Source organism: Mustela putorius, unplaced genomic scaffold (assembly GCF_011764305.1).
Source record: "Mustela putorius furo isolate JIRA1106 unplaced genomic scaffold, ASM1176430v1.1 tig00000095_pilon_pilon_pilon, whole genome shotgun sequence".
NCBI lineage: Eukaryota > Metazoa > Chordata > Mammalia > Carnivora > Mustelidae > Mustela > Mustela putorius.
The window spans coordinates 35,900,695-35,954,784 of NW_025421280.1; the positions used below are offsets into that span (position 1 = coordinate 35,900,695).

Genomic DNA, 54,090 nt, shown 5'->3' on the forward strand with positions numbered 1-54,090 from the left:
CCCCTCCTGGTTCCACAAAACCTCCCCAGTTCCTCGACCCGCATCCAGACTTGGCCTCTCAGCCTGGCCTGGGAGGGCTCACGCGCGTGGTTGTCTAGTGGAGGGCGTTTTCCCCAGGCAGCCTACGGTCCCTAACGAGCTGCAGTGAAGGCTCCGGTTTTGACTTTGGCTTAAAACTTCCAGTCCGGGGGCACCTGGGTGGTGCCGTCAGTTGAGCGCCCAACTCCTGGTTCCGGCTCGGGTGGTGATCTCATGGTCGTGAGATCGAGCCCCGCATCGGGCTCTGTGCTCAGGGCAGAGCCGGCTTGGGATTCTCTCTCCCGCTGCCTCTGCTCCTCCCACTCATGTTCTCTCTCTCTCTCTCTCTCTCTAAAATAAATAAATCTTTATAATTTCCAATCTGTTGTGAAGCAATAGGCTGTTCCCCACAAATTCGTATGTTGCAGTCCTGACCCTCAGGACACTTCCGGATGGGACCTGATTGGGAGACAGGTTCACTGCAGGGATGGTTAGTGAAGATGATGATGTCATCCTGGAGGCGGGGGGCCCCAAATCCGACAGGACTGCGTTGCTATAAAAGCGACATTTGGACACAGGCACGCACACAGGGACACCCGTGTGAAGACGGAGGCAGAGATGGTGGTGAGGCTCCCAGAAGCCAGGGGACGCCAGAGATGGCCAGCAGGCCCCTGACGCCAGAGAAGGGCTGGAATGGGCTCCCCCTGCCCCCCCAGAAGAAACCAGCCTGCCCTCAGCCGCATCTCTGACTTCTGGCCTCCTGGCCTGTGACACGATACACTTCTGTTATTCAAGCCCCCCTTGCCAACAGATACCTAGCTCTCCCGACTCCCTGTTCCTGTGGGAACAGACCCATTCGGAGCCTTCCAGGTTGGCACCGCCAGGGCCGAGCCCCCGTGGGTGAGTCAGCTGGTCGCACTCACTGGCATCGGATTCTTGGCAGTTGGAACACCGAAGATGATTTTTGTCTTTTGACTGAGGTGAAACCCATGTAACAGAAAATTCGCCCTCTTAAAGTGAGCAATTCCGCAGCATTTAGCGCATAGAAGTTGTGCAAACGTCACAGTCTGTAGTTCTAGAACATTTCCATCACCCTGAAAGGGAACCCCTGTCCCCACGAAGCAGCTGCTCCCAGCCCTCCTCCCTGAGCCCCAGGCAGTGACTGATTTACTTTCTACGGATTTACCTGTTCTAGACATTTCTTAGCAATGAAATCAGACAATATGTGACCTTTTTTCGGGGGGGGGGTAAGATTTTATTTATTTGAGAGGGAGAGAGAGAAAACACAAGTTGGGGGTGCCGGGAGAGGGACAAGCGGACTCCCCACCATGCAGGAAGCCAGATGCGGGGCTTAATCCCAGGACCCCAGGGTCATGACCTGAGTCAAAGGCAGACGCCGAACCGACTGAGCCACGCGGGCGCCCCAATATGGGACCTTTTGTGTCTTGGCTTCCCTTGCTCAGCACGTTTTCTAGGTTCGTCCACACGGTAGCCTGTCAGAGCTTTGCTCCTTCTTACGGCTGAGTCCTACGCGGCTGTACGGATGGACCACGATTTGCTCACCCACGGACCACGCGCTCTCGAGTGTTTGACCCCGTGATTATGTGCGGACGGAGTGCCAGAACGGCTGGAAGGACGGAGGCCGTAGGGGACTCGGCGGCCCAGGCTGGCGGGGCCAGGAACCAGTGACGGAGGCCGTAGGGGACTCGGCGGCCCAGGCTGGCGGCGGGGCCAGGAACCAGTGGGGAGTGTGGGTGGGGAGGGACGTGGGCAGTGACAGAGGGAAGGCGGGGCGAGCACGTGCGGAGGACAGTGCACCGGCGGCCGGCGGCAGGGGACAGCAGGCTGCTGTCCTCTGTGGGCTTCCCGCCCCCAGGGGCTCGGGGCCAGGGCTGCCGGGCTCCCCGACCTCAGGCTGCCTGCGGAGGCAGAAGCCCTCGGGGTGGGCCGGGAGCCCAGGAGGGGCCGTGCCCCAGACAAACACCCAGGCCCCTGCCACCCCGTCACTGCCCACCTTGCTTCTTTTGGCGCTGAGTACTCTCCGCCAGCAACCCCAGTGTGGATTCTCACGGGGACTGGCCGGGACTGGGTGTGTTGGGCTGCGGTCAGCACCAGCAAGGGGAGCGGGTACCTCCCCCGCCGACCTGGGCACCAAGGGCAAGGGAGTCTCGGCCGCACCTGGAGGCCTGCAGGCTCATGCAGCAGGTGGCGCGAGCCGCAGCCAGGTGGGCGGCTTTGGGGGGCTGAGTGACCCTCTGCAGACCCACGCGGCCCCGTGCTCCGTGTCGCGCTCTGCTGTGGCCATTTTAACATTCTCAGTACATCTTTTAAACTTTATTTTTTTTATTTTTTATTTTTTTAGATTTTATTTATTTATTTGACAGAGAGAGATGACAAACAGGCAGAGGCAGGCAGAGAGAGAGGAGGAAGCAGGCTCCCCGCTGAGCAGGGAGCCCGATGTGTGGCTCGATCCCAGGACCCTGAGATCATGACCTGAGCCGAAGGCAGCAGCTTAACCCACTGAGCCACCCAGGCGCCCCTTAGACTTTATTTTTAATCGTGGTAAAATTCGTATGACATGAGATTTGCCATCGTAACCATTAAGCGTCCAGCTCAGTGACATGAGGCACACTCACACTGTCCTGCCGTCATCCCCACCTTCTGTTTCCAGAACCTTCCATCTCCCCAAACAGAGACTCCGTCCCCACGAAGCACGGACTCCCCAGCCCCTGACCCAGCCCCAGCTCCCACCCTCTCCTCTCCTGTCTGTGTGGACGGGTCTCTCCTGGGGCCCTCCTGGGAGCGGGGTCCTGCGGGATGGGTCCTTCTGGGTCTGGCTGCTCTCGCTGAGCCCTGTGTCCTCGGGGTCCCTCCACACCATGGCAAGGGTCAGGATGTCCTCCCTTTATAAGGCTGCATATATTCCAACGTATGGACCACATTTTATCTGAAATATTTTCTTCTTTTTTAAGAACATGGGGCCGGAACTCACGACCCTGAGATCAAGAGTCGTATGCTCCACCGACTGAGCCAGCCAGGCACCCCTTGTCTGAAATTTCTGAACAAAGCCCGTTTTCATTCTGCACTGTGCCTCACAAATCGTGTAGCCTGTCCTGCCAGCCACTGTCACGTGGAATCCAGCAGGAGGAACCCTTCCAGGCAGCAGGAAGCACGCTCAGTCTCCTTCCCAAAACACACGGAGGGGAGCTCAGTGTGGGGCATGCAGTGGACCCCCACCACACTGCTTTGGGGGAGCTCGGAGAAGACCTGCTGGCAAACCTTGGAGAAGGCCAGGTATGGGCTGAATTGTGTCGCCTGAAAAAGACGTGTTGGCGTCCTAACCAGGAGGACCTCCGCATGTGACCTTATCTGGAGACGGGGTCTTCAAGGAGGTGGTAAGTTGAAAGCTGATCAGTAGGGTGGGCCCTGACCCAATGGACTGAGGTCATAGAAAGGGGCAGTTTGGACAGACGGACACGCAGAGACAGGAGACGGCCGTGTGACTGCGTGACATGTCTACAAGCCCAGGAATGTCCCCCTGCCTCTAAGACTCACGCCAGCCTGCAGGATGTCGCCAGGGGTGGCTGGGAGGGCCCCGACTCCTCCTTCCCTCTGTCCCCTGCCGACCCCGTCCTCACCGACAAGCTGCCACACCTTCCAGTCTGATTCCTGGCCTTTTCAGGGATATAACCTGCGTCGGGCAGGGGGGGATTAAAAGGACCCGAACAAGGGGGAAAGAGAGGGAAGAACACGGGGTGCTTGACACACAACCTCTTTAAATTCAAACACTTAAGACGGCATCTTCACGTGGCTGAAAGGTTTAAAAATAACTTACCAAACACATCTTTTTCCTTGGGTCACAAAAACAGATGAGTGGAATGTTTTAAGATGTTTTAAAAATGATCAGAAAAGATCATAATAAATCTGGACGCCTTTTGCCGAAGCACATTTAAGGCTCGTGCTTCTGTGCCTCTGTGGGTCCAGGCCCCAGACGCCTCCACGGCGGGCGTCTTCCACCACCAACCAGGTCTCTCGGGACGGCCCCCTCGGCCGTCAGCGGTCCGTGCGGGACTCTGACACCTCCGCCTTGCACACATCCCTTGCCAAGAGTCCCTATACTTGGTCACTTCCATTTTTCACCTGGAACCGCTGTGCTGCGGGCTGTTTTCCTGTCCCCCGTGAGCTCACACACCGCGGATGCCCTGTGGGGACTCGCAGTGGACCTGCCTCGTCCTGGCCCAACACTGGTGGCGAGAAGGCAGCGGAGGGACGGAGGTACCAGTCCCCCTTCACCTCGGGGGTGGCCTCAGCCATGGAGGCCTCCGCCGCCTGCCTCCGGCCAGCTTGCCGGGGAGACCTGTGAACCTGCGGAGACACACGCGCCACGCTGGCCCCACCCTGGGGAAAGGCAGCGCGCTCACCTCCACCTGCCTCGGAGCGGGTGCCCCTGAGCCTCCAGTTCAAGCACGTGTGACCCTCCTCGGGAGTCCTGTGGCCCCGGGTTCGGCAGCCCGGCCATCGGAGGGGCCCCTGTGGGAAGTTGCCAGTTGCCACGAGTTCCGTGTGTCCACTCAGATTGTCCCCGTCACGCCGTCCGCATCTGGTGACGACCCACACGGAGGTTTCCCTGGGACGTGGCAATTTTATTTACGAGGACGAAGAACGCTTGCATCCACTTGTAGAGAACTGGCTTTCCCGGAGGCCGCACGTCCTCCCGCCCTGGACTCCAGGATCTTTCCTGTGCGGCCCCTGGTGGCCCTGGAGCTCCTGGCCCGGCACAGACTGTATCTGATCGCGTCTGTGACACTCACAAAACTAAGAAGCAAGTGAAACCTGGAATGCTCTACACCAGACTGGTTAAAAAGGAAAAAAACCCAAAAAACAAAAAGCAAAGCACCGAATGCCGTCTCCTCTCCGACCGGCCGAGCTTCATTTGCACCATCTGTAAAATGGGCACCCGCGCAGCGCTCGCACGAACCTCTCCCTCACAGGGATGAGCCCGTCAAGGGCTGCCAAGCACTCGGCAAAGCAAACGGCACGACTGGTCGCCAACAGCAGCCACGCCTGCCTGTCACCGTCTTCCAGCCACCGCCCACTCTTCTCTGTGCCGCCACACGCGGCCGCACCCGCCTGGCTCTCGGCTCGCCCGCACGGGCTGGGGGTCTTCAGGCTGGTCCTTTCCGACCACTGCCAGGCCCCAGCACGTGGAGGAGCTGGCGGGTGGAAAGCCCAGGGCTCTGCCAGGGGTCAGAGGCTCTAAGCCCTCGGCCACCAGCATCTTTCTTGAGCCCCAGAGGATAAGGGGTCAGTTCACGGTGCCCCCACGGCCCGCACTCTCATGTCACGACTTGGATCTTATTATTAAACACAAACCAGTTTCCCAGAGGACAATGGTGCCTGTGATTTTTTCCCTTCTCTCCTGGAAATCCTTTCAAACCGGGCTAAGATGTTACTGAGGTTAAACAAAAAAACAAAATTCAGAGATAAAGGGAGGCAGGTCCTCGAAAGCGTAACCTTGAATGGAAACACGGAAGCAGCTCAGGAGACCATCTGGTGAAGAGAGCTCCCGGCCCCCAACCACCTTGCACACGGGGCTGTCTCTCGGGCCTCCACATTCTGGGGTGAGGGGGAACTGGCAGCCATCAGGTGGAGATGCGGGGCTGGTAGGCTTCGTTGAAGCACACTTCTGGCCTCACCAGGGGTGCTGGTTAGACATGCAGACTCTGGTTCACCCCGGACCTGCCAACACCAAGTCTGCTTCTAAACGAGGCTCCTGGAGGAGATGGACCATGCTCTGGTCCAGGAAGCCCTGCTGTCTAACACACGGAGAAGGACTGACACCCAGATCCTTTTTCTCCTTGATGCCTAGGACTACCAGCACCTGAGAGGCTGCCCAGGGGTCCCGGGGCCCCAGGAGCCCCGGCTGGAGGCCCCAAGCTGGCCCTGGGTCCGAGGACCCGAGGGACACCCTCAGAGCCCCTTCTTGCTGGAATGCCAACCTGCTTCCCCAGGTGGCACCAGACTGATCCTCTCTACAGGGAACCCATGGGACCGTTTAGCCACATCTGGAAACGAGGGAGATGGGTGGGTGTTACGGACCCCTGTGCTCTGTTGTGCCTCCACGTGAGAACTCACTCTCTCATCACGAAAGGAGGTTAGCATCAGAAGATACTCAGTATGGCCACGGCCCCGGGGCTCTGGTGTGGGGAGCAGATGGAGAGGCAAAACCCAGGGGCAACGCAGGAAGCCCACAAACCTCTCAGAGAATCTCTGGAGAAGAGAGGCCTCTGGGTCTCCCAGAGGAGGGGGCTGGCTTGTGTGGACGTCCAGATGAGGGGCACATCTGGGCAGGGGCAGTGGGCGGGGGTGGGAGGGGGTCTTCCCCTCTACACCCCGGGACTGGGCTGTCCCAGTGCACTCTGTGGCAGGGCACACAGGGGACAGCCGGGCAGAAGGCAGCTGTCGCTCACCTAGCCAGGAGGGAGTCACCTGCGGCCCTGGGCGGCGCTGTGCTCAGCGGGGCTGCTTATAATCACACACCATCAGCCCTACACCACCACATCTCGATGAGCCCACTTCATTTATTACCAAAATATCACACAATTCCAGTCAGAGTTAACATACAGCATTTAACACAAACCTGATCCCTGTGGAAAGATCTAAGTATTTGGACAATTGAGTCATTTGGAACCATAAGTAACACCCCGAACCGATATCACTCCGTACTCCAAAAATACGCTTTGAGAGCTTTGGAAACTGAATTAAAATGTCTACACAGCTATGAACAATTGTTTAATAAAACTTTTTCATGTTTCCATTACATGTAAATATATCAATTTGGCATCTCTATAAAAACTCTGAAAATGGTGCAAAAGTTTCATTCTCTTTGAGAAAGCCATTGACAAAAAATATTCACACTTCACTAAAATTTTGAAAAATGGTCTTCTTTCAAAGCTTCTTTATTAATCTGAAATCTTCTGGATTATCAAAATCTAGGTTTGCTCTTTTCCTCCTAAGACACTAAAGAACATTTATTCACAAGGATCAAAAGGCAAATGGGGAGACGGAAAACTGAGAAGGGCTTTTTTTTTTTTTTTTCCCTGAAAATAATAAAAAAGAGCTAGTTACATAAGCATCCTCAAAAGAACACGATGGGATTCATTTTATTGTTGACTTTTGGACAGCAGTGTCAGACTTTATTGAAAACAAACCCATGTAAAAACAAAGTTAAAATGAAAAATGGTACCTGAAAAATAAATTATTTTATATAAAACAAATCAATAACTTAAAACACACTAATATACAAAACTACCCATCTACTGTACAACACGGGAACCAGCTGGTCGAGCGCCCGCCCCCCCCCAGAGCAAGTCACTGGAAACGGAACAGTACATGGTCACGAGGTGGCCCCAACCCACGGACAAGGCTTCTCTCCCGGTGGAGTGCCACAGAACCCTCTCAGAGCCGCTGCTCGAGCCGTCGGTTAGCCTAACTTAGGTCCCCGCGGTGGCGTACAAATAATTTTTTGTTTTTTTTTTAATGACCAAGCAGAAAAGTGGAAACTAGGTCACCAAAAGGCTGTGGGAAAATATACGATACAATCATTAGAAGTCAGAGGCAAATCAAAAGGTTTGGAAGCGTGCACCCTGCCGGAGGTCTGGGGTTCGGGTTCTACTGCTACGGTCAGCGCGGGCCAATCGGGCCAATCGTCAGTGCCGCCAACAGAAAGCACCGGCGACATGGGCCGGGGGCCAGGCCTGGGAATCTGATGGACAGCAGGAGGTGCTTCCTGAGGAGCTGCCTCAGGTCCCAGAGGTGCCAGAGGTCCTGGGAAGGTGGCAGAGATTTCAGGGGGAGGGCTCGGGGGGGGGCGGTGGCTGGGGGACAGAGACCTTTGGCAGCTTATTCTTACTCTCCATCCAACCCAGGAAGGCTGCAGAAAGCACAGAGAAATAAAACCAGGCTGAATCGGATGTGAAATGGAACAGCTGGGCGATGTTAACTTTGATTTTCAAGGCTGACAGTGGACGTGGGGTTGGTCAACGGCCCCAGTTTGGAGGCAAACCAGGACGAGTTATTGCCAGTAACCGTCTACAGATTCATCCCCTGGTCTGACCCAGCAGGGGCCACAGCCGCCCCCCCCGCCCCCCCCATCCCAGGTCCCCAGCTGCCGGCTCAGAAAGCACCAGCTCCCTACAGCAGCTTGGGTCCGGCCCTGGACACTGGGTTTCCGGCATGAACACCAAGCGCAGACTCTCACAGGTTAAGGCAGCTGCCCTTGGCAAGGGAAGGATTCACCTTCAGGGAACAAAGAAGGCAGAGCCTGCCCAGCACCATCTGCCTACAGGCTAAGAAAGCCCGTCTCGCAGCTATTCCGGCAAGATGGTGGCGGGGGTGGGGGGTGGGGGGTGTCCCAGTCACAGGACGTGCGACTAGAGGCACAGCTAGCGCAGAAAACCACAGCTTGGCGTATTACCATGAAAAACTAAAGAAGGGCAGAGCCAAGGCGTAGAAAGTGACTAATAATTCAACCGGAACCAGGTTCAGAAATTTAGAGCTTCTTAGCAAACGACTATCAGGGGAAGTTACGCCAAAAGAAAATTCAGTCAAAGCCTCTTTGGTATTTATGTACCAAACCAAACTCTCGATAAATTAACATTATCTACTCTTTAATTCTTTTTTTTTTTCATCAAAATTCCCAAATAAAAGGAGAGCACTCATTTTGCGAAATACAAATATGATTGACCTATGTAAAAAACTTTTTTAAAAAACAGTTTTCTTTTGGATCGTGACTTTTAAAAAATGGGATCTTCCTTTTTGCAAAGAAGCCTGGAGAAGAGAAAATGAACCTTTTGGACCCAGGGCCAGCACCTGATACATCACCGGGAGCGACGGTTGCTTTTCAGGGTTAAGTAGCACGGCAAGAGGGAGCGCCTTCTACACACCTGCAGACGCGCACTCCCACAGAAGCGCGCGGGCGTTTTAGCCAGAAGGCTCTTCCGAGCGGAGCCCGCGTGAAACGAGGATTTGACTGAACTCAGAAAGCTCAGGCAACTCTCAAAGGCTCTTCTCCTCCTCAACGCGAGCATCAGAGTAATCAACAGGGGAGGGAGGGGCGGCGGCGCTGGCTCGGAGCCCACGGTCGTTTCACGGCTTAGGCTTCCAACAGAATCCGAGGAAGACACGGGACACTAGTGAGGGCGGGCGGGCGGGAATGTGTGTCAAGGAAGAGACCTAAGGGTCGCTTTCAGAACTGGGAATCTCATCTTCACTGAGAAGACGCTGGCCCAAGCGAGCACAAGCTGAAAGGCATATTATTCCAGGAAAACATCCTGGTCTGCGGTGAGGAGGGCTCTGGGGCGGACAGAGCAGGGGGCACCCTCTTCTGTGTCAAAAGCAGGCAAACGGGCCTTGGCTCTGGGTTCCAGGAGGAGGCACGTAAGCTGGCTTTGACTCAGTATCTGGAAACTTCCGCTGGAGGCGGGGGTGGGGGGGGTCCTCCATGGCACATGGCCAACTCATGAGAAGGCCTCCAGGTATGAACTTGGCCCCTTCTGTGGGAACACAGCACAACATCTCAAGTCGGGGAGGATAATGCAAGCAGTTGGCAGCCCCTCGGCGAAGTCTGAGGGATACGGGGCTGGGATAGGCAGCCTCAAATGGTCCGGGGGCTTCTCAGAACACTGACCTGCTCTGGAGAAGGCTGTGCCCTTTTCTTGTTTATTTTTCCCACTTAAATAAATAAATAAATAGGTAGGTAGGTAGATAAATAGAGATAAATAATACCACAATTGCATGATATTGATCAACTAAAACTGCCTACTGTTATGTGTTTTAGTCTTATGTCAAGGCTAAAAACTGCTGGTACTAAGTTCTCCTGTTTTCGATTCTCTCTAAACACTAGATATTAGTCACATCACACTCCTGAGGAGTTGCCTAGAGGTCCGGCCTTGCTACTTCTCAGGCTCTCTCTCTGACTCTCCGTACTGGCACCCCCGTTTTAAAAAACGGCGTCTGTGACCGCACACACCTACGTCACAGACCTGTAAATGCTTTGTCTCGAGGCAAGTCTTTGTTTCTTAAGATCTTTTACAAATCCTCCCTGAATGCTGGCCGTCTGGACCTTACCTAGCCAAAAAGAAAGAAAAGGTAAAATAAAAAACAAAACAAAATTCGAGCAAAACAAAATCAAATTTAATGGTCTTAAATGCAAAAGTAAAAACAAACAAAAAACACAAAAAAGCAAAAGAAAATTAACAGAACAGAACAACCCAAAATGTCAAGGCAGTTATGGAGAGAACTTGGGAGGGTTAATCTTTAAAACTACAAATCAAAGGTTTTTTTTTTTTTTTTTTTTTTTTTTTTTTTGTTAATAGATAACTGGCAAGAAGTAAGTACTTTTCTGCTGAGTGTTCATACGAAAGCAAAGTTTCAAAACAAAATCCGACTAAAATAGAAACAAGTCTAGCGCTCACGAGAAGGGATGCGAGAAATACAATGCTCAAATGTTTCTGTGTTCTTAAAGTATAGAGCGATCTTAGGCATTCGAGCTGTGTGAACTGCTCTTGGAAAGTGGAGAAATGACCGGGAACACCAGTGCCCGGTGTGCGGGGCACCGCGCATGCAATGTGTGCACAGAAATCCGGGATGTCAGAGGAGCAGCCCATCTTCAGGCGCGCCTGGAGTTAGGTCTGACTCTGGAATATACTGGAGTTTCCCTGAAACTCTTTGGTCCGTTCCCACTGGCGCCAGGGCTTACGAAACCCGTGCACGTCCTTCTCTGGAGGGCCCGGCGAGGCCCGGCGTGTGGCCCACCCCCTCCCCGGTGGCAGCCCCCGTGGACTGCCCGCTGCAGAGCCCCGGGGCTGAGTGAGCAGGAGGTGGCAATGGCACCTGCTGGGGAAAGCAATTTCCTGTCAACCAAAGCAGAAATCGCTTAAAATGTTGAAGCGGTTGAGAAAACGCACACTCAGCATCTGTCTAACGTCTTTAGTTGGAAAACTAAAACTAAAAGGTCATGTCTTTTTTTTTTCTTTTTTTTCTTTTTTTTTTTTTTTTTTATATCCAGTTTGTGGAGACACCGAATGAAACGAGTGTTAGACAGTCTTAGAAGTTAAAGCATGCTTCAGGGTCACCACCGTCCCGAGGGACTGGTTAGTCAATGCAGTCTACTTAGATTTCTGTTTAATATATATTTTAAAGGAAATAACTTAAGAAACTTAAATTGGTCTAACATTGTGGGATTTCAAACATTTGAACATGTCGGTTGCATCCCGGAGTATAAAAACCTTTTCACTTCTCATTTAGACTAAGACAAACACTTGTGAAAATTGGCGCAAAATGAGTTGTACACTAACAAAAAAGTTTCAACTTCTTCACTCTGAATTATCTATTCCGTACAAAAAAAAAAAGCATGAGCGAGTTATTTGTGGGACTTGTTGGTTTTGAAGGAAACCTGTAAGATTTTGTCCCCCAGGCGGTAGCCGTTCAGACTCGCTATGGCCATGGCGGCTTCTTCATAGTTTGTCATGGTCACAAAGCCAAAGCCTTTGCACTTGTTGGTGTTGAAGTCGCGAATCACTTTCACATTGGTGACTGCCCCAAAGGGGCCAAACATCTGCCAGAGGATCCCCTCATCGGCGTCCTGCCCGAGGTTGTAGATGAAGATGCACCAGCCCGAAGACGCGTTGCCCGGGACATTGACACCAGAAAGCCCACTCATGTGATCTACACCCATAGGGGAGAACCTAGCAAACAGAGAGCACAGCATGCAGGTCAAGGTCACGCGGGCTGGTGTGCGACGCAGGGGCAGGGGCACGGCGGGCAAGGCGGGCACACCCCCATGGGTCACGAACGGGAAGTCAGTATCGGGGGGCGCTGCTCCCTGCTCTGCAGAGAGCTGGCCCCAAGGAGAGACACTTGTCACCTGCAGAGGGTCAGAGACTCAACCTGCTCCCCTTGGAGTGACAGCCTGTCAGTGACCAGCCGCTCCCTTCAGCCCTTCCATCGCTGGGGCGGGGGGATTGGGGGGTGGGTAGGTCCTGTTTAGTCATTCCCGGCCTTCCCTTATTTTAAAGGATGGAAGCTTCTCCACATCCTCCTAGGTGCTGTCATACCCGCAGATCTCCCGAGAGGAGAACTCACTCTTTACAACCTATGCCTCTGTATATGTGTATGTCTGGCCGGAGGGAGCAGGGATTTTTTTCTTCCTCCCCCCCACCACCTAAATTCGGTACCCTGCCCTCATCTTGACCGGCCTGTCAGCGGGGTGCCAACCCTGTGAAGGGCCAACGCAGGGCACAGGGAATTCCTTCCCATGGCTCCAGGCCACCTTCCGCTGCGGGTTCACAGCATCCCAGGAGGGCCAGGAGCCCAAGTGATGGCCGTGAACTACAAGTCTGCCCAGCTGGACCAACACCGTGGGACCCTTTCCAAAGCAATGCTTTCAAGTGCATACACGATAAGCGTTCTACAAGCACGTAGCCACTGCAACAGGATAAAGGAGATGATAAAATTGTCGCCGAAGCCACACGGCCTCTGAAGGTTTCAGAAAAATGGATTCTGGGTCAGTTTAAGAAAACCCAAGTGTGACAAAGCATCTGCGGGGCCACGCTGTGCAGGAAGGTACGACCTGCTCTGAGACAGAATCGGGCTTTGAGCGGTGGTGCTGGCCCAGGGGGAGCAGGAGCTTTCAAGGACCACTCAACAGACCAATCTTTTGACAGACACGAGACCGGAGTGATGGGCTCCCCGGGAAGGGCCTGCTTATCTAGAGATTCTTCCCGATGCGGGTTTGGAAGAATCAAGATACAGGACTGGCCTGCCTCTGAATCTGCAAAAGTACTTGTGAACACCTCACACCGGGATGTCTGAGTTGGTTAAAATGACTCAGGTGGCTTGTTAATGGACTTGACTCTGCCTGAACAGTGATTCCAATGTCACTGAAGCAGGGGTAGGAAAAAGCACCCTTGTTATCTGTGGGATAGTAAGCCACGGCGGTTTTCAGTGAAAACTGGAAAGACGTTTAAACTTTTGATGGACCCTCATTTCCCCCCCAACCCCTGGTTCTGTGGGAAATCAAATATGGGCCCGAGTTAGGCCGGTTAACCGAACCTCATGTACCTGTCGTACTGAAAGTAACCTGAGGTCTTATTTCATAGGTTCTCAGTCCTACTCAGCATTAATTGGTTCTTCTCTGGTCACCGGAGCTGGTTTCTTTCATCCTGGCCACCAGGAAACCCACCTTTCCATTCTTTTCTCTGACGATACAAAGGAGAGCTGAACCTTCTTTCATTTGGGGGCTTTTCCTGCTGTGAGAACTGGCTGTGAACTCTCTGCTCCGCTGGCCTCTCTTCCTCTTACTTGCTGAGTCTGTCTTCCGGTGGCATGTGTTCCCTCCTGCCTCCCCGGCCACCCTCACTGCCCTCTGGCTCTTCTCGCCGTGAACCTCTCTGGTTGTAGGGATCCCCATCCTACCTGGCCAGCAGTTTCGGCTGCTCTGGCCCCCTTCCTTTGCTGTTGCTCGTTCCTGCGACCAGAGCCCCTCCCCCTCCTGCACCCATCCCCGGCTGCCCCGGGAGCCGGAACCCACTACACGTGGCTGTCCACGTATCCCTCCTGACTGGACTGTGTTCCTGACCTTCAAAAATGGATGGAGCTCACTTCCGCCCCAAGACACTTCCCCTGCTTTTGACTTGAACTAGAAAAGCCAGCGATGAAAGGCCCACTCTGGAACCTGAGCTGAGCCGAGAACCCTGCACTACTAGGTGTCAAAATCAGTGCCTCCCCAAATGGCCTCTGTGCCGACGAGCAAGGTTGTACCCAACCTCACCGATTAACACAAAGATGGGAAACCTGCAAAGTCACAGAAAAAGGTCCCTAACCTGCCCGAGATAAACCCTCACGCTGCTGCTTTAGGTTTTGACAAAAACAAAACCAAGGGGCCCGGCCGTCGGGACTGCCGCTCCTTAAGAAGCAAACACACCCGACTTGCAAGCCCAAGCTGCTGACTCTCACTGTCTCTGTCCTACTAGATCCTGGCGACCGGTCACTTTCAATCTGGGAAGATGAAGGGATGTCGGAAAACCATTCGCCTCTGGGACGGGGCTTCTCCCCAGCGAAGCCCTGGGGAGGTGGATGAGCGAGGGCTCCCCGCAGGACAGGGAGCAGGGCAGCTTTCACCTCTGCACACCTGGGGCTGCGTGTTCCCACTTGTACACTCCCGGCCCCACTCGGGGCACCAGACCCCATACCTGGGGGTGCTCTGCACTCCCTGCTCCCCGGGCTGGCTGGAGAAGGAACCCAGGAGACTCGGATGGAAACCTTCTGCACAGACACCTTGCGGTGGGGGCGGGGGCGTGGGGACAGGCCCGGGCTCCGACCAGCCTCACAGGCCCCGCGGGCCGCGGGGGGGCTGAGCTGCCCCCGTGAGAGCGCCGCCTCCCGACCCACCTGAATCTCTGCGCCTGGTGGTGCACGGGGCCTCCGAAGCGCCTGGCGGGCGAGTGGTACAGCTGGGAGAGCAGCGCCACGTTTTTGTTCTGGTTGGGGTTGGCTGCGAACTTCACTGTGATGGGCTCGGAGGAACCTGGGGGTTTATGACCATTGAAACTGGTAATTGCCTCTTCTGCCTCCGACCGTTTGTCAAACCGGATAAACGCAACCCCTCTGGACAAACCTTTTCAACAAACCAACAGAAACGGAGTTAGGAGGGGAAAGGCAATGATTTTTTTCAAACTGAAAAAAAAAACAAAAAAAAACAAAAAAAACAACAAGTCAGTCAGGCTGCTGTGCTTCAAACCGGACGCTATCTTCATGAGGCAAACAAAAGTTAAACCTATATAGGGAAATGAATGAATGAACTTTTAAAAAACATAGACTGAGAAAAGATGAAGGTTTCGGACTTCCTTCTGAGTTGCAGCAGCAGCTACGGTCTCTGCCGAACGGTCTCCTGCTCACGGCTCTCTCACTCAAACCTCTTTTCCAGAACAAGCCATGGCAGAAGGGACGCCGCCTGCCATCGCCCCGTCAGCACCCGGTGCCCGCCGGCAGCGCACGGCCAGGCCAAGGAGCGGGCAGGCGGGCCACGGGGTCGGGTCTGAGGGACTCTCCCTGTGCTCCGGCCGGCAGGGCCCGGGAGCAGCCGCTGTGAACAAGGAGTGATGGCCGGTCCTGTGGTCCTGCCGGGCCTTTGCAGGCTGTCGCCTTCCCAGCTGGCCCGACAGAGTCCCTGGCGGCTCGGCCTTTTCCGTCATCCCCAGAGGGCACGGAGTCCTAGCGAACAGCCCTTTCCGCCTGCCCTCGGCTCACTCACCTTTTGGATGTTCCATTCTAAGGTCCCACTCCACACCCGTTCTGCTCCTGCGTGGCAAGGCCCGGGACCCCCGGTCCCCGGCCTCCAGCTGCGTGGGGAAGGCACTGTCTCTTGCTACCTAGACTGAGCCTCCTGAAGTCGGCCCGGGGTCCCTGCTGTAACCTAATCTCTCTACAGAGTGAGAATGTGGACCGGAACCAGGCTGCCTGAGCTCCGAGACCCGATTATGAAGGCAGTGGCTGCTGTGGCACATGCATGAAACCTCGCAAACTGGGCAGAAGGGGCTCGGCCACACTCTACCCTGATCCGGGAGGCGTGAGAACCGTCCCCTGCAGAACTTGACGAACGGGGTGGGGCTGGGGCGAGGGAAGGCGGAGCCGTGGAAGAGGACCGGCTCCTTCTCTGGGGAGAAAAAAAGGGGGTCAAGTGTGAAGGTCCAAGTGCAGTGGAGACAGGACAGCCAAAGGCCAGTCTGAGTATGACGTCACGGCGGGAGTCATGGATACATTCTGGGGTGGTGGTGGGGGGGACTGTGGGAGACGCCCTATCCCAGACACCCTTGTCTCGACTGCCAGTCATAGCCTGTCTGAAGTCGCATTTTCTTCTCCAGAAAAATGCCTTCAGCACACAGTGAATGGCAATTATTAAAGCAGGACAGCCCAGGGCCTTGGGCCACCAGCTAAGTGAGCACACCAGGTGTCCCCCAGGCAGCTCCCACTTCCCACAGAGCCCCACCAACTGCCGCACAACAGGCACAGGCTGTGGGCCTCCCCTGCTGGCCCAAAGGCCACAGAGGGGCACAGAGAGACTCAGACATGCCAGGTGGGATGCTGAAGTGACAAGTGCACTGTGAGGCACAGTCACCCACTCTGGGCTTAGAACTCCATGCCTTAGCCGGACTCAGATGCACCATCGTGGGCCCCATCTCAGCAGCCAGACAGCAGCCAGGGACCCTCAGGCCACGGCTTCCTTGTTTACAGCTTAACACACCGCAGACTCTCCGTGGGGAGTCCAATAGCACAAACCCCAGCTCTCCCAACTGGGAAACCCCCCCTCCTGGCACCCCCCAGCACAGCACCCTGCGGGGGAGGGGCACACGGCTGCTCTTAGTGGACTCCCGATTGCCTCCACCTTGGCTCCATGATTGTTGAAATATAAATTTAAAATTCACACAGCCAGGGGTGCCTGGGTAACTCAGTGGGTTAAAGCCTCAACCTTCGGCTCGGGTCATGATCCCAGATGATCCCAGGGTCCTGGGATCGAGCCCCGCATTGGGATCTCTGCTCAGCGGGGAGCCTGCCTCCGCCCCCCTCTCTGCTTGTCTCTCTGCCTGCTTGTGATCTCTGTCTGCCAAATAAATAAAATCTTTAAAAACAAACAAACAAAAAATTCACACAGCCAGAGGCACTGAATTAGTGAGAACAAACCCAGCAATTCACACGTGTACCAAGAAAATTCTAGACACTGAGCTTGTTTTCCAATTTCAGTTCAGAAGGAACACCTAAAACCACACACTCAACATACATGGTTTGCATTTACTCTTGAACAGCACGAACAGTAGCCGTCCTGGCTGGCTCCTGCAGAAAGCCGCCCTCAGGGCTCCTGTTCCTGGCTCTGTTCTATGGAGAGGGACCCTGTTGAGGGACTCTGCCGTTAAGCAGAGAGCAAGTGTGTGTGTGGGTATGGTGTTGCTGCTCGGTTTTGTAAAATGACTTTCAAATGGGAACCACCCAGGTGAAATGAAGACAACCCAAGGAAGAGAAAGTCGGCGAACTGATGAAACATACACCTAACTAACCAACCCACTGAACGATCTGAGGAATGAACACCTTTCGAAGCCGGCCCTGTGGTTTTTTTCCCTTTTGTTTTCAGAATCAAGGGCAGAGATCACCGAAAGGCATGATTTCCAGATGAGTAAACTATTAAGTTCACAATTAAACTGGGTAAGAAGGCAAAAGAGATTTAAAAATGAAGTTCTGTCAATGAAGAAGTTTAAGAGAGCTGCCCCCTGCCGTCCACGCTACAGGGACATTGCAAGGAGGCACACTGGACACACAAGCCACCCAGCCATGCTGTTCTCTGCTCCCCGGGGATGCCTGTGGGAGCGTGAAGCTCCCATGGATGCCACACTGAGCTCACGGCCAAGCCGGGAGCCCTCTGATCCTGGGGCACCACCCCCAACCTGCGACAGCAGCCTTACAGAGGGATGGGAGACCAGAGGCCCCACAGAGGGCTATGGGCAATGGTCTGCAGAAGTGACCTCTCTCGGGGTGGTGGGAGCCCCTGGGAAAGCTAGTGGCCGGGGCGGGGGTGCTCTTGGGGAGAGCCGGCTCTACTCCAGCCATGCTGGGCTGCATGGAGATGAGCAGAGGCACAGCAGGACATGCAGCAGGAGGAGGAGGACGGCCACGGGAGCAGAATGTAGCACGGTCATGCCATCCAGGTCCCCGGGCGGCCCACACAGGTGGGGCTGGGGATACACACAAGCACCCGCCAGCCGACTGGCGTATCTCTCTCAACTGCCGCTTGAAGGTTAGTTAGGGGAGCTTCAGGGACCACAGGAAACCATCCTGGTGCAATCAAGGGGGTTGATACTGAGTAGATGGGATCCCTACCCGACCCCAACCCACCCCCACCCCAGGGCGAAGGTGCAGAACAGAGGCGTGATGTGATCCTGGTCCCTCTAGCAGAGCCTGGCGTCAGAGCAGGTGTCTGCAGCAGGCATGGGCCTGCTCAGAGCTCCTGGGAAACACCGGCGAGCTGCATCTGCAGGCCACACTCCAGAAGGCCCTCCTCCCCCTCCAGGCCTTGGGGACTCGCGCTGGCCACTCCTGTCTAGGCCAGGTCTCGGCCCAGACAGCAGGGCCAGCATATGCAGAGCTGAGCTTCCAGAGAGGGGGTGGGGGAGGGAGGGCAGGTGGCCAGGCCGCCCACCCCAAAGCACATAGCTCAGGGAGATGCAGGTAAGTGTGTGCACCTCCATGCCCGCCGGCCATGGGACAGGAAGGCCCCCTCGGAGTTAGAGGACTTCCTGTGACCAAACTACCCAGGGTTTGCTGTAACACCACAGCCAAGGGGGTGGCGAACACACTGCTTTGGAAGAACATGAAAACCAAGCGCAGAGTATTGCCAATGGCTTCGTGGGGCTCCACGAGCAGAAGTCTTCCTTGCCAGTGTGTCAGCAGGTTCCCACTCATGGTGGGAATAGAACCGAGGAGTCCTAAAGCAGGTGTGGCCCAAGCTCGCTGCTCCCCATGCAGAGCCAGGCCCAGGGCCGGCAACTGACATCCCGACCCTCGTCTCTAGGCCGCATGGTCAGGGCCGGCACCAGCCTCCCGCACAGGGCTGCTCCTGGGCGCGGGGGTTCCTCAGCGCAACTGTGTCTCACTGCCTCTTGTGAAGTCCAGAGCCCGAGCTGCTCAGCTCCTGGACTGAGACGACCTACGAGGGGCTGGTGAAAGGGCCAGGATGGCCAGGGAGGGGAATTTACTGCCTTAAGCAATCTGAGCTTTGAATGTGCCACCCGAGGGGCAGGGGCATCCAGACCGAGGAGACTGGAGACCGGCTCCTCAGAAACAGCCACCCTGCGGCTTTGACCCAGTGAGAGGCGGGGAGTCTGCATCATGCGGAAAGACTGTCCCGCACGCACACCGCGCACCTGCGAGAGCAGCGGCGAACGGCTGACCGGTGGCCTTTCTCACCCACTCACGAGCCAGGCCAGGACATCTGGATGCTTGAGGGAAGGCGCCGGGATCTCTTGGTGTTTTCACCATAACATGCCGGCCGGACTCGGGGGCGGCTCTGCTACCGTTTTTACCTTCCCAGCCTCGTAAAACAAAAGCCAAGGTCTTCTCGTTTGGAGTCTGTCCTCCCTGGGGGAATAACTATTCTGCCGCTGAAACTCAGACCTGTCCTCTGGGAAACTCTCGCCCCCGCTGCAGGAAAACCTCAGCCTGCATCCGGGCCGCCCACTGTACCTGTGGTCTGATCCACAAGGACTCGGGAGTTGATGATTCGCCCGAACCGAGAGAACATGTCCTCCACGTCCTTCTGGGTCATGGTCCGCGGGAGCCCACTGATGTACAGGTTGGCGTCTTTGATGACCTCTGAGCTCGGGCGAGCGTACGACACCTTGAAAACAAAACCACTTTCTGGGGTTAGGGCAGGCATGTGGCCAAAGCATCAAGGGAGGGGGTTAACTTTTCAGGCAGCAAAGAGCCACCTGTCCCGTGAGAAACCATGCCGACACTCGTCGCCTGCGGCGGCGCACGCGAGCAGCTCACCTGGGCCGAGCGGCGAGCCGGACAGCGCCTAGCCTGGACTTTACACCCCACGGTGAGGCAGACATAGTCCAAGTTCTCAAAGCCAAGGGACTGAGGGCCCGCAGCTGGCGGCAGACAGGGGACGGCTCAACCCCCGCTCTCTCTCCTCGCACCGCGGCCTCCCCCTCCGGCAGCGCGCAGGCTGGACGCGGGACCCAGTGCTGCCTGTGAGGGGCCCGGAGGGCAGCGGCTCTGGTGCTGGGCGCCGCCCGGAGGGTGCCGCTCACCACCCTGAGGCAAACTTGCCAGTGGAGCCCAGAGGGGACCCAGGGCTGCTGGGGGAACCCGCAGTCCAACACTTGAGTGCTTGATATGAAAGGACTCCACGCTTTTTGGGCCTTCGTTTTTGTAAAACTGAAAAAAGCCTGCAAGAAACTTCCACAGCAGCGTCCATAAAACGGCACGTGTGCGCCCTGGAGCGGGGAGGCGTCCGCGGCCGGCCTTCATGCTTCCCCAGCTCGGGGTCAGGGCCACGGCTGTGCTGGCCAGGAGGAGAGATGGGACTGAGGCCACGGGGGAAGGAGCAACTGCGACAGGCCCCCTCTGCAAACGGGAGGCCTGAAGGGAAAGGACTCGGTCGCACCCAGTGGCGTCAGAACCGAGTCAGGAGGCTGGGAGACGAGGCGGCGGCAGGGAAGGGTGCTCCGGAAGGGTGGGGGACTCGGACCTGTGCCAAATCCCGCGTGAGGGTCACGGAGCTGAGCAGACAAGGAGCCTGAAACCATAACCCAGGAGAAGACACAACCTCTTGGGCGTCACCGGGCAGCACGAGGCCACAGACAACAGGTGTCCTCGCCCCCCAACGCTCAGGCCTGCCAGGAGGGGCCGAGTGTGGCTCCTCGCGGAAAGCACACAAGTCCCCCTTCATTCCTGCGCTTGCTGACTCCGAACGCACACCGTGCCCTAACAGGGGACCACAGGCGCAACGCTTGCAGGCAGAGCAGGAAGCAGTCCAGTGGGCAATGCAGAAGGAAAGAGAAACTGTGCGGTCAGAGCCCGGCTTCCCCCGGCAGGGCCTGGACATCAGACGACAGTGGAAGAGAAGTGGCCCTGACTGGAAGGACACCCCGGGACACCAGGTCCCATCAGGGGCAGGCGGCCCCCAAGCAGTAGTGTTGCCCAAGCCGCACTTTCCCCGCCAACTCCCCCGTGCTGGGTCCAGGCCCGATGCACCATGGTTAGACTTACAGCGGAGGAACACTGTGGGCACTCGGTAATGGACCCAAGGCCTGGGGCATACATGGCACTGTCTCCTGAGATCCAGGCCACCCTGGCGTGCAGGGACTTCCCCGGCACCCTTCTCCACTGAGGCGGTGGCTGGCCAGTCTGCTGGGGCTTGGTCACACTCCTCAACATGGCGGGTCTGCGTCAAGCAGCCTGCTGAACCCACCCTGCTGGGACCTCGCCAGCCGGCTGCCCCATTTCACCAATGGCCCCAGGCAGGGGCGTTGTTTCGGGCAGGAAGGCTGAAGGGGGAAGGCCTGCCTGGGCGGGGCCCACAGGCAGTGCCTCTCAGAACTGTCCTGTCTGCTCCTCTGCAGATTTGTCTGGATGGGGCTGCAGCTGGGGTCCGCCCTCGGCTTTCAGTGAAGGACATGGTGGGAAAGAGCATCCCCAGACCGAGAGCCCGGCACTGGCGAAGCGCCGCTGAGGCTGATACAGACTGTGACCGTCGCTGATAAAGCACCGGAGCGAAGATGCCGGTTACGGCCAAATGCGCTTCGACGCCTTCCAACAAGGGGATCCTCAAAGCCCGTGAGGACCACTGCAGCTTTCCTTCCCTTCAACCACTATCAAGTTCAAAGTCAGAGCAGCAGCCAAGGAGACTGCACCAGAGCACCTGGCACCCGGTAGGCATCACAACACCAGATCCACAACCTCTTTCCTAAGCTCTTGGCATCACGGGCTGCTTTGCTGCAAGCAGGTCTTTTCCTGTCACGTTGTCCAGAAACCTTCCTAGGGCTGAACTGCGTCCCCCGTCATAGGCATATGTTGCAATCCCAGTCCCCAGCGCTGCAGAATGTGACCTCACTGGGAAAGAGGACGGTCACGGAGGTCATTCATGATGAAGTCACACTGGCACAGGGTTGGCTGCAAATCCAGTAACTGTGTCCTCAGAAAAACGGGGGACAGTGGCCAGAGACGCCCACAGGGAGAACGCCATGTGGAGGTCAATGGAGACGTCCGGGTGAGGCTCCTGGGAGCCCAGGAACGCCAGACATGGCTAGAGACCCCCAAGCCAGGGGAGAGCCCGGGACAGATTCTCCCTCACGGCCTCAGAAGGAACCAACCTGGCCACACCTTGATCTCGGACCTACGGCCTCCGGGACCATGAGAACAAGTGTCAATTGGGTGACACGCCAAACCCCACAAACACCATCTGTGGTGCTTTGCTGCGGCAGCCCTGAGGACCGACTCCACTGCCCCGGGGCACCCGGCTGGCCAGGGAGCCGCTCCACCCACAGCCAGTGCCCAGCCCCCGGGGATCTTCCTCCCCGGCAGGCACCCCAATCTGACAAACTCCATGTCTCACTTATTTAATGGTGTACGATACCCTAAGAGGGTGGAACTTTCATGTTTGCTGTGGTATCGCCAGCACGCCGCATGGTCACCCGCGGACCACAAGCAGGCAGGGAGCAGTCGCTGAGCGAGGGCACAAAAGCAGCTGCCGTTCCTGCTGGTGATGCCTACCTACGCCGCCGTCTCCTGCGCTCTGCTCGCAGCTCGTCAGTCATACTGTTCCGAGTTCTGGTGTTTACCTCCCGCGCTGGGCGGGGGAAGCGGCCTGGCAGTGGTGTTAAGTGCCCCGTGCCACAGCCCCGGTTTCAAACCCTGGCTTTGCCCCTCTCTACCTCTATGACCTTGGGAGACCTGTCATTACTCGAAACATCAGCTTCTTCAAGCCTAAATTGGGGACCACCTCTCCCAGGCTGTGGTGAGGATAACGGAGACAAGGTACTGAAGGGCCTGGCCCACACTCACGGTGGTTGCCTGCGCTGCTGGCACAGGACACGGGGGCAGGGAGACTCCTCACTCCCTACTTGGATCGAGGAATGACATTTGAACCAAAGAGGATGGACTGAACGCTGCTGAGGTCCAGGGCACATCCAGGTGAGCCGCGGAGTGCAGGACCTGAGTCTGGGGGGCCTTTGGAAAGATCCAGATTTCGTGGTGAGAGTGGGGCTTCAACCTTGGGGAAAACTTGTAGTTCCCAAAACATGCTGGCCCTTGAGTCTCCCCCAGCATGGCCACCCTTGCCTTGTGCCCCACCCCAAGTGGCATGCTTTGGCCCCTGCAGACCCCTCTGCCTGAGTACCCCTTGTCCTCAGCCTGGCCCTCTTTACCCCAACTCGTGTCCCAGATCTCAACTCTGACTTTCCTGACGGAACCTCTCTGCTGCCCAAGCTGTGAGAAGGCCATCCCAGGTACAGTCCTGTAGTGGTCTCGGACTTAACATCTTTGTTAACAAGCGGGCTATCTGAGGGCAGCGGTAGGCCATGGAACCCAGCACCAGGCAGAGGACATGGCCCCTCAAATGTACTGGTTGTGTAACGATGAGTTTTCTGCACCCGAGTAACTGTCTGCTCTCCTGGCATCTGCAAAGATTTTCTAAATGCAGGAGAGAATTCCTAACAGACCGGGAGCTTTGGGCTGAGAATAAACAACCCGGAGCTGGCGGAGAGGAACCAAAGTCACCTGGCGCGTGGAGAGGCTGTGACACGTGATTTCCTTCACCAGCCCCCATAGGGAAAGGGCCCTCTGGGAGTCGGAGCTAGCCACAGGGTTACGTGGGCCGCGCTCCTGTCCTCAGGGAACACGCGACAGGCCCTACATGCAGGCAGGCCCAGGAAGTTAGCTGAGGAGTGTTTTGTGGGTTTGGGGATGAATAAACCATGGAGTAACCCGTATCACAAACAGTTCAGCAGCAACAGACCCCCGCCCTCCGAACTGAATGTGTGCGGCCAACAGTCAGGCTCCAAGACTTCCCTAGCAGGAGGGAGCACGGGCTCTCAGGGCCACCCCGAGGTTTGACCTGGGAGGCCCACGCAGCAACTCTGGGAACCTTTATTAATCATACAAGCACCCCCATGGTCCCGATGCCCTGGGAAGCCTGGGAAGCCGGCCATGGTACAGGTCCCACGAGGGACCTTTCTGGGCACCCACATGATCAGTGATACGAGATGCTGGGCTAGAGGTCCAAAGGCTCACACAGGGCAGTCTCATTCCGGGTGGCTTCCTGTCGAGGGAGGTAACGTAGGCAAACACGGTTTCTGCCAGGCTGCAGGAAGCCCGGCCGGGGGACCGGCCTGGGGCAGTGCGAGGACAGGTGTCCTCAAGGAGGGCTCGGCAGGGAGTTAAGGTCAGGAACACATGCAGTTGGTCCCAGACTGGGTCTGGAGCTGCAAACAGACACTTGCGGATGGGGAGGGGGAGGAGGCAGGGCTCCGGGCTGAGACAAGGAGGGGGTGGTAAGTGAGAGCAGCCTAGAACACGAAGCCGTCCTGTGAGGCCTGGAAGACTTGCCAACTCGTCCCAGAAAGCCCCCGCAGCCTCTGAACGGGGAGTGACTGTGGTGCCGTCCTGCCGGAGGGCCCCCTGCTGTGCTGCACGGCTCCCCGCTTTGCTCAAGGCACCAGTCAACGTGACGCCACCCCACAGACCGTCCCCCAACCTGCACCTCTCCCAAACGTGACTTTCAGATCTACGGGATGTTGTTTGAACCTTTGCGTGCACGTGCTCTGACACCCGGCAGGGGCTCCGTTAACAGCAGCAGAGCAGGTGACAGGCCCGGCCGTGATGGGGCAGGAAGGGGGACATCGGCCAGGAGGGGGATGCCGCACAAACTCTCATCCAGCACCGCCTGGGCCCAGGGCGGGGGATGACTGCCCTCAGTGAAGTGCCCTTCCTGGTGACAGTCCCTTTGCTCGTTGAGCTGAGGCGGCTGACTGGCAGGAGCACGGGGCGGGGGCGGTCCCCGCCCAGCACGCACTGGACAGGCACCACTCCAGCCCCGAGTGGACGCCCCCAGAGCAGCAGGGCCCTGTGCAGCGGTCCCCTCACCAGCGACGATGAAGTAATAAGGGGGAGACCCCTCATCCGGGGGAGGCAAGGGGAGGCCGCTCCCCCAGGCCGGGCCGAGGTGGCAGCGGCAGCGCTTTACCTTAATGGTCTTTGACTGGAGCCGCAGGCCATTCAGCGTGTTGATCGCTCTCTCCGCGTCCTTGGCGGTCACGTAGTTCACAAAGCCGTAGCCGAGGCTGTGCCCTGTATGGGAGAACACGTGCACAATGGTCAACAGCCGAGAGCCAGGGCGGGTGACCAGGGCGACGACTGACTGGGCTCGGGAGGAAGAGGTCGCCAAGAGCCACGGCCTCTGGGAAATGGGCTCAGAGACCGGTGGTCACGATCTATACTCGCTTTTTGTTATGCTTCTTGGCAACCTGGCAAGTTTTCTACAACGAACAAATATTACCTTTATTTAAAAAGAAATACTATGTGGGGCGCTTGGGTGGCTCAGTCTCCACTGTCATGATCTCAGGGTCATGAGATCGAGCCCCAGGTCTGGCCCCGCTTTGGGCTCTACGCTCAGCGCAGAGTCGGCTTGGGATTCTCTCCCTTTCCCTCTCCCTCTGCTTCTGCGCACACGTGCTCTCTCTCAAATAAATAAATAAAATCTTGAAAATAAAAAAAGAAGCAGCAGCCATTTCTAAGAGCTCCCCATGGAAGCTCTCACAAGGCAATGACAATGATCAGTCTCACCGGTCGCCAGCTAAGACGTGGGGACTCCGAGGGCGAGGACAGAGGGCAGTCACAACTGGTAAGGCAGGCAGGCGGGGAGGGCCGAATGGTGACCAGCTGTCTGTGTCCAGGGGTTTCTCCACAACTCACGCCCGAGTGGGAAGGTTTGCTGGGCTCTGGTGCCACCCAGCGTCGGGTCCCACACTTTCCCAAACCTACAGCTCAGCTATGGGCAGATGCCAGGGAGCTCGAGGAGAAGCTGCAGCTGAGTAGTCCCAGGCCAGCCATGTGCCGGGCATCACAGCCCCGGCCAAGGCTCCAGGGCTGCCCTTGGCGGTGGCCCATGGTGGTGGCAGCAGCAGCTGAAGTAGGCGGGGGGAGGGGGCGGTTAGGGGGAGGAAGTACAGGTTACTAAGAAAGACACTGAGGGTCACAGAGAGGTGTCCCCTCTCCCTGGTGAAACATTCAAGTGGTGACAGCGACCACCACCGGCATGCCACGGGAGGGGCTCAGCCTAAGAGGGGAGGGGCTGTGGGTTCCCAGGAGGCCCCCAGAGAAGCAAAGGCTGAGGGATGGAGTAGAAGGAGCCTTGTCCTTTCCCTACAGGAGGGGCAGGCGGAGGCCCAGAGAAGAGAACCAAGGCGCCCACCCTTACCCGCCCACGTGCCATGCTAGGGGGCAGCCACTGAGTGCTGGGCACTGCTCTGGGCACAGAGATAGAGCGGTGAGCCTCGCTTTCCTCCTCCAGTTGGTGGAGGGCGACAACAAGCAGGTATAAAACACTAGGCCTTTAGCCACATGTTGCAGAATTCCACGGGTGCCTGCTGAACTCAGGCCCTCTGGGAGGTAATGAGACGTGGAACCTAGCAGTCTAACCCAGTTTTGCCGCTTTCCTAAAACACAAAAAAACCCCAATAAAACCCTTTACTTTTTAGATTTAAAGTTACAAAGATAATACAGAGAGTTCCTATAGAGCTACACCCCATTTCCCCTGGTGGTAACATCTGCCGCCAGAAGGGGACAGTTGTTACAACTCAGGAACGAGGACTGATATGTGGCTAACTAACCACACTTGATTCAGATGGCCTCTGTTTTCCCCTAACGGCGCTTTCTGTCCCAGGAGGCCATCAAGGATCCCACAGGACATGTAGCCGTCAGATCCCTGTAGGCTGCTCTTGGCCGGGATGGCTTCTCGGACTTCCCTTGCTTTTGATGACCCTGAGCGTTTCAAGGAGGGCTGGTCAGGAATGTCATGAAGTCTCCTGCAGCTTGGGTCCGTCGGATGTGTTCCATGGTGAGGCTGGGCTGTTGCGTCTTGTGAGGAAGACGGCGGAGTGAAGTGCCCTCCTGACACCCTATGGGCGGGTGCACTGTCCCCATAACTTACCACTGCTAACGCTGGCCCGGATCCCCTGGCCGAGGCCGTGGGTTTGCCAGGTTTCCTCACTGTCAAGTCCCCCCTCGCCCCACACTGCAGGTTGCGGAAGGCAGTGTACAGCCCACACCAAAGGAGTGCCTTGGGGAGATGTACTCTCCCTCCTTCGGGGCAGAGTAGCTACATTAACTGTCCACAGTTCTGCACGGGCCACTTTCTTTTTTAAAGAAACAAATCCCAAACCTCACCCTCCACACTCAAACTACTTCTCTTTTTTCTTAAGATTTTATTTCGTATTAAAGAGAGAGAGAGAGCAAGTAAATGAGAGCAAGCAGGGGGTCCGGAGAGGGACAAGACTCCACACTGAGCTTGAAGCCCAGGGCGGGACTTGACCTCAGGACGCTGCGATCATGACCTGAGCTGAAATCAAGAGCTGGACACTTAACCGACTGACCCCCACACGTGCCCCCACACCCAAACTTCGAACGAAACTCCACGGGTCTGAGAGACTTCGCTCTGACCGTGGGCAGTGAGGACCCCGGAGCTGCGTGCCCACCGGGCTGGGGCCCATCTAGTAGGAGAATCAGACTCCAAAGTTCAGAAAACACCGTCACGACTGTGGTCGGCTCCAGGCTGGAACTTTAGGGCCCCCTGCGAACAGTCCAGACTACAATGTCGAAGCTGAGAACGCAGAAGGCCTGTGGTATGGACTCCCGAACTGAAATACACGCTTGCTGGGATTTATCCTCGTAAACAGCTGCTCTCCGATCCCCGCTCTACCCATCTGTCATGGTGCCCAGGCCATGAAGCCCGTTGGCCCAGCCCCCAGAGGGGCTCTTCTGCCTCTCTGGTGCACACAACCGGTGCTCGGGTCTTCCTGTATTTCTGCTCTTTCCACAAGGCCAATCCCAGTCCTGGACCACCTGTCTCCTTCACTGGTGGCACAGGTGGCCTAAGCCCAGGCTGCGCTCCTGTGTCTCAGCCGCAGGTGGCCCCTGGCAGCATATAAACCTGGGTCCTACCTGGGCCCACTGCCTGATTCCTTGCCTCCCTGGTGCTTGGTGGCCCTGGCCGGGCTCCCAGGGTGGTCACTGCAGAATGTCATCTCTGCCCTCACTGGAGCCACAACTCTCAGTGCCACTCCACAGACAGGTGCCTCCTCCTCCAGGATGTGATGACAACAGCAAATTTTCTTTCTCCCCAACGGTCCCTCCTCAAGCTCCTAGTCTTCTGCCCATCCCATTGAGATGGCCCCCAAGGGTTCTGCCTCTGGCTCTTGTCTCAGTTATACATTCTTCCTGAGTGGCCTCCTTGAGCATCATGTACCCACACCTGCCAGTATCACCCAGGAAGTCACACACTTCCAGACTGCCACTGCCTCCTTTCCCAGGCTTGCTCTCCCTCCCCCTCGATGAGCCAACAAGTATTAACCGAGCAGCTACTGGGTGTCAGGACCCATGCCAGGCTGGCCAGGGGGTTCGATGATGATCATGAAGGACAGCTTGTGCCTCAACGAATGTCCCATTCCAGTGGGCAAGCTGGGTGACGAACCAGCACAGAAGCAATGAACAAAACCGCCACCAAGGTGGTATGAGGACAGTCCCCACTGTGGTTGACAGGGACTGATGGGACAGGGCCGGGGTCGACAGGGCAGCTAGGAATGCCCTCTGAGGAGCCGATGATTGCAGGAAAACCCTGGGATGGCTGCTGACAAGCAGTCCAGGCGGAAGAGCAAGTGCCAAGTGTCTGAGGCAGAGGAGACGTTAGTGTGTTCCAGGAAATGCAAGGCGACCAGCACAGTTGAACAAAACCAGCTGGGAAATGGCCCAGAGGTGGCTGCTGGGTGGAGTGGGGCCGGGCCGCCGGGCCCAGGAGTGAGACCAGGTGTGGATGCACAGGCCGGGGCAGCAGCAGGAGGACCCACCAAGAGGACCCGCAGATCGGCTGCTGGAGGAGGGAGCTCAGAGGAGGCCGAGTTTCCCTAAGTGCCACGCAGTAGCTCCCCACCAGCATGCCCAAGCCGCGCCTTCTGGGGCCTGCAGCTGCGTGGGGCGTATCTTTGCACACCCCGTTCTGGGTCTGGCCCTGTCCTCCTGGAGTCTATTCAACCCTCTGTGGTGGGCACCTGCGTAGAGTGGGAGGGCAGGCAGCTGAGGAATGAAGGGGAGCCCCTGGTTTGCACCCACATGAGGCCACACACGGAAATGCCAAGTCCCGGCCTCCACCCAGCTGCTGCCCATAAGGCACCGTGTTCAACTCTGGCTGCTTGCTGGAATCACCAGGGCAGCTTCTAAAAACGATCACTGCCCGGGCCATAACCCGAACCAATGACAGCGGTGTGGGGGTGTGTGCAGAAGGAGGGGAGGTGGCATCAGTTGTTGTGAGAGCTCCCCGGCGACTGCAATGAGGAGTTGAGAGCTGCTGCTGGAAGGGAATGAGGAGAGTGGAGCCCTCCAACAGCACAGAAGCCTGTTGGCGTGGCTCAGAGCAGGCGCCTGGGGGAAGGCCCTCACCTCCCCAAGCAGCCCCCACGTTACTGCGTCTCTAACAGGGTCTGTAAGCCATGCCGGGCAATGCCGCAGCTCCCAAGGCCTGCCTCAGCCTGAGGATCCCAGATGTCAGGCAGGCAGACTTCCAGTCTCCCTATAGATGATTCTCCCATCCCTTAGAGGTAATGAGCGGTAATGAGCCTGCCAGGATCCCGGCCACGAAGGCGGATCAGGGGCAGTCCCCTCTCATTCAGGGCACTGGAAGACGAGCCCTGATGGAGGAAAGTCCGAGGTCTGGTCGGGGAACAGGGGTGCTCAGAGGCAGTGCTTGGGCCGGGTACGTACTCTGCACAGGCTGCTGGGGCTTAAGGAGGGCAGGACCTGCCTGGAGTCCATGCTGGCAGGTAAGGGCAACCAGAAGCCCATGATGGGAGATCTGGAGAAGAGGGGAGCAGGTAGGTGATGAGTGAGTGAGAGAGAGAGAGCGTGCACACAGGTAGGGATGAAGCATGAATCAACTCAGGCTAAGGCCAATGGGCGTCCTAGAGGCCAGCGCTCCCCCCGGTTCCCGCTGCCCCCAGCTCTCGCTCCCCACCTTGCAGGTAGAGCTCCTCGACTCTGACTTCCTCTGCACCAGCACAGTAACCTCCAGGAAGGTTAAATCAGATGTGCGGAAACCCTGGCCTGGCTGATTCAGGGGGGCCTGGGTGGGGCCTGGGACGTGTGCGTCTCCGAGGGGCCGCTGCGGGTCGGCGGCCTGTACTCCGACAGCCGCTGCCTGGAGGAGACCCAGACTGCCTCCTTGCAAAGCACTGCCTGTGTCCGGCCCGGCGGCCTCAGAACCACTGCTCTTCCAGTTCCAAACACTGCCCTCTCTCTAGACAAGGTCAAAAGCAAGAAATGATGCCCCGGCATCTCCTATTACACTCGCCGACCCGAGTGGCCAGAGCGGCCAGAGCAGCCAGACGCTACGTCTCTCAAACCGACCCGGGGCGGGCGGCTGGGGGAGGGAGCACCTGTGGCCAAGGCCTCCCCTGCAGCGTGAGAGGGGAGGGAGGGGCAAATTCTGCCTGTAAATGTCCGTGGGGGCTCCAGGGAGGGCTGCCCAGGGGAGAGAGGCTGGGTCTTAGCGGAGGCAGAGGGGTGACTGAATTAAAGAGACAATAAATAAGACACAGCAAATGCCCCCAAAAGAAAAAACGGGCAAAGGACAAGAAGGTTATTTCATAAACGAAGAGTGCGAACAGCCAGCAAAGACACGAAACCAGATGAACGTCATTAAAAAGTGAATGACGACCCGAGTCGGGTGTCATTTTTCACTTAGGCTGGGCGAGATGAGAGCCCCCCACCCTCCCAGCCTAGGGGATGGTGGGGCAGAGCAGAACGAGAGTAAACTGGTGATGGCTTTGAGTTGGTACATGCTGTCCCCTCTACGGGCTCACCTCCAGGAGGACCTCCAACGGCAACCACTGAGGAGCGCAGACACGCACCAGGACGCGAGGGGTTTCCATCAACACGCAATATGGTTCTATCCTGTTGTACGCTCAGGAGCGCCATACGACAGGGCCCCGTGTAACTGTTCTGGTGAGGTAGTTATGCTCAGTGACAGAAAAACATTCACAGGTACAGAAAGCAAAGGTTCTCGCACGGCTTGGGTGGCGCGAGCCCGTTTTTCTGAAAGCGCACACTTGCTCATCACCACAAGCATGGAAAGAAACAGGTCCGGAAGGACACGAACTACAAAGCTAACAGGATTTGGGGTAATTTAAACTTTTTTCCCTCATGTTTTCCTCGTCTTGCCTCATGTTGTTTTTCTAGAAGAAACAAAGGTCAGGCTGGCTTGGTGTGGAAGGGCTTTCCTGTAGAGGGAACAGTACTCACAAAATCACAAGACTGTAAGAGCCAGGGCATGCTGGGAAATGACAAGCAGCTCAGTCGGGCCTGAGAAGAGGGTGAGTGGACAGCCGAGTGGCTGGGGAGGAGGAGGACAGGTCCCCGAGGAGACCTGGGAGCTGCAGGCGGGGTGTGGGCTTTGGCAGGGCAGTGCAGGAGGGCAGAGGCTGATTCCTGGGCCATATGGCGTCTGCAGAGGACCGGACACCAGTCCAGAAAGCGGGGCAGGGCTGCACGGCAGGGCTAGCTAGAATTGTGGATGAACATGCAGCAACAAATGCATGTCCCCAACACAGGCACTGGGGCCTGGCAGCCAGAAACACCCTGAATCTTGAGGCCAGCCCGTCAAACCTTCCCAGCATCCTAGCCACCATACGGTCCTCACTCCTCCTATCGCCCATGACTGGCCAATGGTTGGCACTCGGTACATATTTGTTGAGCAAATGAATGGCCGAGCTGATTAGCATTTCCCCCTTCACTAGATGTACTCATTCATTCATTCAGCAGGCACTGATTATGACTGTATCTAAGGAGCTAACAGGGTCCCTGCCTTTGAAAACCATATGGACCTCCTGGACCAGAAAGTTCTAACTTAGTGCAGTGTGGAAACCCATCCCGCCAGCTGCGCAGTTGCTATGGCAACCCAGACAAGGAGCATCCAACGCTGACACAGCTGGGCCAGGAAAGGTGACCTGAAGTAAGCAGGGCCCGGGAACTGACAGTGATGGGGGCACAAGCAGACTGTTTCGATTCCTTTGCCACAGTGAAGAGAGCCTTCTGGAGGAAACATGGGTGGCTGGTTAGGAGGCCAGAATGCCAGCGCAGGCAGAAGACAACATGGCCTCATCTGGATCTGTGGCGGGTAGTGGGGCAGGGGAAGGGGTGGAAGGAAAGGGATGGAAGCATCCAGAAGAAGGAGTGCCAGCCAGAGACACACATCAAAAGTCATGCTTAGATTTCTGACTGGAGTCACTGAGTGAACACTGGGGCCACCTGGTAAGATGCAGAAGCTGGGGAAAGGCTGGGGAAAGACTGAAGGTGAGGGGTGGAGGGGTCTGAAGGTCGGGAGAACATTCTTGTTGAAGCACAGGGGGAAGCAGCAGCTTGGGAATAACCCTAAGGACCGTCTAAGTTAATGGCCAGGAAAGAGCTGCAAGAGGGAAAGCAAGGCCTCGGGGCTGGGAGAAAGCCAGGTAGGTAGCTCATGGAAGCCCAGGAGGAAGGGAAGCTTCCAGAAGGAAGAGAAGACAATCAACTGATGGCTCTGTGAATGGGAGGGGAGGGAGGACAAAAGCTAGAGCAGCGAGGAAGGATACTGGCGACACCTGGCAACGTCTACGGGCATTTTTTTTTTTAGTTGACACGACTTGGAAGATGCCACTGGCATCTAGCAAGTGGAAGGGATGCCGCTCCACATTCCGCAACGTAAGACGCAACCTCTGCCCCCAAGAATTGTCCAGTCCCAAGTGTCTTGAGTGGAGACACTCTGAGCTGGAGGGTCAGGAACCTCAGCAAGGATTCTTTTCAAGTGAACAGACGTGAGCGTGTCTGATCGCGGAGAGACCTGGGCAAGCAGGTGCTCGTCTAGCCTGAGGTTCCCAGGACGTGGAGACGGCTGTTATTTTCCCAGCGAGGTGGGAGGCAATCGCTAGCCCAGGGTGAAGGGTGCAGACGCGGCTGCTGTGAGGGCCGGGGATGCCTGTGTTGTAGGCTGAGCTCCGCTGGGAAGGGGCTTTGAGAGGGCATCCATCTATCTGCCTGGACGCAAGACTCTCTCCAGGATGGGCTTCGTTAGCCCGGCTAGGAGGGAGCAGCTGGACGAACATTTCCCTGCCTGGGGTTTCACCAGAGCAGCCTAACAGGGGACAGAGGGGCCGCGCAGCGGGCGAGGTTTCCGCACACCAGCGGCAGGAGGGGAGAAGCAGATGCAGTGCGCCTCTTGTGAAGGCAGGCTGTTTTCAATTTAAAGAACTGCTAGCAAGACGCAGAGCTGAGATGGAGCCTGCGGCCACAGACTCCATAACACTTCGTACGTTACACTTATCTGGCCTGAAGAGGAGGAAAAGTTTATCTCTGAACTGAAATAATTTCCAAATTACACTTTATTGCTTTTACCCCATTCCCGAAACCAGTTCTCTCTGGACTGATCTTGCCAAATCTAGGTGTTCCTATCATCAGAGCTCACATTCCTTTGAAACCACAACAAGTGAACAAAGAGTCAGGTACCGTGAGAATGCTGGCAAAATTGGACTGTAATGTTCAGGAATATCCATGGGGCTAAAACTTCCCTCCCGTCAGAACATAAGAGGAGAAAGGCAAGACTTGTTAGTAGCATAGGAGAATTTTAAAACACTTCTGAACAAGGACTCTTATGCAGATGGTCTCCCGAAACAGGAGAAAGATAATGGCTTCTAGAAATTCTAACACCGTTAAAATTTGTGTATTATCTACAATTCCTGGTTAGAAGATGTTTATTAAATCACAGACTCAGAACTGGAAGAGTCCTTAAAAAACTTCTGAAGTCAGTGCCCCCTCTGATGAACTGATTCCCTACACAGAAGTCAGCTGGCCTCGACAGGACGCAGCCCAGAGACAGGCAACTTCAGGATCCTGGCAAAAGCTGAGAATCAATGAAGTTAAGACGATGGGTACATAGGGCTTAATATATTACTTTCATGCAGATCAGAATACAAGATATTATCTTATTTCCATAATAAAGTTTTTCTTGTGGGTTTTTTGTTGTTTGTTTTTTTAACTTTTAAAATAGTTTTCAGTGCAGAGAACCAGTCTCACAACCCAGGGTGGCAGCCAGAGCCCTCTTTGGTGGGTGGCGGTCGGGGGGCATTTGCCCATTTCTCAGCTCACCGGAGCAGAGAGGAGGGACGAGAATGGGGCGGGGCGGGGGTGCATAAGGGTAGACAGGACGGGAGCAGGAGACAGGAGGAGGAGGGGACAGCTCCTTAGAAGCGATGTTCCTCCTAGGGACAGAAGGAAGGAAGTGCTTCGTAGCACCTGATCTTTCCATGTTTTCCTCCTTGTAACCACACTCTCGGGGCGGAGGTTGCGCCGTAAGGACTGCCTTCCCAGGTGTCTGCAAACCCTTATGAGGCAGGTAAGCACTAGGACGTAGGAGCCATCCTCACTTTAGGTGTGGGGACACTGAGGTTTAAAGGTCGCACGTGGAGGCAGTGGAGAGTGGGGCTCTCAGGCGGCATCCAATCAGACAGCCTGCCTGTCGATCCACGGGGAGCCCCGCTCTCACCCCCAAGAGTTCAAGCTCCGCATGTGTCCGATGTCCCAGCTGATGGTGTGATGGCAAGCAGCACAGGGACACTCTGTGTTCTGCCACGGGCCTGGCTGCGCACGCGGACCCAGGAAGACAGGGAAGGACCTGCCTGGACCAGAGTCCCTTCGGCGCATGGGGCCGAGCCAGGCCGGCTGTCCCGCACGTGGTCTGCGCTCTTCCAGCGGTCAGGGCTGTCCCCATTTCTGGTGTCCCCTCGTCTTCCCACCCTCCCACCATCTCGCTGTGCACATGCTCTGTCTCGGGAGGAGCTTTTCCTTTTTTGGAAACCGATGTCCAATCTGCCACCAGGGCGGTGGCTCTTCTGCCCTAAGGAACAGCGGGCACAGAAGCCGGTGCTTAGTGGGACCCCCCAAGTCCCCCCTACGAACCCTCTCCGTTTCTTTACCTGCTACTTTATCTCGAATGAGTTTTGCAGACTCGACTTCCCCGATACTGCTGAACAGACTCCGCAGCTCATCCTGGGTCATGTTCTGAGGGAGGTAGTTGACAATTAAATTCGTTCTCCCGATATCATCCCTGCAGTCTTCGGCCATGTGGTCTTCATAACCATTAGACATTGTATTTTTTAAAAATCTGTAGAGGGGGGAGAAAAACCAAGTAAATTCCACACGTCCATACTGCACATTATGGCAAAACGAATGACTGGCACTTAGGGTTTTTTCTTTTCAACACTGCTCAAGTTCAACTTGACATAAAAACCCGCACGTGGAGGTTTACGGAGGCCTAATTCATAACTGCCCCGTGGCTGGAAGCAGCCGGCATGCCCTTCAGTAGGCGAAGGAAGGAACAAACTGCTACTGTCCGCGGCCTGCACACAATGGACCGTTATTTGGTGACAGGAGGAAATGAGCTCTGGAGCCAGAGACTGGGGGAGGCCTTAACTGTGTATTGTTAAGTCTGAAAGGCGACACACCAGGCGACCCCGGTTATAGGACATCGTGGAAGAGATGAAACCCAGAACAGGTAAGAAGACCAGTGGCTGTCAGGGCTCAGAAGGAAGGGCGGGAGGCGGAGAGGAGCGCAGAGGACTCCGTGCAGTGCAGCTCTCTGGGTTGTCTGGTCCTGGTGCATACAGGTGAGCACGCATCCAGGCGAAACACACCGAAGGTGCACACGGAGACCGAACCCGAAGGCAAACTATGTTCGTGGAGTCTAGCAAAACGCCGCACCGACACACGATGTCGGTGTCAGAGGGAAGATTCTGACGGACGCCCGCTCTGTACTTCCTTCACAGTCTTTCTGTAAACCTGAAACGGCTCTAAAACAACAGCCGTCTCTTCTTACTAGGGTGCTTCAAAAACGCTACGAACGGGGGCGCCTGGCCGGCTCAGTCGGTGGAGTGTGCGACTCTGGATCTCAGGGTCCTGCGTTCAGGCCCCACGCTGGGTGCGGAGCTGACTTAAAAATAAAACACCGACAACCAATTCCAGCACCATCATTCAAGCTCCTGCGAAAAGCGTTCGGGTTGTCTCGAGAGCTTTCCAAAGCTTCCCGATCGCCTCCTCACATCTCCGCACGCGCCACCGTGCAGCTGGGTACTGAGGAGGCCGCCATGTGCACCTGAGCACAGCGACTCTGGTGCCCCGTCTCTGTCCTCACGCAGGGAGACCATGGGTCCCTCCATCCCTCTATCCCCAAGGCCATGGCGACGGAGCTGGTGAAGAGGTCAGGGTTTCTCTACCAGTTGGGGGAACGTGGTCTTCAAAGCTTGCAGGCTCTGGAATGCCCTTAGCCACCCGCAGAGGTCTTTGCTCTCAGTGGCGAACACCATGGCACAGTGACGGCTTCAAGGGGAGTCCGGATCAGCGCGGCCGAGAGCGTCGGGACCGCTCTTCTGAAAACACAACTCGTGCTGGGCTTGCTCGCAAGTCCTGCCGTGCCCGGCCACGTCATCTAAGATGTCCCACGTCCCTGCCTCTAAATATGCAGGCACTCACCCCCATGGGGCTGAAGTGTCATCAGCGGAAAAAGGCCCCGCGGCCCACCAGCCGGGAGGTCTCCAGGGCAGCCCACCCCTCTCTCCGGATCCCTCTGCCCAGCCCCGCTTTTATGCTTGAAAACCCAGTGCCCGCCGTCAGGAGCACTGAGCCTTCTTTAAAAATAGCCTTGCTAGTGGTTATATAAAAACCTGAACACAGCTCCCACCTCCCCCCTGAGTCAGCACTGGGAGAGGACTTAGGTGTGGTTTTGGGTTTGGGTTTTTCTTCCCCTGCTGGAAACAGGTGGGACTTCTCTCCTTCCTGCCTCCTGATTTGCTTCGGACTGTACACAACGTGTGAAGTTAGTGCACTCTCCCAGTATTTCTTTTATTTACCTGCAAATGTTCTATGCTCCCTGTTCTTTATAAAATAGGTTAGCATCTAAAGCCATAAAAGAAATACTGGGAAGTCAGATTTCCTAGGATTAAGAAGTTCTGTGTGGCAAGAGGCACCACATGCAGACAAGCAGTGGACTTGGGAGAAAATGCTCGCTATCTACGACATTATTTAGTGGTTCTTGGCGTGGGTGATTCGGCTCTCCAGGGGACACCGGGCCGTGTCTGGAGACATTTCTGGTTACCACAACTGCGGGTGGTGATGTGCCACTGGAACCTAGTGGGGAGGCCGGCGGTGCCACAAGGTCCCGGATAGTCCCCACAACCAAGAACTGTCCAGCCCCCAATGTCAACACTCCCAACGCTTAGACCACTTGATTCTAAGCATCTACAAACTCACCAGAAAGAAGACACATCATTAACAGAGAAGGGGACAAAGGACATGAGCCGCAACTATTCAAATGCAATTCAAATGCCAATAAACCAAGAGCCCAAACTCACAGATAATGAGGAAATTGTGAAGTCAAAAGAGATGCCACCTTCTGTCGGTCAGATACAAGACCGCCCAGGATGGACAAAATCTAGCGTTGTAGAGAAGGATAAGGCAGACAGACACCCTGGTACGCCGCTGATACAAGCATGAAACACTACAGGCTTCTGGAGGATGCCCTTGAGTTTCACACCAATGCCCCCTCTGCTTCAGAACCGTCGGACCTGTTCTCCAGAAGTAATCACACACGTGCGGGGAAGTATGTGTGAGGACCCCAGGACCCCATAGCAGGTACAAGTGAAATGCTGGATATAATCTAAATATGAATTAAATAAACACCAATTTTCAGGAGAAAGCATGAGACCACCAGCATTAATGGGCGTAATCATGAAAAACTCCAGAACTCTGTTAACGCATCTGCAGCCTTGAGGCTTTCAGACAGATCATCAGCTCAAACACAAACACACACATTTGCTAAAGCCTGAACCCAAGTGCAAGGGTTAACTCTGAAAAATTAAAATACACATTTGTTCGAAATGTGATTCCAGCTTTTCTCTTCTCCCTTGTTTTTCTTCGCCCTCCCTCTCCTCACCTTTGTTCGGAGTCAGGGACATCCTCTCCCATCTTCTCCCTCCCCCCCACTTTCATGGATGATGAACTGCGCAATAATGACCTCATTCTCATTATTCAGAGTGGGGGGGTCTTGCATGCCCGCTAAAAAGATGACTTTCTAAAACAATGGATGGCCCACCACCTGTTTGTATAAATAAAGTTTTATTGGCACACCGCTATTCTCATTTATGTATTGTCTGTGGCTGCTTTTGCACTACAGTGACAGAGTTGAGTAGTTGTGACAGAGACCAGATGGCCCAAAAAGCTGAAAATATTTACCATCTGGCTCTTCACAGAAAAAGTGTGACGACCTCTGTTCTAAAATATAAAAAAAGAAATTTTCTAAGAGAAAATCTTTGTGACACAGGGTGAGGCAAAGATTTCTGAGATACCACAGCAAAAGTACAATTCATTTTTTAAAAATTGAAGAACTGGATACCATCACAATGTAAAACTTTTGCTCTGCAAAGCTTACAGGCTACAGAGAAGAAGAAAGTATTTGCAAATCACATATCTGAAAAAGGACTTGCATTCCGAACATATATTAACTCTCAAAACTTAGTAAGAAGACAACCTAATTTTAAAGATGACAAAAGACACGAACAAACAATGCACCAAAAAAGATATACGGATGGCAAACAGACACATGAAAAGACGTTCGACATTATTAGTTATTATGGAAGTGCAGATTAAAACTGCGTTAAGATACCGTTACCCATCTGGAATGAGAATCGAGACAACGCCACCCATTTAGAACGGTTAAACCAAAATAAAACAAAAGCAGGCAGGCGACAACAAAACAGACGTTATCAAGGATATGGAGAAACCAGAATTTTCATGCATAGCTGGTAGAAATGTAAAAATGTTAAAGTCGCTTTAGTTTTTAATTTTTTTAAATTTTATTTATTTATTCGCCAGAGCACAAGCAGGGAGAATGGCAGGCAGAGGGAGCGGGAAAAGCAGGCTCCCCGCAGAGCAGGGGGCACCCAACGTAGAACTCGATCCCAGGACCCCGGGATCACGACCTGAGCGGAAGGCAGCCGCCCAACTGAGCTACTCAGGTGTCCCTTAAAGTAGCTTTAGAAGACGTAAGGGCAGTTTCTGAAACATACGCTTTCCAAGACCCAGCAATTCTACATTAGTAGTCATACAAGAGAAGTGCAAAGCTACGCTCGTATAAAAACCACACGCCAAGCGTTCACAGCGGCTTTACTCAGTCACACCTGAAACTGCAGCAGCCCAGATGCCCTTCGAGCCATCAGCGGCCAGGCTAGGGAAGGCCATGCAATGGAGCTCTGCTCCCAGTAAGCAAAGTGCTGCCATCCACGCAACTTGAATCGGTCTCAAATACACTCCACAGAGTAAACGGAACCTGACTCCGAGGCTCCGCAGTGTAAGGGTGCGTCCTGGGAAAAGCAGAACTGCAGGGATGGGCCAGTGGTGGCCAGGGGCGGGGAGCAAGGGGGGCGCTGCGTACACTGGGGGAGCACAAGAGAGCACTTTGTTTCTTGGGGACTGCACCTCCCACACGACTTTACGCATTTGTCAAAACTCAAAGAACCCTACACCAGGATTTCAAGGGAACTCGAAAATAAATTTGAAGATTTGAAAAGTGAGCCTTACTCCACAGCACTCGGGGTCCTCCTGATGCCCCCTGGAAGGCTGAGCAGCCTCTGCGGACCCAGTTCTTAGGACGACTGCCCATGACGGAGAAACCCAAATCCCAAACAGAGCACAGCTTCTCAAAGCTTCAGGGCTGCACCGCCCTGCTCTCTGTGTTCCTCCCCTGACCTTTCCAAATCCATGTCCCTAATCCCTGGCCAAGCCAGCTTCTGTCAAGCACCAACCACAGCTGGGCCTTTGTCTCTCCCCAACAATCAGTGACTTCCAAGTTGTAGCTACTTCTGGCCGCCCCTTGGCTTGTCCGGCTGTCTCCTCTTGCTCGGGGCCTCTCCAGGGAGACGTCTCCAGGTCAGCACATTCGGAGGCCCCTGTCCATGGCGGCCCCGCCCACTGAGGCTCAGAGGCTTCGGTACTGTGCTCATGGTCAGGGTCAGCCATGGCACAGTTCACAGTGGCAGCGCGGGGCCTCCAACTGTCGCTACAGAACAGCCCCCACTTCGCAACGTGGCCCTTCGCTCCAGCTTCTTCCCTAGAGGGCGGCAGACCTCCCTATCTCCGTGCCTCTGTTCTGGCTGCTCCCTTTACGGAGACTGTCCGCTCTCTCCATCACCTCCTCACTCATCTGTGAAACGTCCCCCCGGACAATAGGTTGCTCCAGTTCCCTGAGCCCACACGCCATTTAGCCCAAAACTTTACAGATGCACGAATCACTCTAACTCCTAATTATTTGCTTTTCACCCCATCGGCTGGTGAGGTCGGGGATGGACAGACACCAGGTCTCAGAGTCACCTGGGAATCGTGTATATTTGCCACTTCACGTTAAAGGGCAACTGAAAATTGTACTAACAGTCTTAATATATTCGGTACCTTACTTTTTTTTTTTTTTAAAGATTGACTTACCTATTTTAGAGTGAGAATGCAAGAGCAAACAGGCGAGAGGCAGAAGGGGCGGGAGAGGGACAAGCAGACTCCACGCTGAGCACGGATCCCAACGGGGGGCTCGGCCCCACGACCGTGAGATCACAGCCTGAGCTGAAACCCAGAGTCAGATGCTCCACCGACTGAGCCACCTAGGCGCCCCAGTACCTGACTTTTACTTACTACTCGTCCCATCTGATAGAATCAGACTCCATTGTAGAGGGCAAACAGGGAAACTTAGTTTAGCAAAGCAATTCCTGCTGAGCTGGAAACACTTCCAGTAACTGCATGTCCCATGGAGAAGCCCTGTTTGGATGATCTCTGAGGGTTTTCAGCCCCATTGCACTATTTTCAACAATCCTGGTTGTCTGTGAGACTTCAGCAATGCTGTTCCCATCAGTAGTATTACCACTATGCACATAGGGAAGACATATGTGTACAAAGGACGCAAAAACTTACACAGGTAATATACATGTAAAGCACCAAGACCAGTTCCCATTAGACACCCCTGAGAATCTGTCTCATTTGATATTCACACAGCAGCCCTGCTGAATTACTCAAGCCGGAGCAAAACTAGAACAGTCAAATATGTCCTCAGGCTCAATCTTGACACTTCACACATCACATGATGGGGCTTGGACTCAATTATTGCTAAGGTCCCTTCCAGATGTAAAATTCTGAGTTCTCCAAGGTAAAAGCCTCAGGAATGTCAGGTCACCCAGGAAACACCTGAGGGTGCCAGAGACAAAGTGAAATGTCCCCGCTGACCCAGTTCTAAGCGCTATGCCAGGCGAGGGCTTCAGTGAACACAGCAACCCCCGGCGCGGAGAGCCGCCGGCCCCACCGGCCCCAGCTACGTCACAGCAATTCAGTATCCACCAGGCTGAAAAGCTTCGGGTAGAAGCACATCCGGTGTAGCCAGTGTGTGGCCCAGTCCGAGTGCTGCGCAGGCCTGCGGGGACACGACTGGCTCCACAGCCTTGTGAAAGAGTTCTCGCTCCTTCCTGGCTGGTCAAGGCCACTCCAGGGCTCTTGCAGAGAACCAGAGCAACAAGGCACGGCAAACTCCCGGGATGCGGAGTCTGACAGACCTGCGCCTCAATACTACCCTACTGCTGATCAGCTGACTGTAAGGCACTTCCTTTCCTGAAGCCTCGTCTGTGAAATGGGGAGGGTACACCTGCTTCGCAGTGCCCAGCACAGCTCCTGACCCTTGGCAAGTGGCCACTTCACCTGCCTCCAGGTCCACGAAGGAACGCTTTGACTCTTTGCCCCGGAACCCTGGAAATGATCCAAACTGCTGATGCCATTTCTAATGGGCCTGGGCTCTGTGGGAGTCACAGGGAGTCACACCAGTCAAGGCTCACGGCTGCAGCCTTACCTATGTGGAACACCCTGGCGCTGTCTAGGCTCACTCACCATCAACTGCACACACCAGCTTGGATGGGTCATCTGGCTTCTCACTCTGTCCACCAGAGACATGAACCTTACTCCAGCCCTGTGCCCTTCCTCTGACTTCACTTACAAAATGGAGTATGCCTCCCTGACCTCCCCGTCTCCAACTGCAGGCACCCTCAAGTCCTCCCCTCCTGCCCTTGTCCCCCTCTTCAAGCCTCTTCTCCCCCTGAGTTACTTTCCCTGGTGGCAGGACACATTTGTCCTCCAAGCCACCTCTCTCCCTCCCTCATACCTAAACAGGCATCAAAATCTGCCAGTTGCACATCGGCAATGGATCTCCTTCTCCCCCATCTCTCTGCCACTATTCTGGTTTGGGTCCCTTTATCTCTAACCTAGACAGAGTCCCAAATGGTCTCCCCACCATGGGATTATTTCAAACCCAGTCTCTCCAAACCCAACCAGGCCTTCTCCCTCCAAACCACTCCTCTGCCTTCTGTTTCCTCCCTCTGTGAATCCTTCTTCCAGGAGAGATGTCTTTTTGCTGGGAGGCTGGATCCAGTCACTCCTGAGCCCCCTTCTGGCCCTCCCTCCCCCAGGAAAACAGAGTGCCAACCACATGGCCAGGCACGGAGCAAGGTACTGGGTATATGAGATAAAGGAACAGTCCCAGTCCCGGTCCTCCTGTTCAGGCCATCACCAGGCCACCTTGTACCACAAAAGCATCCTGACCAGCCCATCCATTCTTAAGTCTCCCCCAGGAAAACAAACTTCCAAGATCACCTCTCGTCTGTATCCAGAAACCCTCTACCACCTGACCCTGACATACTTTTCTAGACTTATCTCCAAGTTCACCCTCTCAACCCCTCTCTGCCTGCCCCAACCAGTCCACTCGGGCTTCCGGACCGCTTTGTCCCTCCTCTCTTACTCACCCTGGGCCACTGGCCGCACCTTAAAACTCCTGCCCATGCCTCTTCGATCACAACGTTAGGTATGGACACCAGCTCTTTCATCAAACACAGAAACCCAGCACCAGACAATCCTTTCTTTCAACACTTGCAATGCTGTCCCCACCCGCTGCTTATCCTTTTGTTACTTCATATCTGCACAGATCTCTTCTCCCCAGCTCAGGCTGGAAGTTACTCCAAGAGGCCGTTTCTTCCCCTTCTCCCTATTCCCCATGACAATCCACAAGCAGTCATGTTTCATGTTTTCAACCTACAAAAGTGTGACCATCGACTTGGCCAAAACACACAGAGGCCCTGGGTCAAGTGAAACCAACAGTGCTCATGAAAGCGAGTCCCCCCCGCCCCCGCATGTACGGACATGGACAATGCGACTTGGCCAAAACACACAGAGGCCCTGGGTCAAGTGAAACCAACAGTGCTCATGAAAGCGAGTCCCCCCCGCCCCCGCATGTACGGACATGGACAATGCCTTCTGTCCCCTCTCTGCTTCACAGCATATCCACTGCATGCTTTCCTGTGTCTGCATTTCAAACTGCTCCTTCTCTTGCCTTTCCTGTTTCTCTTACTGACCACCGGCCTTCTACTGGTCCCTCAGGCGGAGACCCAGAATCACCCACTGGTGTCCTCTCTTGCTCACTCACATCCCACATCTAAATACCCACAGAGTCCTGTCTCTTACCCCCAACCATGTCTCAAACCCATCCCCCTCTTTCCCTACCACTACAGCTCCGGGTCACAGCTGCAGCTTTTCCTACATAGAGCAAAGCGATCACCTTCTAACTGGTTTGCTGGCCTGCAGCACCGTCCCCCTCCAACTCTGCTCTAACTCCCTAACCCTTCACTTCGTGGACTAAAATCACCCCTGGCCTGGCCTACAGGACAACCCCCTCTGCACACCAGTCACAGGAGTCCTCTTGCCACTACCTACTTTGCTTTGCTTGCCCCTGAAAGATCAGACCCCAAATGGTTCCTGGAACAAACCAAGATGTTCCCACTTCCATGCTTTTGCATATGCTCTTCCTGTATCCTGCAAAGCTGTTCCCTGTGGTCTGTGCCTGGCTAACCCGCACCTACCCCCCACCATTGCTTGGCCTCCTCCAGGAAGCATTATGTGATCTCTTTTGCCTACCCTGCCTAGGTGAACAGTCTCCTTTTCTGCGCTTACACATCAGCCAGTGCATAACCCTCACCGCACGTGTGGCCAACTCTGCCCACACTGTAATCACCACTGCCTCTGAGCGCCGAGCAGCGGGGCAGGGAGGGTTGGTTAAAGGAGGGAAGCAAGACTCACTTCCCTTCTGTAGGCTGCTTTCCTCTGCTCTTCCCCCGACTTACAGACTCCCGCCGGCCTCGCTGCTTTACTATCGCCACCTAGGGGCAAAAGGCGGCAACTGCACCTCCCTCACCATTCAGCATTTAATTTGGCTCAACTGAATGGGATAAGAACACAGGCGAGGGAAGGAGGGAACGGTTAGCCGTTTCCAGGGCGGGTCAAGGGAGACTGGCAGTCAGGGGAGGTTCCGAACGGTAGGCGAGCTCTGAGCGGGGTCTTGCAGCATGAGGAAAGCATCTGTAGGTGGAGGAGAACTGGGAAGTTCTAGGCCATGTGGACAAAGGGCAGAGACGATGGAGTTTCAGGTCCAGGTGCAGGCGAAATGCAAAAGGGGGGGAGGGTTAGAAGATGCGAGACCTGAGACCCCGAACTTTGAAGTCACCTAAAGAGGGGAAAAAATTAAAATCTGTTCCACAGAGAAAACTTTTAATCAGGAATGATGATCAGACCTGCATTTTAAAAAAGACAACTTTTGCTGGAGTATGAAAGGGCAGAGGCGAGAAGGAAGCAGAGAGCGAGAGAAGCAATAAAGCAAGCAGGGAAGAGTATTTTCATAATTCTCTCGTTTTCCATTTGCTGCGCCATGACCTCAGACTCAGCACATCCAAAGCGAACTCTGCCTCCTCCAAAACCAGTGCTTCAACAGAAACATTTATTTCCACATTTTGAGATGTTTGTGTATCTCAGCCTCTTTGTAGACCCTGAAGTCACAAAATTGTGTAATAAATCCCAGCACAAAGCTTCGCACACAGAAGACGGTGAATGAAAACTGAACGGAATTCCTCTTGGGATTCCCTGGACACTTGTGACCGTAAGAGCGATAAAATCTCATGGTTAAGAGTAAGGATTTTGAGTCAGAGGGCCTGAGTTCAAATCCCACCTCGGCCACCTTATGGTGAGAGACTGGTCATAACAAGTGACCCATCTAAGCCTTGGTTTGTTTGTCCTGAAGATGGAAGTTACAACAGCACCTATCTCAAGGGCTGGAGATAAAGATCTGTAAAGGAACAAGCCGGTAGTAAATCGTCACTAAATACTGGTGATTACTTATGACATTATCTATTCAGTGCTTACCGTGCTCAAGCCATTGCTGGGGGCTTCCCACACCCTTAAATCTGCACAGCAATTTTTCCACTCCATTTTACAGATAAGAAAACTAAGGCTGCCACAGTTGAATTTGTACAAGTTCTCGGGAGCCTTGGATCCCGATGTATCAGAGATGAGGCAGGAGGAACTTTTAAGATCCCTTAGTTCAGTGGTGCTTCTCTTGTGTGTGTGATACTTTTAACAATACCTCAAGACATTTCTGATCTTCACAACTTGGGGCGGGGGTGGGGGGGGGAGGGAGGAAAGGAAAGAGATCCTGCGGCCATCTAGTGGGATGCTACTCAACATCCTACAATATACAGGACATCCTCTCCACCCCACCCCCACCGCCACCCAGCGTGATCAGACCCAAAATGTCAGTAGTGACCAGGTTATGAAATCCTTCTCCAGTAGGACCATCTTTCCTATTTCCCCACTTCTGGACCACTGACCATACAGATCCTACATGAATACTTTTGGTAAGGGGTGGGGGGTGGTTCTGTCCCTCCCGGGGCAGCGCATGCAAAAGTTCTTCTCTACCTGCCTGCACACAGTAGGTATCAGAACCCATTTTAATAAGCCTAGCAGCAGAAGAGACCGGAAAAGGAAGAGCATCCATCCCCCATTGTTCAATTGCATGCAGGTTGTGTTTTCAACACACACACACATATTTTACAAATCCCAACGTCCCACGCCCCAAAAACAGCTTTGTTAGAGATGGCGTTCAAAAAATACATATTTTTCTAAGACTCCCATACATTCGGAAAGGTATGCACACTTCTAAAAGGACCTCCGATCGACCGCGGTTCTCTGACAACGACTACAAAAGAATCTGTAGGATTTCCCCGGGGAGCGAGCCCGTGGGCCGTGACCTCTGCGCGCCGAAGGCGCTCACCCCACTCCCTCGCCTCTGGCTTCGCTCTCCCGCCCCCGGCTCCTCGGCTCCCAGGACTGCTGGGGCCCCGGCCGCGGAGCCCGGCCGCCAGGCGCGTGCCCACGCCGTGGTCCCCCTCGCCCGCCCCTCGCGGCGGCCGAGGAATCCGGCCCGGGGCCTGACGCCGGCGCCCACACCGGCCGGCCCCCGCCCGCCCGCCGCGGCCCGCGCGCGTCCCCTCCCGGCCTGGTGCGGCCTGGGCCTCGGCCGGTGCAGGCCCGCGGGCGCCCGCGGCCGGGCCAGGCGAGCTCAGGCCTGCCGCGGCCTACCCCGTCGGGTGCCGCCGAAGGCCCCCGCCTCACCTGGACGCGGGCGGACGGGCCCGGGGCTGCTCCGGGGCGGGCGGGCGGCGGCGGCGCGGCACTAACGGCTCCGCTCGGCCTCGGTAGCGGCGGCGGCGGCAGCGGCGACGGCGACGGCGGCGGCGGCTCCTCCTCAGCGCGCACGACCCGCTCCGGCCCGCGGCCCGGACACGCCCCCCCGGCGCGCGCGCCCATTGGCCGGCGTCCGCCACGGCGCGCTTCTCATTGGCCGACGTGCCTGTCTCGGCGCCCCGGGGCGCGCGGCGGAGGCGGGACTTCCGGCCGGCGCCGCCTGCGAAGGGCTCGGCGGCCGGCGGAGACGCGGGTGGCCGGCGATGGCCGCGGAGAAGGCCGGCTGGGGCTGGGCTCATGGAGGCCGACGGAAGGCGGTGGCCAAAGAACCGCGCCCCTTGCCGAGCGCATGCTGTGTGCCTCGCGCCTGTCTTTCCCGCCGCCGCCGCCTCCCTGCCAGGTAGGAATGGTCAGCGCGCCAGGGCTGTGGGGACGGGACCCGGGTTCGAATCCCGACCCCGACGTTTCCGCACTACGTGCCGTTGGGAAGTGGCTGACGTCACCTCGCCGGGCCTCAGTTTCCTTATCTGGTATGGTGAGGAGGTGGAGCATGGGACGTGGTCTGCCTTACATGAGTGTTGACTGTTGAGCTAGCGGGCTCTCAGAGGCGCATCCTGAGTCAGTCATTAAAATTTTATTGAGCGTCTACTATATGCCAGTCGCTTGTATTGGGCAGCAAACGGGCAAAAACGTTAGTCACAAATGTTAGGTGTATAATTTAAATTTCCTAGGAGCTGTGTTAAAGGAAAGAAAAGTTAAAAAAAAAAAATCCAGGTGATGTTACTATTATTAATGTGCTTTATTTAACAGCGTGTCCAAAATGTTATTTCTATGTGTAATCAATATAAAAGTTATGAGATTTTTTACATTTTTCTGCCCCCCCCCCCGTCCACACCTCTGAAATCTGGTCTTACACAGTGCATCTCAGATCGGACTGGCTGCATTTCCACAGCGGAGCAACCACGTGGCTACGGCGCTGACCCTGCAGTGCTAGATGGGGTCGTGGAAGAGACACCAAGTGGATTTCCCATCCGGTAGGTGGGCAGGGGTAAGAAGAAAAGTAAATTGGAGAAAGGTATGGGGAAGGTGGGGAAGGTTGAGAAGATGGCATTTGCTGAAGGAACCGAGCAAGTAATTATTGTCTTTCATTGTTTAATGCACTGTTTGTCTTTTAGGACTTCCTGCAATGATGGGCATGTTTTCCACCATCAGTGCCTCATTTAGCAGCCACTCGCTCCACGTGGCTTCTGGGCACTTGACATGTGGCTGGTGCCGTGGAAGAACTGAATTTTTAACGTCCTTAATTTTTACTTAATTTAAATGTAGTCACATAGAGGATGGCCGTTCTTCACGCTGAATACTTCGTGTGCGTTCGTCGTCACCGTGGGGAAGAACGAAGTCCTTCATGTATTTATATTTTGTCTTTGTTCTCATTAGTAGACATTGTCTTTTGGAGCAGCTTGAGATTTACAGAAATACTTGAAAGAAAGTACAGAGTTACCATTTTCAACACACCCAGTTTCTCCTCTCAGTAACACGGTTCATTAGCATGATACATTTGTTATAATTAATGAATCAATCTTGATACATTATGAATCGAAGTTCATGGTTTATTTAAATTTCCTTTGTTTTTACTTAATGTCCTTCTTCCCTTACAGAGTCCCATGCAGGGTGCCACATTACTAAAAGTTGTCCTGGTTTTCACTCTCTGCCTCTCTCTCTCTTTTCTTTCTTGAGCTAAAACTGACATGTAACACATGCCAGTTTTTGATGTACGGCATAATGATTTAATATATGTATATGTTGTAAGCTAATTAGCACAATAAGTTCCGTTAATACCTATCACCACCCATAATTATAAATATTTTGTTGTTGTTGTGATGAGAACTTTTAAGACCCACTCACCGGGCTGTGCTGTTTCTTTAGGCACCTCGCGGCTGTGGTGGGTTCTCAGATTCTCCTTGTTTTTGATGACCTTGACGGTTTTGAGAAGAAATGATCAGGTATTTTGTAGAATGCGCTTCTATTGGAATCTGTCTGGTGTTTTTCTTGTGATAAGACTGGGATGATGGGTTTGGGGGGAGGAAGAACACCAGAGGTAAAGCGTGACTCTCATCACCTCCTGTAAGGGTACCTACAGCCAGCATTATCTGTACCCCTTGATGTTGACCTTGACTGCAGGCCGAGGTAGCATTGGTCAGGGTTCTCCACCGGACAATTATTTGCTGACCTCCACCTTTCTGTAGTGTGTACTTCGAAAGGAAATCATTATATGCAGCACACGCCTAAAGAGTGAGAAATCTTCCTTACGTGAGAGGTCTATGTGAATTATGTGGAATTCTGCATGGGAGCGTTCTCTCCCTGACTTATTAGCTTACCCATCATTTCATTAGAACAGTGTGGCTGCTGGATATTTATTTCCTACTCTGGGTTACAATCCAACACGACTGTATTCTGTTGTTCGAATTCTTCCAGCTTTGGCCATCGGGAACTTTTCCAGCTGGCTCCTGTGACCCCTTAACACACTCCCATCAGTGTGTTTGGCTTGGGGTGTTTTTGTTTTCCTGGGAACACTTCCTTACTTCCTGGTACTACAAGATGTTCCGGGCTCATCTCATATATTTCCTGCCCCAGTCCTAGAATCAGCCACTTCTCCCCGCCTGGTTCCTTTTATTAGAGATTAGCTTTAGAAATCAAGATCTGGGCACTCGGAGTGCTCGTTGCCACTGGGGTGTTGTTTCTTTTAGATCCTCAGTACTTTTTACTTGGCCCCAGTGTGCCCTGCAGGTTCTCCGTCCCGGGGATACCACAGTAGCCATGCCACACGGAGGTCACAGTCAGCCTGTGGGAATGGGCTGAAGGCGGGCAACTCCAGCACTGACAAGGTGTGCAACCTTGGGTGAGTTTTCTTAATCTCTCTGAGCTTCAGCCTCCCCATCCGTGAAGTGCGGGTGATTATAAGACTCCAGGAGGGCACTGGGAAAATTAAATGATCTCCCCACTCTTAGAACCTTTGGTGTGACGTGTTTATTAAATCTGATTCTTGTTTATAGTGATCAGAAATTGCACAATTACGATCATTACAAAATAATTACAATCTGCAGAGGTTCAGAATGCCAGAAAAGCATGAGGCAGAAGAACCTCATTTTGGGGGTGGCCAGGAAAGCTTCCCACGTCAGAGGGGTTGCAGCTGTGGCAAGAAGGGTAAGTCAGCAGACAAAGGGGAGGGCGGAATGTTTCTGACAGAAAGAACAGGAAGTGCAAAGACCCTGATTCAGGCAGCAGTCGGGCACACTTAGGGACTGAGAAGAGGCCCGTGGTGGAGACGAACGGGAGAGGAGACTCATGGGATTGGAAGGGGCAAGTCACACAGCACCTGGTGGGCCGTGGCGAATTGAGACTCAGTCTTAAGAGCAAGGGAGGTGACTTTATCAAGGGCACATGTCTAGTAAGGACAGTCAGGATTGGAACCCAGTTCTGTTTAGTCTCAGAGATCTTTATTTTCTTGGTCTGAATTTGAGAGAGGAAGTTCTTGGTTGGTGGGGGGCTTATTTTGGTTTGTTTTTGGTAAAAAGCAGTTTTTGTTCTTAGGGCTCCAGCCACCCAGATTCTGGGTTGTTCTTGTCATCCCTCTGAGAACCAGCTCTGAGGGCTGGTGAGGTCAGGAGACACAAAGATGACTTAGCCCACCTTCCCGCCCTTGGGCACCTCACCACCCAAGGGAGAGGAGGACACAAAGACACAGAAATCCAGCCAGGGTGACAAGGGATAGGCACAGAGCACCACCTCCCATGGAGCTCAGTGTCCAAGCTGGAATACAGTGGAGCAGGTGGGAGGTAGGGCTTCTGGACAGAGGGGCCCCGGAGGAGCGCAGGCACGGATTTGTCCCAGGGGATCTGGTAGGAAACGGGAGCCATCAGAAGCACTGGATGCAGCTTGTGAGGTCGCACTGGGGAGACATCTGTCTCCAGCCTCAAAGGGCCCTGGAGAGTCAGACAGAAGCAGGGATTTTATCCTGTAGACCAGGAGCCAGCAAATTACAGCTTGACTCGGCCCACACCGTATTTGTACTGTCTTTGACTAACAGTGAGGGCTGCTCTTTTTTTTTCTTAAAGAGAGAGAGCGCGAGTGCACGAGGAGGTGGGGAAGGGCAGAGGGAGAGGGAGAGAGAGTCCCAAACAGGCTTCATGTCCAGCGTGGAGCCCGTGGTGGGGTTCGATCTCCCGATTCTGAGATCATGACCTGAGCCGAAGAGTCAGAAGCTTAACCAACTGAGCCATCCGGGCCCCTTTGATGTTTACGTTTTTAAGGGGTTGAGAAAAATAACAGAAGAGGAGCGTCTGGCTGGTTCAGTGGGTGGAGCACATGACTTTTGATCTTAGGGTCCTGAGTTCAAACCGCACACTGTGCATGGAGCCTACTTATAACAAAAATGAAAGGAAAAGCAGAAGCAGAATAGCATCTCATGACGTGAGAAAATTATAATTTAGGTGTCCCATTAGGTTGGGTAGTGTCACAGCGTCACCTGTCGTCTGCACATGGCCCGTGGTGGCTTTCCAGCCACAGCCGCAGAGGCAGAGCCGCGTCCTGGCTGGACATGCTGTGGGGTCTCACCGGACCCTGCTCCTCTGTCACCATGTCGAAATTCTTAGTTATCTGTGCACGAGGGGCCCCTCGTTTCTGTCTTGCATCAGGTCCTGAAAATTACATAGCCAGGCCTAGTGACAGAGACCGAATGGCCCGCCAGGCCTACAGTATTTACTGTCGGGCCCTTCTCAGAAGTACATGAATCCTGTTCAGAATCGCAGCCCCTCCAAGACGGCTGTGACCTCATCTCTGGCACCTACAGCTGCGTGACCTTACCTGGCAGAGGGAACCCGGCCAAGGATCTGCAGAGGGAGAGATTATCATGGATGATCCACACGGCACGTGTAATCACAGGGATCCCATGGGAGGGGATCGGGAGGATCAGAGCAAAGAAGTGATGCCGGAAGCAGCGGCCGGCGTGCCCGTTGCCGGCTGTGCCTGTGGGGAGGGGCCTTGAGCCACAGGGTGCAGGCAGCTTCTGGAAACTGGCAAAGGCTTGGAAACAGATTTACTCCTAGCACTCCCAGAAGGGCCCACAGCGTGGCTGACACCTTAATTTTAGCCTCGTAAGACTGCTTTCACGCTTCTGACCTCGGGGGGTCATAAGAGTAAGCGTGTGTTCAGGAGACACAAAGATGAGTTAGCCTGCACTCCTGCAGGAATGCAGGGCGGCCGTTTGTCACAGCGGCCACAGGGCACTGATGCACCTGTCCCAGGCAACGAGCATGGACAAGAATTTGTTTTGTAGCTAAAGAGAATCTTAGATGAGAGACTGCCTTTGCTTATTTATACGAGGAAAACAAACTGGAGGCAGGGGGTAGACAGCCAGGGCAGGGACCGGGGGGCTGGATATGGACAGGAGGGTTCCAGATGTTGACGAGGTGGGATCCGGAAACTGGTCAGTGCCCAGTCAAAAGTGGAGAAGGAGGTGTCCTGATTTATTAGACCCAGTGATGTGAGGGAAAGCCGTGACGTCTGAACCATTTCCAGGGCTGCGAACATAGGTGGGGGCTATTTTGGGGACACAAGAAACGGGTTTCACTGTCAGGCAGTTACTGGCCTCCCAAGCAGAGCTGAGGCATTGGAGCAGACACTGCTCAGGAGGACAGAGGCTGGACGGGCCTGGACAAGCCCAGAGAGCCTTCTGGAACTCAGCACGCTTTACTGCTGCCATCCAATTCCATCTCAAATGCCCAATAGGTCAGTTGTGTCAAGAAACAGGAAACTTTCTTTATTTTTCCTTAGGCAACAGCATGTATTTTCAGGTTAGCCACAGTTTGGAGGTCATGGCCTTGTGCCAAGGACACCGGCCCCTTCCACGTGTGGGTCACCTTGGTTCCTGCGTGTGCACATTTCTGCCCCGAAAAACCCGGCCGTGGAGGAGGCGCAGGAATGCAGGGCTTGCTTTCCGGCGCTGCTGTGCTCCTATGTCCCTGCACCTCCGTTTGCTTATCTGTGAAAGGCAGGTGGCACCACCGCCTCAGGGACAGGCGTGAAGCAGGCACCGAGCTGAGCGTCTAACGCGACTGACACCGCAGAGAGCAGGAAGGGTCTGCTCTTATTTTATTTTATTTTTTTTAAGTCGGCTCCATGCCCAGTGTGGAGCCCAGTGCGAGGTTCGAACTCACGACCCTGAGATCGAGACCTGAGCTAAGATCAAGGGTCGGTCACTTCACCGACTGAGCCACCCAGGCACCCAATCTGCTTTTTGTCTGAAAACCGCAGCTCCTGGAATGCCACCCCTGAGATAACGTGGGTCACTGACCTGGACAACCGCGGCACATTTTGCTTTCCAGAATGATCTTTCTGCAACTGACCCATAACCATTCCCGTGAGTATCTTTCTGGCAAGAACAGCACTGGGCGTTTTATCTCTCCTGAGGTCAAAGGTTAGGAAAGGCCCTGCAGGTCTGGTTCCCAAGGGTCACAGCATGGCCTGGCTTTCCCTGCTGTCCTGGGGTTGTTGATAGCCATCACTTTCACCTCCAGGTGTCCTCACCCGGTCGCCCTCGGTCCCACGCTGACAGTGTAGCAGCCATTATCACTTTTAGTTTCCGTTTTTAAGGTTTCTGATGTTTCCTTTTAATGGCATATAAGTTCTCTTCCTTGCTGGGGTAATGTTTCCTGTGTATTTGTGGGGCTTTCTGCAGTGCTTTTTAATTCAGTTTTTGTTTTTTGGTTTTTTTTTAGTGAAAATTCAGGCGTTTCTAATATATTCACAAAGTGGTGCAAACTTCACCACTGTGTCGTTCCAGATCATTTCTTTACCCCAGAGTGAAAGAAACCCATGTCCGTTAGCAGTCACTCTCCAGCCTCTGTCGACCACGAGTCTATTTCCTGACCCCAGGGATTCGCCTGTTCTGGTCACTTCATGGAGCTGGAATCACGTCCCATGTGGCCTTTTGTGTTTGAGCATCCTTCAGCAAGGTCCATCCACGCTGGAGTGTGAACTGGTACCTCGTGGCTGAGTAACATTCCACTGTGGCGACACCATATTTTCTTGATCCAGTCATCACGTGATGAACAGGGGGCTTTTCCCACCTCTTGGCTCTTGGGAATAACGCTGCTGTGAGCCTTCACGGACGAGTTTTTATACGAACATATGTTCTCTGTTCTCTTGGGTCGATTCCTAGGAGTGGGATGGCGGGGTCCTTTGATCACTCTATGTTTAATGTTTTGAGAGACCGTTTTCCTCAATCCTTTGTTTATAAATGAGGTGGACGCTCCGTGCTTGCTGTCACAGGCAGGCTGTCACTGGCTGAGACGTGTCTCCAGCCTCATTCTTCATGGCGACTCACAGCAAGCAGACCGGGGGGCTCATGCGTGTGCTGTGGTCTGCGTGCAAGGTGCCTCCCACCGGCCCCTGATGTGCCGGCACAGGAACACTGAGGACAGGTGTTTCTGTTTCTGGGTCCTCCCCCCATCCACCCCCCAGCAATACCCACACTCCCCGTATCACAAAATCTTCAAACCTCTCAGCTCCCCAGACATTGTTTTCAAA

At 54.8% G+C, this 54,090-nt stretch overlaps 1 protein-coding gene and 1 long non-coding RNA gene across 12 annotated transcripts; one reads left to right on the plus strand and one right to left on the minus strand.

The window, feature by feature from the left end:
- Window positions 1-10,190: 10,190 nt before the first annotated feature.
- Window positions 10,191-46,603, minus strand: ELAVL1 (ELAV like RNA binding protein 1). Its single transcript, XM_045085058.1, has 6 exons — window positions 46,432-46,603; window positions 34,842-35,029; window positions 24,815-24,918; window positions 19,309-19,462; window positions 14,470-14,695; window positions 10,191-11,765 (listed from the first exon to the last, which is right to left on the minus strand). The coding sequence occupies exons 2-6, from the start codon at window positions 35,011-35,013 to the stop codon at window positions 11,441-11,443; spliced, it is 981 nt and encodes a 326-aa protein (XP_044940993.1). The 5' UTR covers window positions 35,014-35,029; window positions 46,432-46,603; the 3' UTR covers window positions 10,191-11,440.
- Window positions 46,604-46,712: 109 nt separating this feature from the next.
- Window positions 46,713-53,848, plus strand: LOC101689484. Of its 11 annotated transcripts, none has more exons than XR_001176336.2 (6): window positions 46,713-46,903; window positions 47,422-47,910; window positions 48,430-48,506; window positions 49,279-49,402; window positions 52,816-52,921; window positions 53,345-53,848. It is a non-coding gene; the product is annotated as an uncharacterized LOC101689484 (long non-coding RNA). The 11 variants fall into 11 exon arrangements; XR_006608129.1 differs by having other exon boundaries at window positions 47,422-47,537; window positions 49,251-49,402; XR_001176337.2 differs by having other exon boundaries at window positions 47,422-47,537.
- Window positions 53,849-54,090: the final 242 nt, after the last annotated feature.

Coding starts and splice junctions, on each gene's coding strand:
- ELAVL1 (XM_045085058.1), bottom strand. CDS start 35,013: ATGTCTAATGGTTATGAAGACCACATGGCCGAAGACTGCAGGGATGAT. Junction 24,919..34,841: donor CATTCGAGATAAAGTAGCAG/GTAAAGAAACGG, acceptor TCTCCCATACAG/GGCACAGCCTCGGCTACGGC. Junction 11,766..14,469: donor CACCAGGCGCAGAGATTCAG/GTGGGTCGGGAG, acceptor TCTGTTTGCTAG/GTTCTCCCCTATGGGTGTAG.